Source organism: Gymnoscopelus microlampas, assembly GCF_963454915.1.
Source record: "Gymnoscopelus microlampas genome assembly, chromosome: 15".
NCBI classification, from domain to species: Eukaryota; Metazoa; Chordata; class Actinopteri; order Myctophiformes; family Myctophidae; genus Gymnoscopelus; species Gymnoscopelus microlampas.
In genome coordinates, this window is record NC_139952.1 from 24,790,840 (window position 1) to 24,862,928 (window position 72,089).

The 72,089-nt window shown below is 42.6% G+C and overlaps 2 protein-coding genes across 2 annotated transcripts; one reads left to right on the forward strand and one right to left on the reverse strand.

The window, feature by feature from the left end:
• Positions 1 to 19,454: 19,454 nt before the first annotated feature.
• On the reverse strand, positions 19,455 to 56,857 carry LOC311062152 (E3 ubiquitin-protein ligase TRIM71-like). The gene is made up of 7 exons (XM_084080987.1): positions 55,316 to 56,857; positions 36,698 to 36,865; positions 29,409 to 29,543; positions 26,105 to 26,347; positions 25,289 to 25,786; positions 24,970 to 25,110; positions 19,455 to 24,157 (listed from the first exon to the last, which is right to left on the reverse strand). Exons 1-7 carry the CDS (start codon positions 56,045 to 56,047, stop codon positions 23,585 to 23,587), a joined length of 2,490 nt encoding a protein of 829 aa, XP_083937113.1. The 5' UTR covers positions 56,048 to 56,857; the 3' UTR covers positions 19,455 to 23,584.
• Positions 56,858 to 68,685: 11,828 nt separating this feature from the next.
• LOC311061708 (UPF0449 protein C19orf25 homolog) lies at positions 68,686 to 69,036 on the forward strand (the record flags this gene model as incomplete). The annotated part of the gene is made up of 1 exon (XM_084080397.1): positions 68,686 to 69,036. One exon carries the CDS (start codon positions 68,686 to 68,688, stop codon positions 69,034 to 69,036), a length of 351 nt encoding a protein of 116 aa, XP_083936523.1.
• Between the last annotated feature and the right edge of the window lie 3,053 nt (positions 69,037 to 72,089).

Below are 72,089 nucleotides of genomic sequence, written 5' to 3' on the forward strand. Positions count from 1 at the left end.
GAATTCTGCAAATCCATTCTCCGTACCCAGCGAAAAACACCAAATAATGCATGCAGGGCAGAACTAGGACGATACCCACTCATAATCAAAATAAAAAAGAGAGCACTTAAGTTCTACAACCACCTAAAAGAAAGCGACCTAGATGCACTCCATAACAAAGCACTCACACACAGCGAAACTCTAGAGAGATGCCCCCTCAGCCAGCTGGCCATGGAACTCCGGGCACAAACACAAACAGAGCCACGAGATAGAAAACCCATCGGACCAAACAAAATTATAAAACAGCAAAAGGAAAACTACCTGACACATTGGAAAGAAGCAACACAAAAGCAGAGTAAACTAGAATGCTATCTGGCCCTAAACAGAGAATACGCAGTGGCAGAATACCTGAGCACCGTGACCGACCCAAAACAAAGAAAAATCTAACCGTCTGTCCATTGTACCAAGACATCAGAGACACATACTTCCCACAGATTACAACCACACACAGAGATTTTGAAAACATGACCAATGACAAAAAACTCCCATATCTGCTGGGCGAAGTACAACAATGTGCAAACACAGCAGCAAGATTCGTGAGCTGCTGTGATAGGAGAAGGATATCGAACGGAACACAACCACCCTAAAGACTAATCATTGTGTATATTCCTGCACTATATTTGCACCCAGTGATCTTGGTACATAGAAATTGATCTATTGAAGATTCTGACTTTCAAATGTACATTTTTTGTTTTGATTGTATTGCTGTATTGTTGTATTGTGCTCTTTGCTTTGGCAATGTAAACGTATGTTTTCTCATGCCAATAAAGCCCTTTGAATTGAATTGTGATGAGCTCTAGACTAGTGATTCATAATCATCCTTCACAGAGTATCCTTACAAAATCTAGGCTACATTTTTTATTTCATGACATGGGAACGCAACATATGAAGGAAAGTAACAATAAAGCAATATTATATATCATTGTGGAGCTCCCTTCTATTAACTCCTTGTACTGTGACAGAATAACAGGGAAAGCTGATGGGATCATTCAGGATGAATATATTCAGACATTGAGTACATCGCTGTTCTATCGAGTAGCAGGCCTCACGGCTCCATACTCACTAGTAGGTTTAGTGATAGCCTATTTCCTTCAATGGTGACACCAATGGAATGACAGTCAGCACAATCTGGGAACCCATAGTCAAAAAAAAGGAAAAAAGAACACCCTATCTGTCTTGAGAGATTACAGTCAGCTTTACACTGAACAATGAACATGTCTTGCAGGGACTGGGTGTGTAAAACATGCAATTAAATAAGTATTTTTGTGCATATCTTGTCTGTTCTTGTTAAAGGTATCAGAACCATCAGCATACAGTAAGAAGAATGTGTGTGTGTGTGTGTGTGTGTGTGTGTGTGTGTGTGTGTGTGTGTGTGTGTGTGTGTGTGTGTGTGTGTGTGTGTGTGTGTGTGTGTGTGTGATCATGTCTACTGCAAGAACAGAGACAGGGCCAACTGTATGTTGATTAGGCAGCCAGCCATTAACAGAATGGAGATATACAGTAACAACAAAATAAAAAAGATTCTCTGCCACAGGGATGAATGGCCACTTAGATATGTCAAATTAGACATGCTCACAATTATTTCATAGTTTATTTAGGTTTGGTCAGAGTAGACAGGAAACCAAGGTCAGAAAGAGGAAACATGACAGGGATTGGCTTCAAACCCATGTCCTTACACTCACAAGGCCCATATGCTCTCTGCACTAACTGGCTGTGTCACCAGGCGCCCCAGAATATGTTATTATTTGGAGGCAAATGGCACTGACAAATTACATGTCAGAGCATAAAACAGAAACGTCACCTGCAGGCTTCCAATAGTGTTAATTATCGGCCTGTGTAAGACAAGGTGATATAAATTGATATTGGATTACTTGAGACAAAACGCAATATTCACTAATGGGCATTTGAGGAGCTGTTAAACCTGATTTATACTTTGTCGTATGACACTATCGCGCCCCAAAGATAGCCGACCTACGGTACAAGCTCACAATAGGTTGGCTATTTTCATACATCTTTTTATTATTATGATTATAGTAGCAGGTATATACATGAGGCTGAAAAATAGCAGCAGATTCAGATGTGTACGTATGGTGCAGTACGGTGAGGATAGAAAAAGCAGCAGGTGCAGACATGTACTGTACATATACTGTAGGAGAGGTCTGTGAAAATAGTATGGAGGTGGGGCATAAGGATCCCTATGGAAAGTAGATTTTTGAACTACCAATAATTTACCAAGATTATTGGTAGTTAACACCAAGCCAAACTGAGCCCACGTGTGGTTGAGGTCAAGACTATTGCACTCAAAATGAGGCCTTACTATGGTAGAAAGTTAGATAAATATTATCTTTATTCAGGGATTTTCCTTTTAGATAAACAATGTAGGCCTATTGCCCAATTCTTGCCTAAATAACAATTCCAAATTGCTTACCTAGCTACTAAAATATTAACTATAAACCAGGATTATGCCATAACCATAAACTTGAGTGAAAGGCAATTTAAATATTCTGATTTAGGAATAACATGATCAGTATCACCAAACATGGTTAAGTAGTCTACATCACAACCAAACTGATTAAGATGACCCATCAACCAAATATTATAAACCAATTATCAGGAAAAAGAGGAGGGCTACAATATTCTTATGCTGGTGAATACAAAGTCATTACATGGTGCTTCTTTGGTCTAAAAAGGGGGAAACCATCTATAATCATAAACGTATTTTTACGCGTTTAATTATTAACAATAACTTTTCTTATTAAAGCTTGTTAACCTTTTGAACAGTGCCATGGAATAATTTCCTTTTTTAAAATAAACCAATTACAGCATGTTGACTTTAAAAGTCCCTCCAGCAAAAAGGAAAAAGAAAAAAAGAAAAGAAAAGACATCCCTGTGCTAATTAGCTAACTAGTTAGCAAAATGAATTAGCCGTTATCTGGCTGAACAAGCTTGAATCCCCCTAGCCAAATAGCCCACAACAAAATGTAAATTGAAGACATTTCCTCAGTCTTACTATAGGGCATAGCAGTGGCGGCCATTTTGTGGTGCCACAGATAGAAAACCCATCCAGGCTCCTGGTGAATCATGACCATAAAACATTGTGTCAAAAAATATTTGAAAACCGCAAAAATGATTGGGTATTTATTAATAATATAATTAAATATTTAAATATTTTTGGACACAGAATCAAATTTTGATGGTCATGATTCACCAGGAGCCTGGGTGGCTTGGTTCCAGGCTTAAAATAATTTATATAAATATTCTAGGAAATCTCTATGGGAAAAATGAATGAAGAAGAATGAATGGTTTTATATCTGTGGCACCACAAATTGGCCGTCACTGCTATGCCCTATAGACCCCTTAACAGACGACGTCACACTGACTCCAAATGTCATACTGGCTCCAAATGAAACCCATTCTGTCAGGTCTCACTAGGACGTGCCTCACTAGCCAACACACAAGAGGGGGTTGGGGTGCGCTGAAACCAGCGCACCCCGAAACAACAATCACCTGTGCATCCAGTCTCAATGTTAGTAAACAAATAATTGGTCTATAGTGGGATAATTGCATTCCTTCATGGATATAGCTACATAGCTTACATATGCTGTATCTTGCCTTGACAAATGCCTATTACACATCAATGATGTGCTAACATGATCTTTGTGTGCTACAGCATATGATAAATGCCTACTGAGCATGACCTTGTGGTTCACACTGTATGCAAACAGCAGTGTGGGTTGAGCTAGATGGTCTATATTTGTGGGAACACAGAGAGAGAGAGAGAGAGAGAGAGAGAGAGAGAGAGAGAGAGAGAGAGAGAGAGAGAGAGAGAGACAGAGAGAGAGAGAGACAGAAAAACCTTGTTCTACATGCCTAGAGACAAGCCATAAAGAACATTAACAACTTAATCTCCACATTGGAATTCCAAGCAGCTAGCAGACATTCTCCTCACAGAGTTTAATGAAACACAAGATAGATGGAGGTCTTGCACTTCTTGATATTAAGGTAATATTAGGTATCATAAGGCATATTTATCAAGACAAATAATGTGCTTACACCTGCCAGAAGAACCGCCCACTTGGCTTGAAAATAAAGGTAGTCTCAGTGACAGTCTCTAAACCATCACATCTTAAACTGGTGATAGATTACCTATTACCTGGCCAGAGAACACCCCACAATAACAGCATTTTGGGAGGCACGGAGATAAGTTGTAACATTGTCTCAGGTGGATACCTTCATGTACATTATATTGATCAATCAGAAGCCTATATCGAGCTTGAGGATACCATTCAAAGTAATAGGGCAGTCTGGGCAGAATAGAACAGGGTGGCGGAGAAGTGGCGCCATTTTCTATTCGGTTCCTCAAACTATATATTGGAGAGAGTGGCTGGCAAATGGGTATCTGGGCAGTTTCTGATGTTTATAGTAAAAAGTTGGAATGTAATGACAAGAAAAACTGGATCTGGCAATTAATTTAAGAGCATTCAAATAATACAAGCAGTGATATCTGCTATAAAGCAAAAGTAAATTTTGCTTGAATACATTTTTAACATGTATCCACAATTCCTCCAGGAGGCACTTGGCTTTAACCACATGAGCATCCCTATTCTGGGGAGAACATAGGACGAAAATGTACAGCCATGAGCTGGTTGATCTGCTAATTTTGACCGAAGATATTTAGCGTGGAGCGGAAACAGGAGGGGGCCCAGTATAGAGCCCTGGGGGATTCCAGCCAAATAAGTATAGTGGTTAATCATGTATGGTTTTCTGAATGAGAAGCGCTAAGGACCATCTGAAAGAGAAATTCTATGTAAATTCTGGAAGATGAATGGGGGAGAATCTGAAAACGTTGTATTATGCAACGCTGATGAAACTGGTGATCATGTGTCAAAACCATGCTCTTATGTTTTCGGCGAAGATTGAGTGTAGATGGAAAAAAGGAGGGGGCCTAGTATTGGCCCCCGGAAGGACTCAGGTCAACTAATTATAACGTGGTTAGATACTATTATATTGGTCAAAACTACATAAAGTGTCACTGTATTCCTTAATCGAAACTGTACTTGAGGGTCTGTATAGACCGAATTATCATGTAGTCATCACAATCAAAAATGTATTTCCAGGTAGATAACGCCGGGAACGTCAAATTGGAGCAGTATTATTCATTAACCTTATTTGTGGAAGAACAGAACACTTGATATTGTTATCGACTATTCAAAATATATTATTTAAATATCCACAGGTTGACGAACTAGACATATGGTAGCTAATATTCTGCACATCCGTGGGGGACTCTGCGTTGTCAATAAAGCATATAGGGTTTAAGTGGTTAAGGGAGTTAGTACTCAAGAGCAGGGACTTTTTTGCCCCAGGTTCTAATACCCCTTGAACCAAAGAAACGTTTCTGAATTTCAAGGAAAGTTCCGGCAGACAGCAATATTGTTCTTGGCACACAAGACTTAAATTTAAATGACACGGTCCGTTCTCCTGTCAGTCTTTAAATGCACTAAGGTATCTCTGAGTCCAAAAGACACCACAGAAATCAAAGCTGATGATTATCTAGATGATAATGAGTTTCTTCTCAGCTGAAAGACTTTACCGTTGCTGTTCTCTTTTTCATGTTTCTAGACTTTCATGGTAACGTGGGTTACAGTCTCTCTGGTCTTCATTTGTGTCTTTAGTCATAACTTCAGGGACTAGGAGGGAGGATTGGTGAGAGGAAGAGAAGAGAATGAGCTAGAGGGAAAATGGGAAGACAAGGAAAGGGAGAGAGAGATGCTTCTAATTAGGGATGTGAGAAATAAGATCAGATGCACTTGAAATATTTCTTGCTATCCATGATATACTATATGGAAGTTACAAAGTACATTTATGGCTAATCACTTAACACACATAACACAGAATTACACATTGTATTGTTGTTTCATGACACAGGCAGACACTTTATGATTAGGAATACACTCCATTGCAGCTGTATTTGCTATCTATCTTATACGTCTTACTCTTATGTACAGTACCTGTACACAAGATGTGACAATAAAACACAACCGTGAACCTTTGATCTCTCTCTCTTTGCACAAACTTAAATGTCTGATATTTGCTGCTAAAAGAGGTCTCTCACTTGCACAACAGATGGGGATTCTATATGTGGTGCTATACACCTGCTGCTAAGTGTTGCCTCTACTTGCACAAGAGACTGTGATGTTCTGCCTAATTTCTTTATGTTCTATTTTCACTTCATATTCATTATTTCTATAGTCTTTGTTTCCTTTGTTTTTCTCTATTCTCTACTCTTGTGACTAGTTTTGAAACAGCAAGCAAGTTTGGAGCTTTTACAAAAAAGAATTCCACCCACTCTATTACACCTAATATTGTGATGTGAAAATGAACTTTAAGTTGAAGTTGAAGAAGTTGGTGGCACATCAGACAAAGGTAAGCACTGTTAACCACTTAAACCTTATACTGTATACTTCATTTGCCAGGCCATAGGGGTCTGTACTTTTTTCTCTACACCAAACCGGCAAAAATAGATGATCTACAAGCTCACGATGCGTTGCGTTGAAAAGGGATACTAAGGTTCATGTGGTTATGTGTTACCTACAGTAAGTACACAATAAGAGAAAGGTTCACTGTGGCATTTGAAGAAGTTTCCCTCTGACATCTGCATTGACCAATTGATATTTAAACAATACCGTTCCCAATATGCGTTATTTGTCATTAGCATTTATTACCACAGTATCTTGTGTTTAGGAGCTCATTGCATAGGGGTGTTCTAATCTAGTATTTCACACATGAGCAGCAGGATCATTGACGGTTTTAATGCCATTCATTTTTAATGTCTGATGCTTCAATATTTGATGGGCCGAGAGGCTTCACGGATATTATTGCATCAGCTGTCACATGTGGTCTTTGTAGTCTGAGGGAAAACTAAATCTGAGGATACAGCTATACCTCAATTAGTGTGTGTGTGTGTGTGTGTGTGTGTGTGTGTGTGTGTGTGTGTGTGTGTGTGTGTGTGTGTGTGTGTGTGTCCATTTTTGTGCTGCTTGCGCATGTATTGAATTCTGCACTGCTAAGATGAAAAAGAGTGAAAAATGCATTGATAATGAAGTCTTTCTTATGTGTTTGTATCATGCCCCACTAGCTAACTCCAAGCTGCCAAATCAGTCAGTCTAACCAGGTTATCAGCTGCCAACAATCTATTTCAAATGGTTCTTTTCATTAGTTGACCACAGTAGAATGGAAATCAATTTTTATAACCTAACAAAATATACTTTACAAATGTTTATCAATATAGGGATACACACATCTAATTGCCAAATAATGCACCGCCTGGTTGATTATAAATGACTAACTGGCTTTGTGCCAGATACACTTATCGATCAGTAATCTATTCCGCCAATAGCGCTGTGTTTGCTTCCTTCAATTAATATTGACCGAATAATTATCCTGGCAGATGTCATGACTTGAACCCGGCCCTTTATCTCACTATCAGATGACTTTTAAATGTTATGCACACATCAAGTCCGCTCTGCGTGCTGTTTGTCTTGTGTGCTGCAGATGAGGCCTTCGGGACATTACAACCTGGGATCCGGCAGAAATACCAGGCCTCAATGAAAAAAACCTTGATGCACTTTAAAACTGCATGGGCCCTCAGCTGTCATCAGCAAATCAGGCCTTTGTTATCCCACTCAAACAGAACATTCAATGAGAGAGGGAGAGGCAGAGAGACAGCAAGAGAGAGAGTGAAAGCAGAGAAGGAATACAGGAGATGGGGAGATGACGTTAGGGGTGCAACAGGTAATCTAACTAATCAATTTAATCGATTATTTAAAAAAATATCAATTTTAATTAAAAACATAGATGTAAAAAAATAGCCGATCTATAATCTATTTTTGCAAAACATCGTTGTGCCTCAAAAATAGGGCTTACGGCCTAGATGACTCCAATGTCGTCTGCCGAATATTCTGTGGCCGATCTACAAGCTCAGTTTGTAGACCTGCTATTTTTGGTGCACGAGACCTGCACACAACAATGGATAAATTAAGCAGCAGAACGGCAATGCCGTTGGATCTTTGCTTGGCTCATGATTTGTGGTATGTGTGAGAAACCCACACTTTTACATAATGAAGTTGTTTTTGATGATGGGTTGACACTTGACACAAGAAGTAGTTCTGAAGAAGAAGTAGTTCTGCCCCCTGGCTGTTCGCTTTTGTGACACTAGCAGCCAGTCTAACCCTGGGGACTGGAGAGAGAAAAGAGGGAAAGGGGAAAGTCAAAGATAAAGAAGAGGGGGGGGTGGGCAAAAGACAGAAATGGGGAAGAAGAGAAAGAATATGATTTCATATTGGTATTAGCATACTGGCTACGCTTGGCTGAGTTTCAGAACATTGATGCAACCAAGACAAGGGACCTGCAAACTGGCTTGTTACGCTGTACCAACACGCACAAAGCAAGAAATACTCAAAAAAGTCAATAATTGTGATGAATATTTATAATGAAAATATGTGGATGTTCCTCACAAACAAGCAACAGTGTAATAACGGTTGAGCAAGAGGCCCATATTGTATTTGTCCTGCAAAGTGCTTAAAATCAGAATCAGAGCAGTGCAACTTTTTGTGTTTTTATGGCATGACTCTGTAGGAGTCTAGCTGTTTCTGTTTGTCTGGAGCTAATTTCACGAACCAGCACCAAACATGGTGAAATTAGCGGTCACTAGGCCACAGAATCACCACAAACAAAAGATTCACATGTGATTGACAGTATAATTTGTGAAAGTATGTGCTTAATGTGGGGTTGTGATCACACTGAAACCTTGCCCAAATTTGGATCGGATATGTCATAGACGATTGACTTCCTAAATAACTGATGTCACAGGCTTGTCACATGAATTCTTGAGATCCACACTGGAGCCATGGCGTTTTTATGTTGATCTGCAAGATCCACATCATTTCCCAGTTTTCACATAACGTTTCATATTTCAACTGACACTGTGGCAGCCAACCCAAGGCTCAGCTACAGTAGGAGGGGATAGAGGCGCACGATCTACGTAGACACACTGCGGCGTGACTGCGGAGCTAACACCACCGCAGAGCTCCAAGACCCTGATGATAGACAAGAGGGTGTGGAGATCAGAGATTCAGGAGTTGGTGTCGGGACTCTCACAAAAAAACAATCATTGTTGTCTCCGCCAGGAGACATTGTTTTCACTTTCCACATGTCAAGCTAACATTGGTCAAGCCTCACGTGACACGTGACAATACGGTGAAATAGTGTGATCTGATTGGCTAGTGACGTATAGCGGCCTATAAATAAATGTGTCACTTTGAAAGAGTATTAGTCTCTTTCAAAGTGAGGTAAGACAGGAATAATGACGAAATGGCTGAGATATGGCGGACACTTACACAGACAGGACAGATAGGACACTTACATAGACATGACGGATAGGACACTTATACAGACAGGACGGATAGGACACTTATACAGACAGGACGGATAGGACACTTATACAGACAGGACGGATAGGACACTTATACAGACAGGACGGATAGGACACTTATACAGACAGGACGGATAGGACACTTGTGTCATGTTACTATGACACAGTAACATGTTCTATTTTTTGTAAGAATTAGAACATAAGAAGTAGAACATTCCCAACATTCCCAAGTCTGCTGGCGGAGACTTGTGCTCCGAGGAGCACATTTTCTAGTTTTATATTGTTTTTTGTTGTTTTTTAATTTAGTTTTTATAACGAAAATCAAAGGAGGCCTTGCCTTAATTGGAGTCATACGTCACAGATATGTCATAGATAAATGACTGACATCCTAGCCCATTTAGACCTGTTACACCTATACGTTACTACTAGACTGGCCACATTAAGTCCCAGATCCACATGGGAGCCACACTGTTACTAGACCCTGTCTTGTTTTCTTCACTTTGGGTCCTTTAATTAGAAGTTGCTATTGAACTTCCCTTACGTCACAACACAGTTGAAATATCTCCCATTTTGGACTGCAGCAGGCTCGGTGCAGATGATTCACTGATCCCTGGTGGGTCTCATTCTGTGGAGATGGTGCACAGGATGGATGGACAGTAATTTGCGTCAGCGAGCACAGTGCCAGCACGGAGCAGAGGTCAATGAGCTCTCTACACGGTACACCGCACCATCCCATGTCCCCTGGTTATCAGTCCACCAGCTCTCATAATGGCATAGGCTGGTGCTGTTGTGTGAACATGTCTGATGAAAACATCTCTGAAGCATGATGATGATGTTTTCTGTTTGTGGAGACAGAGCGTATGCTTACGTGGCTGCGTCAGTATATTCACATTTTTCATTTGGGCCGTTCCTGAGTCATTCGCATATAATCACATTCTGCCTGAAGACCCAGACATAGTGGGGTTACCACGACTCCCCGGTGGGACAGAGATGAAGATGTCAGGTGCGTCTAATTAATCCCTGACTAAATTGATTTGAGAAAATCCTGTAACAAGATGTCTCAGCGGCAGGCCTACGTCAGTGCAGCTTCACAAGTGTTTCACCCCAGAGTTTCTGCTGCTTCAAAGTGAAGCATCTCCTTCTGATAATGAAAGCGAAAAGATTGACTATATCAAAGAGACTGTGCACATTGCTGCCAAGTGATCCTGTTTGAGTGACTCACCATGTTGACCTCGATCTAACATTGTCTGAAAAGTTTTTTGCGGTACCCGGCCCTGCTCAGTTACAGTATTGTGTCCTGTTTGAGTGATTCACCATGTCACCTTGATCTCATATCGTTGGGAAGGGTTTTAACGTATCCGGCCTGGCTCAGTTATGCCAGTTTGTGTGCAGGTCCAATTGTGCATCTCCTTTGGATGAAAAACAATCAATTGGTTCAATTCGAAAAAGAAAAGTTTTTATTTTTGCATGTGGACACATGGCTTGCATTCCTTTTCCATCATAACAATCAAATCAATGTTTTATTTATATAGCGCCTTTCTGACAGCCAAGTGCAACACAAGGTATAGACCCCTTAACAGACGACGTCACACTGATAAGAACCAGTATGCGTGCAACCAGTATGCGCGCAATTAAACCCATTCTGTCAGGTCTCGCTAGGACGCGCCTCACTAGCCAACACACAAGAGGGGGTGGGGGTGTGCTGAAACCAGCGCACCCCGAAACAACAGGTTGGAAATTGATTGCGTGAAACAATCACCTGTGCGTCCAGTCTAAATGTTAGTAAACAAATAATTGGTCTATACTATGAACGTACATCTGCAGGAAATAAACAACAGCCACTCGAGGGATAAAGTGGGGAGAATAGCACTTTATCTGTAGCTGTGGGGATTGGGGTGACGGCGAGCACAAAAACTGCAGTGGTGGACTAAGTAGGCCTACATTTACGCAAGTATTGTCTCCTCCACCACAATTGTTTGACAGCTTTAGTTACAAGCTACTTTGTAGATTTAATTTACAAGAGGTTTGGCGGGTCGCTACGCGGCTCTCACACCTAAGTCACACCACCGTTCCGCCCATTTTTCGTCTGACTTCGTCATTCTAATCAATAATGGGAAAAAATAGCTGGAGTTGGAGTTACGTGGTTTGACCGACAGTTTGAGGATCCAATGGAGTTTAGTCGGAAGCGCTTTTTAAATACTTTTCATTGGTTCAATATTTGTAAAACCCACAAAACGTGTTGCAAGCAACGTCACATTGTGAGCAATGGATCTACTATTTTAGATTTTGTTTTTGTATGTTTACTCAAGTAAAGCTTTGAATAAAGGCTTTTTAAAAGTAACAGAGTATTTCTACATTGTGGTATTGCTACTAATCTGAGTACTTCTCCCACCGCTGGAAAACAGGCAGCAGAGAACACTTGAGTCACATGAGACAGGGTGACTACTGCAGGGCTGTCTGCAGGCACGTCACGCCACTCACACTAATACAGACGGGGAGCACACAGGATGACACACAAAGAGAATGTGTTATTAATGCTGTTAAACGTTAAGATATTCCTTGCTCTGAGACAATGACGATAGACAGGGAATTGAGGGAGGCAGTGGAAGGTTTGACATGTAACACCGGTGCTTGACTAATAAGTACACACAATAAAATGTGTGAAAATAGACCTTTACCATTACATGTCCATTTTTACACTCAGGATAACATTTTGTAGGATTCAAGTCCCGGACGTTGACAGATATGTGGAAAATGAAAAAAATGGCTGCTCCACATACACCTTATGCCTGATTTGTACTTCGTAAGTTGCACGCCTGAAAATAGACGATCTACAAGCTCACAATGCGTTTCCTGCGACGCGTTGTGAGCTTGTAGAATCATATGAATCTGGCTTTATTGGATGTAACAAGTGACAAAAGCCTGTAAGGATCAAGTCTAACATTTTGACAGTTGTCACTTGGGATTTTACACTATAGTCTTAATAGTGAAGGTGAGTTATTACATGCATCCTCAAAGTAAACCAGGCCAGAAAAACACAACCACAACCAACTGTTTTAATATCAGTGGTTAGTACCAGGAAAAAGACAAGAGCTTGCCATCTTGACTTGCTGAAGACAGCTGTGCGAATGAATGCTGCGGTGGGGACGAACTTATACTGTGTACCACCAAAAAAACAACCACCCAGTCTTACACCATGCCCTGAAATCTTTCTGTCCGTCAAGGATGAGACTGAATTTAAATAACCTCTCAGCCATGAGATGAAGTCGATATGCCAGTGCGAAGTCCTTGAAGAGAAGAGAGTGCCAGACAAAATCAATGTCTCTCTCCCCTTTCTCTCTCAATTCTCTCCCACTTATTCCCCCTCGACACCCACGTATTTGCCCTCTCTATGCCAATACTTAATCAGCTTTCAGAGCAGGATCTCCTGCTGAGCACCAATACTTTGGATATGAAGGCACCCCAGGCAACCACCTTCTCCAGAGTTCTGACACTGTCACTGCTACGTCACTATGTCTACGTCACTATGTAGTCACGACTCTGTCAGCTGCGTTCTCTCTTTGGAAGAGAGGTACTTCATGGTTCATCACGTCAAACCAGACCACATTATTTGCGGTTGACCACCACAAATGCGGTGTGGGACCGTGTCCAACACAAAACCTCAACTCTTCAATTCATGCACGCCTGAAAATAGACGATCTACAAGCTCACAAAGCATTTCCAGTATGGTAATTTCAGTATGAAATCATAATCCATATTTTTCTTGCAATTATTATTGTCTTCTAATTGGAATAGTTTATAGAGATAAATAAAATAAAAAAGCTTATGCTGTACAACATCTTTTTCATGAAAAACACCCTTATTTGTGCAGTAAATCATTGACCAACAATTAGTAAATTATCTGTTGCAGGGGTGAATATTTTGTAGTTAGAGAAATAGTTCCCATGCAACATAAAGCGCAACATAGTCTCTAAACAGTGTCAGCATGAAACATTCTGGCTGGAAGGTGTGAATGCTGCTGGACTGCCTGCTGTCACTAAAACAACCTGGATCTGTGTTCTCTCTGCAGCTCCTTCTCAATCTCATACAGCTAATTGGCTCCTCCGAGAGCTCATACACTCATACACACACACACACACACACACACACACACACACACACACACACACACACACACACACACACACACACACACACACACACACACACACACACACACACACACACACACACACACACACACACACACACACACACACACACACACACACACACACATAAAAGGACCACCCACCCATCTGTGGGGCTTGCATGTACAGGTGTGCCTGTGGACCTATTTTCCATTTTCTTTGTAGTGGGTTGATGTCGGTGGTGGCTGCTGCAGTCCTGCTGTTGCTTGATCAACACACACTGTTGTTTGATGCAGTCATTTCCAGACACCTATGGGTCAGAGTGGGACTGTTCTTGGTCCAAAAGCCAGTTTGTCTCTTTCAAATTGCTCAGCTAACCCCCACGCCCAAAACACTGGAGGAACACCTTTTTCACTGCAGTGGATGGCAGTCATGGCAACACATGTCTGTTACAATTCATGGCACCAGCTCTTGCAATATGTATCCTACCATTGGTAAATGCATTACTGTAAGACTATGCACAGACCTACTCCAAATTTGAGTCCAGCTACAGAGGTTGCTCAGGCTGAATGTGAAATGTGACACTGCTGACATCAAGTTGTAGAGTCAGGGAACTGCAAGCAGCACCTCGACAGCAATGGGATATTGCTTCAATCCAGCAATGAAATCTTTATTATGGGATGTCCTGATGGCTCAGATTGATGTGGACTGGCAGTCAGCCCAGGGGGCGGGGTATTGGTAAATAGAGAAAAGTTAAGCCATGCGCTATGAGCTTGTAGATCGGCTATTTTGGACGCGGCACACAGTTTGTACGACGGAGTATAGGCATTTGGGAATGTTCACGGGCCCTTGTTTACTGGGATCCTCAAAAATGTCATGGCTTATATGTATTGTTAGGACCCCAGTGTGGAGGGTCCAATGTCACCACTAGGCCGAAATATTTCTGAGGCTCCACCAGACAAGATAATTGGAAATGCTAAACACCAGTATGTACACTCAAAATGTTTTCAGAGAAACAGGAGAAATGTATTCCACTTATGCTATAGATTGTGGGGTACCAGTGTCTGCTCTGCTGTACTACATACATAGATATATCAACTCTATTTTTGACCTATGCTTCCCTGACTAGCATCACAGGAGGAGCTGAAGGACAATAGTGCATTAATATCCACAGAACAGGGACCATAACTTCATCCTGTTCTTTGCTTTAATGCCCACTAGGGGGGGTGATAGCATACTATATGCTAGCTAAAGCGTGCACCACCTGAGCAGTGGTGGAAGAAGTTTTACTTTGGAACTATTTTGTTACAAATAAAAAGAAAAAAATAATATTGCTTTATTGTATTATAATTATGGATGCATTCATTTGTTGACAAGGTTCCCCCATCCCCTGGATCAATATAGTATTTTTTTTAAATCTATAATAAGGAAGTAGCCGGTTCCCGAGCCATGTGGCCTATAGGGCAGGGGCCCATCTCCTATTTCCATAGCGTGAGGCATCTTGACGTACATCCACTAGCCATGATGTACAAGTACACCTCCTGGACATGACGCTTGTATGTCGCAGTAATCTATAACACTTCCTAATACCTATAAGGCACTGAACAATCTGGCTCCCCCTACCTCTTCAACCTGCTCAAACGTCATGTCCCCTCCTGCTCCCTCAGGTCTGGTGACACCAACCTCCTTGGGGTCCCCAGGACCAAGTACTGTACCTGGGGCGATAGGGATTTCTCTGCCCCGACCATGTGAAATGCACTCCCCAATACGCTTAGAGAAGCCCTCAACCTCCAAACCTTCAAAACCGCTCTCAAACCCCACCTCTTCGATATGGCTTTCCCCAGCTAACTGCACCCCGTCCCCTCCCCCTGTCTCACCATTTCACTGTTTTTATTGAATTTATTCCATAGTCTTAGCCCTTTCTTAGTGTTTTTCCTAATAAAGTTGATTTTCTTTTGTTGTTTTCTCCTCCCCCCCATGTAAAGCGTCTTTGGGTACTGAGAAAAGCGCTATATTGAGATATTATTATTATTATTATTATTAAATATTTGTTGATTATATTTTATATTCTTAATTTCAATCTGCAAAGTAACTAACAGTATGAAAGAAATGCGGCAGAGTAAAAAGTATATGTGCCTCCAAAATATAGTGGATTACAAGTGTAAAGTTGCAGAAAATAGAAAGTATTGTAAAATAACTACATTACTTAAGGTAAATACAATAAGTTACTTTGCAACACTAAACCTGCACAGCCAGACGCTCTTCTCCCTGTCCCAACATCCATTTACTGACACTGATAGCAATGTGTCTCCTGGGGAACCGACAGATTGAGATGAAACATGATCACACACACACACACACACAAAATCATGAGACATCACAATTTTAGGACGGCATTGAAAATATCTGACAACTGACAAATGGCAGATCTACAAGCTCACAACGCGCTGTGATGCGAGCTTGTAGATAGGCTATTTTTTAGTGTGTGACTGTGACATCACTACACAACTAAGTATAAAATAGGGAAAACTAACCCCTAAACCTCATCTCTAATGTCTATGACCCTAGACCCTAACCTCAATCTTTTCCTATTTGTAATCCTAACTACACAAATCATATTTAACTTTAAATCATCCATTGCTCTTGTGAGGACCAGCTAAACAGCCCTCACAACGTCTATTTCTCAAATTGAACTAGACTTGTGGGGACATTTGGCCCTTATAATTATAGTAATACAAGCGCGCACACACACACACACACACACACACACACACACACACACAGAGAGAGAGCAGTGTACAAAGTGTTTACTACTATTCCAACTAAGTGGATTGTGTTTATCAGCTGTCCCATCAGCTTACAGCCACCACACAGGGATGCTGGGAAGGGCAAGGGATCCTGGAAGCTGAAACTCTACCCAGCATGATTAAAGAAACCCTGACAATTGATTACCTCACACACCCGGTCACCCACAGTGCTGGGACACAGACTGGCAGCATCAATGACAGCTCTTGGCTTCAGCTGACAGGTATCTCTCATTGGTGGTTAAATGCATGCACCTTACAGCTGTGCCAATGCCAGGGTGGCTGACAGTCAACAGTTGCACTAACCCAACGCCATGCACCACGTGGATGTTTTAAACCCACCCCCCCAGGTTATTATAGTTTCGCATTTCACCACCAAACAGCAGTGCAGCTAACCAATCACTAAGCAGCCATTGCTACACTTCCTGGATTCTCATTACTTATTTTTGTTCAATTTTAGTTCCAAATAGTTCTTAAAGCAGGTTTTCTAGTTTAGTTTTTCTTCTTTTTTTTGTCAGGGTTGAGATTCATATGTCAGAAAAAGTATTCTGCAATAAAAAACAAATCATCATACCATTTTTTAAAAGGATTCAGTTAAAACTGGCACAGATAAGTCCACCCAAATACAAGGCTTATGTATGAAATACATTACATTAATTGAGAAGGGCATCTAAGGGCATTTTTGTTTTATTTTGCAAAAACAGTACTGTGTCAATTAGTTATCATTTTCATCTTTATCTTTTTTCAGTAAACTAAAATGTTCGTACATATCTAGCTTCAGTTATTTCATTAGTCTTAGTGAACTATAACCTTGCTACCAACAAGTGGCAGTGCACTTCTTTCCGCCTGCAGATCCGCTTGTACGGTCCTCCTCACCTATAGTCGGATCCACAGGTGGATAGAAGTGCAGGCACTCTGTTTGTGCTGGTTATCAAACTTCCATGTGGTGCATGCATGGTGTTGGCCTACAGAGGACTGTCAGCCTGGCACTGGCACAACCGTGACAAGCATGCATTTCCCGCCAGGCATTCAGAATTTGGCTTAACACCAGTTTAGCACGGCTTGATAAAGCTAGTAGGTGGTGTGAAATGAGATCAAACCTTTCATATTTAGTGTCAGGGAGAGAAATGCCTAATTTATAGTCTGTAGTATGATGGTGTCTGCGATGGAGTACCGTATATAAAAGTAAGTGAAATACAGCACTTAACAAAATAATGGTGTTCTTTTGAACCAACGTTGCCATACACCATCATATTAATACATAGATTCAATTTAGTATGACATGCAGTGTATGAGTGGAAAAAAGAAGACACAATAATCTGAAGTCAAAGAAATACAAGTTTATTTAAGTGTAAACAAAAAAACTGCATAGGAAATGTTTAAAGTCCACAGAAGACAGAGAGAGCAGCAGGTGGCCAATATATTATCGTCTCCTTTGCCTTATTTAGACTGAAGACCTGACATCTGCACTTCCACTCAGCGCAATTTGTGTGGGTGTGTGCGAGTGGAGGAAGATGTGGTGGCAAACCCACACACACACACCACACACACTCACCCAGTTTGTTAGAGACTAAGAAACACACACCCACACACACATTGGTAGCGTGGATGTGGAAGTGCCAGCAGCAGCCATCTAAACTCAGCCGGCCACACTGGCCCGCCCTGCATCTTTGGACTGTGGGGGGTAGGGGGGGTACATTCAGTGGATTTCTGCTCGACGACAAACACAGATGCAGCGCACAAACACACGCACACACTCACAACATAACCTGCTGCCGTGAGAACTCGAGGACAGAACAAGGACAAAATGGGCTGGCCGTTTACCCTCTGGCCAAAGACTTCACACATCTGTCAATGTTTAAAGCTGCAATTTGAACACACTATCAGAAGGTTCACTGAATTCACCGATATCAAAAAAATATATATTATCACTGGTGCAAAATATTTGGCACCGACAACAATGAGTTCGGCAAACGTTTTATTCTGTTAAGTCTCTCTGCGACCTCAGTTCTGAATCATATCGCTACGGGCAGTTGGTTGTAGTGAGTATTAACAAGATCCCAGTCGACCCTTTTCTTCAAAAATACATTCTAAAAAGGCCAATGAGCGTCAAGTGGTGTGGAGTTTGTACTTAATTTTTTTTTTTTTAGAAAACTAGTAGTTAGCGAGAAGAAAAAAAATTGTAATCTGGGGAAATTAAATGAAAACATTATTTTCTTTTTCTTTAGATTGAGAAAGAATGTGTTTTATAATATACAAATGGACACAGAAAATAATCTGACTACTGAGTACTAAGAGGTAATAACAGAAAAAAAAAATCACTACATCATCACTACGGGACAAGTTTCACTGAGACACCTGCAGGGCAGGGCCACCGAGAACTACCTGAGTTACATTTTTTCCTTTCTAAATTTTCAAACTTTTTTTTTTTTCGTTTCGGAGTATACAATCTTTAAAAAGAGGTCTATGACCGTGTACACGTCATCTGGTGCAGTTTTGCTTTTTTTCCTCTTAAAGCCACTAGAGGCCAGAAATAAAATGGTGGACAAAACCACAGGGGCCCAATAATAACCCGCTCAACAGGAGTGCAGCCAACCAATCACATGCTAAGCAGCCATCGCTACACTTCCTGGATTCTAAACGAGGCGGGGGGAAAAGACCAGGCTGACTTGCTAAATTTGTGCGGGAGCAACCTAGCTTCTTCTCACATGACAGTGAAAGAGGTTCCCATGACTTGATCAAAAACAAAATGGCCATCTTATTTACTCTTTCTCACTGGAAATGGCATCTGGTGGGTTATGACAGGAACCAGTGCATTTACATGTACAGCTCCAAGCAATTGCGAAAGAGTCTTGCCCACCACATGTCAAAATACGATATGGCAGTGGTTCTCAAAGTTGGGTCCAGGGACCCTCAGAGTTCCTTGAGGGGGTTCCAAATGGACCCTTACAGGTCTGTAACTCTGAGAGCAAAATGGAACCAAAGGGACCATTGCGGTTCCCTTTGGTTCCATTTGTACACTCAGGGTCATGGGGGTCCTTGAAATTACAAAGTTTGAGAACCGCTGTACTATGGTAAATCCATAATAATCATTATTAGAGGGAACAATAGAAAACCAAGCACTAATGGAAAAAGAGAACACCAGCCATCTATTACATCTGCATTTATCACTTTGAAAAGTCTACTGCCCAAATCCAATCTCAGGAGTCAAGGCGTGGCTGGCTGAACAGGGGTTGTGCTCTGCAGAGCCTCTAGAGAAGAAGAAAATACAATCGCAAAGGTCAAAGATTAATTCCGTTCAACGCAATCTTAACACACATACACATCTTTGGGTATATATTTTTGATAAACCATCCCAAGATTCAGCTACCCACCCCGTCTGAGTTTTCAACACCTATCTGAGAGACGTCGGTATAATACAAGGACTTTTTAAAGCATGCAACAATGTAAAACAGAAAGGTTTTAAAATACATATCTTTTCCTCTTTAAGAGTGAAGACCTAAGGATCTTAAAGATAGAATTCTGCAACTTTTAATAAAAAAAAGAAAATATTGTTTTGATGCAGACATGACTGAACATTAGAGTAATACTGAAACACAAAAGCAGACTGTACTGGTGAAGCCAGGTGTTGGATTCAAAACAGCAGGGCCTATGGACTCAAACTGGCTTGCCTTTAGTGTGCTAACCTCTCCACTTAACTCATTGTAAAACAGGCTTATTGTCGCGCAATAGACGTTGCAATCACTCAAAACCACAGCTTGCATTGTCAAAAGGGTATTGAGCTTAGACTTGCCCCGAGGTTAAGTTTACCAATCCTCTACAAGCAACACTCTGTAAATCTGTAAAGCCATGCTGTCAAGTCTCACTGTGGAATAATGAGGGAATTGTGCTGAAATAAGAGGTAATTCTTGTGCATTCAAAGGCGGACTGGTGAAGTTATCGACTCTTAAAAAAAAAAAAAGGAGAAAGAAAAGAGGCTACTCCCTCTTTTTCCCCTCCCTTGCGCACAGTAACAAAGTAATGTTCATCATTATGAGGTAAAGCAGTGGTTCTCAAAGTGGGATCCGGGGACCCCTAGGGGTCCTTGAGAGGGTTCGACTTCCAGGGGGTGCCCAGCTAAATTATTGATAGTTAGGAACCAGATGGACCCTAGAAGGTCTGTAACCAAATGCAAGTGGAACCAAATGGACCCGTAACTTTCACTCTCAGAGTTATGGGAGTCCCTGGCGGCCTAACGCATAAGAAACTAGGGGTCCTTGAAACTAAAAGGTTTGAGAACCACTGAGGTAAAGAATAATGAGGCCCAGCCCTCCTAAGTGCATCCAATCAGAGAAGTATCGGCACATACTCTGAATTGCTTAACACTTATATCTATGATATAATGGTCCAATGACATTTGTCATCTACAAACAGTGTGGTCCAAGTGCCAACCCGGTTTGGCACAGAACTCTCAGATATCTTTTTTTTTTTTGGCACGACTCTCACCTCTGCAATATTTGGTTTCTTTGATGATAAAAAAGGCATAGTTTACCATGCAAGTTACAGATTCGTCCAACGCAATCTTTCTCAGGGATGCAAGACAGAGCGAGGACCATAACGCATCTTTCATTTTTAAACTGGAAACTGAACCACCATGAATGAGATCTTTGGTCCAACATGTATGGGAGGTTGACTGTTAAGGTTCGCAAGGAACGAGGTAAAGTTGTAATTCATAAATATAGGCATAACATAGGCATACAGAATGAGGTATATGAGTGTTACAACGAAGTATTCAAAGGTTAAAATGTACAGTCGGTATGCATGACATACATGAGGTATTTTACTGTTGAGGTATATGAGTAAGTGAGGTAAGATAGTTGAGATATGAGGATGTAAATCCTGATCATGTGCGGACTAGCCCTCTCCTTTGAGGGGAGTCAGTCGGCGAGTCAGAGTAGGTCCCATGATTCTTTGCTATGCTAAGGAGCGGGCTAACAAAACCATAATTGTGTAGTGCTTACGGTGGGACACATGTTCAGTTAAGAGGGGCATTTTAAACCCCACTATATGTCCACCACAAAAGGTGGAGGATAGAGTAAGCATCCATTACTTTTAATGACAATTAAATTGGGATGCAAAGGTTCACCTGCAATGCTTTTTGGAGTCTTAAGAGCAGTCCAATATTGTTAAACATAGGGAACCAAAGTGAATAGCCGAAACATTTGGGGTTTAGATGAGAAATGCTAAGGGGGGAGAAGGTAATTCTCTTTGGTGCTGTGAGACGAGGTCTTTTCTTCTCTGTGACCATCTATGCAGACATAGAACAAAAAGGGGTCTTCCTTCAAAGCAACATAAAACTATTAAGCTTTACATGGCATTCAACCTTGTTTCAACAAGATGCGAAAGGACTTGTGCACATCTTTTATGACCCCAGCTTTATTTTAAATGTCTCCTTGTTTTAAGCCTAGCATTGACAGTGCTGTCAGCTTTGGGGAACTTCCCAACATCAATGATTATTCAACAAAATATCTTTAAGAGGAATTATTTGGTTGACTTCACTAGGCTAGTCTATATACCACCATCTTTAGAGGACTGGTTTACTAGCTCATAATCTGGAGATCTCTCTGGAGCTTGAGCATCAATAAATAGGGCAGGGCTTTGTGATCATGCCCTTAACAACAGATTGGATTACATCTTAGGCCCCAGGAGCCAATCGGAGTGGCTTTCAGCCAGTCAAGATCCAGAGAATTGTTCACATCGACCTCTAATGGTGTCAATCATCTCCTCTGAATGGCCAGGTGTCTACATTTCGAGGCCTCTGTTGCACAGCCCAGCCACCGCCTCGTCAACAAAAGTGTCAATTAAACATGATTAAATATCACTAAATTAAGATCACTAGATAGATCCAGACAAATTCCTCTCTAAAATCCTTTGGTGGGTCCTCCCTTTTGGAGGAGACAACGCTCTCCTTGCATATTGATCTTTGTATCTTCTGTTGTTAACACAAACTGGATAGTAATGACCCAGCTTGTTTTACTTGATCAAAATCATTAACATTAGTTGTAATTAATGCTGCTTCATGGGGCAGTGCACAGGGAGACATGTTATTTTGAGTATATGTACTGTAACAGGGCTTATTTTGGGACTTATCTCAGGGATCATTTGGGGGCTAATTCAAAGGATTATTTTAGGGATCATTTGAAGGATTATCTCTGGGATTATTTCCCTAATTAACTCCATCACCAAGGAATTCCTCTCGCAAAGTCCGTATCCACTATGATCAATTAGCTAGTAAAGCTAGAACGAGGTGCTGAAAAATACTCATTTCAATTAATCAGTCTCTTAACGTGACCTGAGCTAATTCTGATTCTATTAACTTTGGCATCACTTCAAGAACTCTACTTGGGCTTTCCTGACAGTATGCACCACACAGAGCCCCAAAGAGACCAGGGTCCATGCACAAAAAACAAAAAGAAGATCGACAAACTAGCCGAAAACATGAAATGACACCACGGCAACACTAGCGTCCTCTCCAGCGAAAGCCTTCTAATCAGAAAGAATCATGCAGCCTCTACAGCGGTCTGAGTATTGTCTCAGCAACATTCAGGAGGTTTGTTCACCTCATATTCTGACAGCACAGCAAGAATTCCATTAATCCTGTGCAAATATTAACTGAAGAGTCTATTCTTTTTGTCTCTCTTAAATATCAAAGTTTTGAGGTAGACTTTTTTTTTCTTTTTCTTTCTTCTTTGTAAAACTTCACGGACTAAACCTCTGCTCGGTGACTATGAGTACATTCATAAAGAGCTAAATGAGGTAGGTATGGAGCAGAGGGTACAAGAAAAGTGAGAAATTCCCTGAGATGATGAACGCGAGGAGAGCTTAGAGAGAGAGAGTTAAGAGCAGCAGAGACTGGAGGGGAAAATGGCTCTTTGTCAACTGATTATCGATTTGTAGTGGTCCCCTATATGTCACACCTACCACAGATATCTGATTTGATCAACATAAATGTAAAAAATAATGATTTTCCCCCTTCATTTCTACCTGCTCTGAATCCTCCCTTTAAACTCTCCACACGTTCTGTCTATTGATTCATTCTCTCTCCTCCAATTCCTTTCCCCCTGCTTTAAAAAAAAATGCTAAAAGGCAAATGGAGCGAGAGAACGTAGACAAAGTAGAGAGATAAAAGATTAACTCTTTTAGAACTTGAGGATGCGATTATTTCCAAAGTCGACAACCACGATGACTCCATCGGGCGTCACAGCCACACCAGAGGGGCGGTCCATCTGTCCAAAGCCGCTCCCCTGCGTGCCAAACTTGCATAAGAAGTTTCCATTGGGCTCGAACACCTGGACTCGGTGGTTGCGGGAGTCGGCCACGATGATGCGGTTCTCCTGGTCCACCGCCACGCCCTGGGGCCGGAGGAACTGCCCGTTCCCGGTGCCCTCGGATCCCAAGAAGCGGGCAGACTGGCAGTCTGGCCGGATCACCAGGAGCCGGTGGTTGTTGAAGTCGGTGACCACCAGGTGGTCCTCGTGGTTGAAGGCCACGCCCCTGGGAGAGTCAAAGTGTTTCCACAAAGCCCCCTCGAAGCCGTATTTGTTGATGAAAGAGCCGTCGGGGGCAAAAAGCTGCACACGGTGGTTTCTGGTATCCGATACAAGAATCTTACCCTCAGAGTTGACGGCTACATCCCACGGATAGTTAAACTGCCCGTTTTTGGTGCCCTTCTCCCCAAATTTGAGCAAGAACTGCCCCTCAAACGTAAACACCTGTCAAACAGAACACATGCCTTAGAGCCCAGTATTTGTCTGGATGAAATATTTCTTGTAATGGATTTGACCAACTACTAAGCTAGATGTATGCATGCATAATGAGTCTAAATAAGGTAACGATAAACGATTTTAATTTGACTCTGGTAAATCAAAGAGAGGAACACTACATAGGGAAAACATTTTTAAATTGCGTGCATCGATAGAGAACATGTGACGATACTTTGCTGTATTGATTGCTGTCTCCCAAACATCATTTAAACTGATGAGGATTAAGGTATAAATACTGTATGTATCAATATAACAGTCAGTTAAAGAGTTTGGAGGTTTAGATGGCATGGCTTTGTAGGAGCTATAGCCGTCTATAAGAGTGACTGTCTGTGTGTTTGTCTCTGTCTGTCAGTCTGTCTGGAGCTAGTCTTGGAAACCACTAGACAGACCAGTGCCACATTTTTGTACACACTGTCAGTAGGCCAAGTGAGTACCTCCAGCTTTTTCTTTGAAAAAATATTAAAGATGTTTGGGACATATTTAACTTTCATTTTATAATTTAAGTCAATGGTGCTCAGATTGGGCTGAGAAAATTGTGCACGTGGAGTCATAGATACATTACAGATGATTGATGTCATAGAATAGCCACATGACATCAGAGATCCACATGCAAGCCATGCCATTATTAGACCCCACTTGCGATTTTCAAACGTTTCATGAACACCTCATATTGTTCTTATTTGCTTTGAATGGATTTGAAATAATATGCAAAACACAATGGCATTTGAGAAAAAAAGTGTCACACTATACTGTATGCATACCTGCACACGGTGATTGTCCTTGTCCGTCACAATGATGCGTCTCTGACTGTCACACGCAACCCCAGCTGGACGATCAAACTGACCTGGCCGAGAACCCAGAGAGCCAAACTTATGATGGAAGGCACCACAGGGCTTGAAGATCTGGTGAGAGATGGGGTCGAGTTCAGAATAAAGAAAACAGTCAGACTGTTATCTATGTCAGATGATTCATTTCAATAATTTAGCTGGGGACCCCCTGGAACCCTCTCAAGGACCCAACTTTGCGAACAACTGATCTATTCTAACAGCCAGCACACTATGCTGGTGACAGCGCTCGTACCTGTACACGGTTGTTACTGCGGTCAGCCACCACCACGTATCCCTCCTTGTCCACGCTGATGCCCCAGGGACGACACAGTTGTCCGTCTCCCTCCCCCTCACACCCGAAGGCTGACACCTGCGAGCCCAGGGTGCCGTAGCTCCTTCCCGACTTCACGGTCACCTTGAAAGGGCTGCCCAGGATGTGCTGGTTGCACACCAACACGGACACCAGGTGCTCGCCCTCGCTCTTGGGCAGGTAGTTGACCGTGTACGAGCCGTTCTGGTGGTCCGTCACGTCCGCCGCCGAGAGGTTGCCGTCGGAGGCCGACATGAATATGGCGGAGACCGCATCGCCGCCGGAGAGGCGGGGCTCTCCATCGTGGTCGTATCCGATCACAGTGAAGGAGGCGGGCTTCCCTCGAAGCGCGCTCTTCAGGCCCTCGCCGTGGGCTTTGGTGACGGGGGCAAAGGCTCCGCTGCTGATCAGGCCCATGGACTGGAGAGCTATGTACAGCGTCTGTGGCAACCGTCGTGGAATTAGTATCACACATACAACCACCTACAACTGTCCTAAAAACAAACAGCTGACTAGCGCGAATAATTTCTGCTCTTAAATATTACATATTAACTTCTGCACTTATACCTTCAACACAGAATCTACAGGATATTCTATTGCAGCAGCTGCAACTGGGTAACCTGAGTGAGTACATTTAGACATTTTCTCATGTGGCAGCCCACCATAAATGAAACCTGTGACCTATTTCTGGGGCCTGACCCATTGTTTAACCCCTCCGCCCCAGCAGTGATACTCTACTGCACAGATCGAGTGGAATACCTGGTCTGGGGGGGTGAACATGAATCGGTCATCCTCCTGGGGCTGCAGAAGGCCCCTGAGGGACTTGAGCTCGTGGATCTGGGTTAGCATGCGCTCTCGGGCCAGCAGAACGTCCAGGTGACGGCCCTCGTCCAGAACCTGGCTGACGGCGGCAATGGTGCTGTCCAACTTGGACAGGCTCTGGTGCAGTTTCTCCACCTGCAGGTACAAGGATTTGGCCTTGACCTGACGGATCTTCTCCACCTGAGGAAAATGAATTTGGAAGGAGGGGGGGTTAAGACGTGGTGATGATAGTTGGCTGAATGCAGTAAAGAGAATGCAGTAAAGAGAAGGCACAAAAAAAGAGAAAAACAACAAAAAACAAACAAGGTAACCTTGGTGTGTATTTGAGTTGTATTTTCAGCACCCTCTGGTGGACACATTTGCAGTCAGTGACACAACATACAGACAGCCTCATTACAATAGTTTTGCTCTCATGCCAAGCTACTCAACTAAAAACAATAGAGGCACAACACAATAAATAAATAAAAAAGAGAGAGGGAAATGGAGAAGCATCTAGACAGTTTTACATCACTAAAACCCCAGAGCTTTTCTTATCCGGTATACATTTCAATGTAAGTGCGCACAAAGATAAAGTTACCGCACAGTCAGGGGAAAAGCAGCGCATTGAACAGCGGACAGGACATGAGAAGCAGAGAGGCTGGAGCTTTACTTAGCATCACCTAACAAAAGGAACACCACACAATAGTCCGGCTGACTCCATACGAAAGGAGAACATTTCATGGCGGGGCAGGGAGTCCTGAATGAAAACAAAGGGGTGTCCGAAAGAGAGAGGTCCTTTGTTATAATCCTTCTTGTAAGCTGAACTGTAATTTGCATCTGTGGGACTAGAGTTACACTTTATGGCCACTGAGAACAAAAGCCCAAAGTTAGGCTTTCTACCAGACCAGCGGTTAGATTGAGCTCCTCAGTAGGAACCCATGCACACAGCGAGAGAGATGGTATGTATTTCAAAGAGTTGCGGCCCACAGGCCTGAGAGAACATGGAAGAAAAAGCTTGAGCGAGCGAGCGAGCGAGAGAGAGAGAAATGGAGAAAGGGGGAGAACGAGGGGGAGAAGGGGTCGGGGGGCTTAGTGTGTGTAGGGTTAGGGGTGCCTGTAATGACTTTATCAGAGAGCAGAGTCAGGTTGAGGATAAAGAGTGTGTTCTGCGGCCCTATATAGGGGCATTAAAGAGGCAACATGGGTAAGTGAAAACCTCCTGAGTGACATTTTGACCTCAGCGCTTATACTGTTCTCACACACACACACACACACGTGTGTGTGCGCACACACACGCAAACAAGTACACACACATACACACACGGAAGCTGTCAGATCAGAGGGAGTGAGGCGTAGGGCAGGTTTTACGATGTTACCAAGCCCGCTCCAAGCGGAAGGGGAGGAATAAGGGGTTTCTTTAATGGTACACGGGAAAGACTAGGTTCAATTAATGGTTCTACCTCTCCTCATAGATTAGTCCACAGCAAAACACACACACACACACACACACACACACACACACACACCTCAAGCATGACAAGAAAGGGATTTAATATTGCTCATTTAAATCTTAGATTGTAAAAATTGTCAATTTGTATATGAGTATTTGACTGTGTGTGTGTGTGTGTGTGTGTGTGTGTGTGTGTGTGTGTGTGTGTGTGTGTGTGTGTGTGTGTGTGTGTGTGTGTGTGTGTGTGTGTGTGTGTGTGTGTGTGTGTGTGTGTGTGTGTGTGTGTTTTTAATTGTTCACTTTTACAGTACAGTGTATACTGCATACGGGTATGTCAAGCCTTCACACCCTTTCTCAATGAACAGTAAAGAAATACGTGTAACATAGTAATGGTAAGCTATTGTTTTTCAATCTAGGAAAGCAACTCATTTTGCAGCTCAAGGTCAAGGGACCTCAGGGGGTAGAGGCCTTTTGCTTCTACCCCAAAAAAGCCTCTCTTTCTCTGGGTAACATTAGGCCCCGGGGGCCCAACATGTCTGGCTGATAATATACTACACAGCCCATTATATCTTTATTGCATTTTGGCTTTCGTCACAGTTACTAGTTTACTGGAGCTAGTTTACGCCTTCTAACCCGATACCCCCACTTATTTCCCTTAAATCGTAATGTAAAAATCATCTAGGATTTTCTGAAGTGCCACCACCTCACACACACAAAATATGCCATTTCCTATGGGTGCTGCCACTGCGATTCATTGATCCAGATCATGCGTCCTGCTGCCTTGAGGCAGTTGGTCATGGGTTTGCACATGTGACGTCACACACACACACACACACACACACACACACACACTGCAGTATACGAAGAAACATTTAATGGACATCATAACCTCCTGCATGCACCCACTGTTACATGACTGTGTCTCACATCCGAACCTAGCGGAGCTTTATGTACGAGAATGAGTCCAGAGAGACCGCTGCACGGCGTGCCAGCCATAAAACACCTTCATCTGACAAATGGTGTCGGCGGAAATAGTGCTGGTATGAGTTACAACTGAGCCGTTGTAGAGATAAAGGACAACGATGTACAGTTGGAGGGAACGGGGCTACTGAACTGGTGGGTGGACAGAGCAATAGGCCCAAAACGAGATAAGAAAGGATAACAAACTAGAGATGAAAAACACATGGACGGGTAGTCTAAAAACACAGGGGAGTGAGAATAAAAACATGAGGGAGGCGAGAGAGAGAGAGGGACAGAGAACGGCAGCGCAAAAGAATACAGGGACAGAAAGAAAGAAAGAAAGGCAGAGAAAGGGAGAGAATGCTTTTTAAGATATATTGACTATAGAACGGTCTGGACAGACCTTTTACATTTGAACCCTGTCAGAGTACAATCAATATGACGTACTTATCACACTTCAGAATTACTGAGGGGTGTTTCACTTAACCACATGAACCCTGGCATCCCTATTTTGGGCATGTCATTATAGGCACAAAAAAAACATGTATTTCTTATTTTTTCAAAAATAGCAGATCTACAAGCTTGCTTTCTAGCTAGCATGATCTAACATGACATACTGTACAAGCTTAGCATGATCTACAAGCACACGTCCGTAGACGACTAGCCTCCTACGGAGGCACACCGTATAAACGGTCAGTTATCAAATAATCAATGTAATAATCACAAATTGTGTTGGTCCACACGACACCAAAATCACCAAATTGCTCGGGTGAAAATGATACTACCAGACCTTCTCCCTGTAATACTAAGCTTGTCCGGACAGGGCTTATGTGTGATCAAGCAGTATCTCACCTTCCACAGTAGTTCACACTCTCTCTCCTCCAGGGCCTTCTTGTGTCTGAGGACAATGGCCTTCACCTCCGTCTGCACCACCTTGGCCTTGATCTCCACCTGTTCTGCCATGGCCTGGGCCTTCTCCATACTCAGCTAGGAGACAAGAGAAGCACGTATGAGGTTATTACACAATGAGCCATGGTTCTACACTCATCTGTTTAACCACTTGGACCCCAGATTTGGCGTAGAGGTAGCCTTCAATCAACAGTTCCTACACTGCAAATAGTTTTGACCAGTTATACAGAAAGAGTTAAGCCTGATTTATATTTTGTTGTCACAGAGTCGCGCATTGAATATAGCTGATCTACTAGCTTACAACGGGTCGCGAGTGAGCTAGTAGATCTGCTATTTTCGGAGTCCGGTGGAGTATATATTACGCATTAAATGAACACTCAGCACTTTGAAATGCATCTTGTGCCGTACTAAATGTTCTAAATGTATTTTGTGCAATACAAAATGTTCAAAATGTACTTCAACATAGTCAGCTGGGGCAAAACAACATTGTGAATTTCAACAACTCGCCCCTGTAATAGGGAAGGGTCAACAATATAATATGACATACTGTAAATAACACTAATGTTGACTAGTTCATTTTCTTTTTTTTCTAAATCTCATGTTAGACTGCAAAATAAAATGGTCAACAATATAATATGACATACTGTAAATAACACTAATGTTGACTAGTTCATTTTCTTTTTTTTCTAAATCTCATGTTAGACTGCAAAATAAAATGAATAAAAACTAATAAATGCTCAACAAAAAGACTTCAAGACATTTCTGCTATCCTGGTGTCTGGGTGGTGCAGACATGAAGTTCCTGCCCACCACCGACACTGACACTAGTGGTTTGCAGGGCTTCCGGCTTGCCTGGGCAAACACAACCGGCCGTGTTCATGGGAGGGAAGCTAGGTGGTCGGGGGGGGGGGGGGGGGGGGGGGGGGGGGATTAACCCCCAACTGCTCCCTCCCAAACGCTTATCATAACCATCTGAGCAGCAGCCATCAGCTGGGTGAAGCTGAAACTGAAAGGTCTCCCTTTCCCTTTCTCTGTCGCTGCAATAGCGGCGATTCATTGGGATGTGTAACTGAGAGGAATATCGTGTTCATCTGCGTGCATTACGTTCTCCCAGTGAAACTCCACATAGTCGGGTGAAAAGAAGAGGCTGGTGACTTCATGTCTATCAGAGGAGACACGTGGTTGTCTACGCCCTCCCACATGACCAACCACAGGGGTTGGCAGTGTCAGGGACTACACGTGACGGGGGAAAAAAATGGGAATTGGCATAATGGGGTAAAAAGGGACTAATGGTACACTAATGTACACAGCCCGGTTAAATCAACACTGAGGATGTCAGTGTTCAACTGCATGATAAGAGAGGAAAGGAAACAGGATATGAAAGGAGGAGGAATCATAAAGGAAACAGGATATAAAAGGAGGAGGAAGTATAAAGGAAACGGCATATAAAAGGGGGAGGAAGTATTAAAAGCAAGGACTCTTTCTGTCCCACGTCTCCCTGGAGGGTGGATGCAACGACACCTGCTCTGTCATTATGACCCGTTCCTTTCTCACATGCAGCCAGTGCTTTAGGGGGGATATGGGAAACAGAGTGGGGGTGTTGGGGTTCAAGAATAACATGTTACTTCACTATACAGACTAGGATGTCACTTCCTACTGGTGCTGAACGCTAACACTACTTCCTCTCTGCATTCAAATTGTGTGTAGTGTCTGCTGATCACCAAGTACACAGAAAATGAAAATGTGCTGATTCATACTTGACTAATGGCTTATATTTATTATCTACCCAACTGTTATCCAAGACAGACAGATAGAAATAAAGGTACATTAGCAACTGGACAACAGTATACTTATTACAATACTGGATCATCTGATAAAACACTAGCCAAACTGTTGTGCGACATTAAAGATTTTAAGATTGCTCACAGAGAATGCAACATTATAAAATGGATATTATATTGAAATGGCTATGCGGTCTGTTGATATTTTCCTTGCTGGATGCTATGCATTGCGGTACATCTGTCTGGCACTCACTGTTGGGATTTAGCAGAATTTTGGGGAAAACTAAGACAATCCTTTTCTCTGTGATACATGGGGAATGGACTAAATGGAAATTTAAGCCTAGAACCGGTTTGAGTTACTTCAACACATGATTCTAAATGGAGGCAAAAAAGGCAACTGTATCCTATGGGGATGTAGCAATATTGTTGTTATCGCGATATTACCATAACAAAAATGTCTAGATATGATAATGAGCCAAACTTTTTTTTTATGTTTCAACAGCAGATCAGTAATAAGAGTGAAACAGATGGGTGGAATTCACAAGCTACCCAGAACTATATTATCATGTTATGACAGTAGATGGGACATGAAAAGTTGTGTCTTACAGATTTCAGTGATTTTTTTTTCCCCCATTTTGTTTTTTATCGTGATTAATATCATATTGTGGACTCGTATTGTGATATATTATCATACTGTGAGTTCTTGGTATCGTTACAAATAGACCTGGGCGAAAAAAACATATCCTGGAAAGAGTTTAACCACTTTTATACTTGAGCTACTCAAAAATATTTTTTTGAAAATGAGATTTAATTACTTTTTAAACAATCAAAATAACAATTCTGCCTTTAATGACATGCCCAAAATGGGGACGTCAGGGTTAATATGGTTAAATTGTGTGGCTCCCCAATTTTTTTGGGTTAAATCCACATTCTCTTCTGCTTTGTTTGTGTCCCTTCCCCCTTAGTTTTTATCAGGGTTTTCCTCTGGCGTCTTTCAGGAGGTCACAGGGTGGCTGCTGGACCTCACATGGACGCAGGCCAGTGGGATAGATAGGGCTTCCTTTGTGGCATCAGCCACATAGGTCAGAGGTCAGTCTAACCCCCAGCAGGTCGTGATCTGCGACCCCTGTCTTAAGACCCCGCCCCCAGGGGAACAAAGCCTTGGCAGCAGGGACCTTTTCTCTTTCCTCTTGCCATTTGTGGCAGGCAGTTAAAGGGTCAGCTAAATCAGGCCCCCAGAAAGGAACAGCGAACAGCAGGAGGAGGGAATTCTGGGAGATTTTTTATTTTGTTGTTTTTTGGCCAACCACCCCAACCACCAACCGTGTGTGTGTGTGTGTGTGTGTGTGTGTGTGTGTGTGTGTGTGTGTGTGTGTGTGTGTGTGTGCAACATCTTTCATCTGTGTTTTTATTTTTGTGAGCTTGTACCTACCTTTCACTCACTTCTAGGGGTGAAACTATTCGATTTAATCAATAATAAAAAAATGCTAAGAATCAATTCACTTGTAGATCGACTATCGCTATTTCTGCATGACACCATTGTACATCAAAGTACATAATAGGGTGAAATAACGGGTTATCAGACAATTTGATGTAGTTGATTGTAGTGTCAGTTATAAAGTCAATTCATAGATATACATATAAAAGAAAATTAAATAAAACTTCCAAAAAACAATAATAGTAATATTATTGCCCGTCAGTGCGCCTTATAGTGCGGATGCGCCTTATAATGCGGTGCGCCCTATATATGAAAATAATACATTTATTAAAGGTGCGCCTTATACTCAGATGCGCCTTATAGTGAGGAAAATACGGTAATTAGAACATGTTACTGTGTCATAGTAACATGACACAAGTGTCCTATCCGTCTGTTTTATCCAAACCTTAGTTGGATAAAACTGGTATCCCCACCTGGAGTTACTGTATAACTGTCCTATCCGTCCTGTCTGTATAAGTGTCCTATCCGTCCTGTCTGTATAAGTGTCCTATCCGTCCTGTCTGTGTAAGTGTCCTATCCGTCCTGTCTATGTAAGTGTCCTATCCGTCCTGTCTGTGTAAGTGTCCTATCTGTCCTGTCTGTGTAAGTGTCCTATCCAATTGTTACAGTATCCGCCATTTCTCAGCCATTTCGTGATTATTCCTGTCTTACCTCACTTTGAAAGAGGCAAAGACTCTTTCAAAGTGACACATGTATTTATAGCCCGTTATATGTCACTAGCCAATCAGATCACACTATTTCACCGTATTGTCAAGTGTCACGTGAGGCTCGACCAATGTTTGCTTGGCTGACGGAAAGTGAAAACAAACTCTCCTGGCGGACACAATAATCGCTGAAACAATAATGGATAGTTGCAGCCCTACTTAATATTCTGTCTCTCTCATGATCTTTCTCATGCCCCTGGCGGTCAGTCTCGCTCTCATTCTCTGGACAGCAGCAGCCTGGAATACAAATAATGTCCAAACTGACCAATCAGACCGCAGAATGAACCAGAGCTGACCAACCAGGAGGTCACACATTCAGGGTTAGAGGTCAGAGAAGATAATGGTTGTGGAGTGGGAGGAAATTTCCTACCCCAGGGGGTGTGTGTGTGTGTGTGTGTGTGTGTGTGTGCATTCTCTCCTAGGTCACCTCAGGAGTAAACGCTGACGCCAGAGAGTATGTAAACATGCAAACTCACCCTAACGCGCACACACAAATGCCAAACACCACTGCACCCTTCCCCATGGGCAGAGTCCATGACTCAGCTAAAAATGGGCCGGTTCGACTCACCACTCGATTCAACGTTTTTTTGGAAACATTAATACGGCAGTAATTTATTTACGTTTCTGCCCCAAAAAAACATTTGTTGCCTAAGCATAAATGATGCTTTACCATACGTTGTCTGTAAAGTTAGACGAGTGCCGTTCATAAACTTGATTAGTAGTCTTCTTCAATATACAGTACAGACTACAAAAGTTCAATATACAGTACAGACTACAAAAGGTGGTAAAATCCTCACAGTTCATTTATCTTCAACTCTGAGAGTGTACAAATGTAACCAAATGGACCCGGTCCAGTATTACCTGTCAGCCAGTAGATGGCCGACACCAGGCGGGGTCTAACATTCCTCAATGGAAGAGCAAGGAAACCATCTCCAACAAATGTAGATGTGTCATATAGATGTATTAATTAAATAAGATCCAGATTGCAGGTTTGATACTCAGGATTTTACAGTGTAGGGGTTATTGAGAGGGCCAGGTAAGAGTTACCTGCTGAGGTGTGTGCGGGCCTCGCCCACCCACTTGGTTGCTTAAGGGTGTCCCATCAACACAAAAGGTCAGGCGTGAGCGATGGGCGAGCCGCAAACGATGTTGAGGAAACATTTAAGAAGACGCGCCATGAGGTCATATGACCTCAGCGGAATGGCTAGTGTTTCAGGTTTCTAGTGACTTGTCCACCCCAAGGTCACAGCATTGCTCCACCGTCCAGGCAGGTTACGCAACACTAGAATGTTAACTACCCCTGTAAGCTTTAGTTTGGGTGAAAACTCTAAAGCAAGGCATTCAAAACATGTTTTAAAAGCATTCCTCAGAGCTTGGCGATGGTGAACGGAACTCTTCTGTCTCTTGTTATGTGCATCAAAAGCAAGGCTTGAGCTTATTCGGTCCTTTATACACTGTATGTATAGAGGCTAGAGCAGGACGTTAACTTATTTAGAATGTATTTATTCACACAGACAACTAAAGAAGAGCATTTCATCAACACTTTCAATTAATAAATAGGTTAGCATTAGTCTCAACAAGGTACTGCCCTGATGAATAAAATGGTAGTCCCAAAAGTGTGGGAAGGAAGTTGTGCGGGAAGAAAGGTTGGAAGGAAGGTTGATATCAACCTTTATCAACCCCTCACCAAATAAAAGCTGGGTATGTGATATATACAGAGACAGAGAAAGAGAGAGAGAGAGAGAGAGAGAGAGAAAGAGAAGTATGGCTTTCTGGGGGTTTTATGGTGTGGCACTGTAGGAGGGAAGAGGTCTAGGAGAGGGTCTGTCTGCATGTTTGCCTGGGGTTAATCATGCAAACCACAAGACTAGACCGGTCAGCGGTTTCACTATGTTTCCGCCAATACAGGCTGGAAAATTTTGTAGCAAGTTTGCAGAAAGTTTTCCAACACCAAAACTGCCACCCGCCACACAAGATCAGTGCTCGTTTTCGCATGACATGGATTTAAAATGTTCTACTATACTGCCTGCATTTTGGCAGTTAGCATGTTAAAACACACCAATAAATGCCTGACGTCAGACACATGAAGCCACATGAAGTCCAAGAACCACATGGACGCCATGCCTTTATTAGACAAGCGATTAGACAAACTTCTGGTATGTCACATGTCTGTCATAGCATTGCGCTGGAAAAGAGGTGAAAATGTTCGTGTCAACCTTGGTGCCATGTTTCTATCACTGCCGATCGGAGCTGGAACCGATTAATAACCGTTCATACTGCAGAGTCATTTGTCCCGGGGAATGAATGTGGATTGTAACATTTTTAGTGGGTGTTAGTGGGGTTTTTTGTCCAGTGGGAAATGAGCTCAAGTGTCCCCTCTGCCACTACTTTCTTATCTCATATATTCTGCAGCCATCTCCCCCCCCCCCCCCCCAAAAAAAGACATCACTAATCAGCATGCTGTATAATAAAATGTGAGCACGTGCCCAGGCAGGGTGATACAGATATCAACTCGATATAATAGGCAGATTTTATGCCACATTATCACATTGAGACCGTCCTCTTTTGTGTCCTGCTGCCTTCCGCAGATGCTTCCTTAACATGCGTTGCGTACCTTTCTCTGTGGAGCACAGCTGGAGCTCTGAAGAGGCTTGCACATAATCTACAATCATGTAAATGAAGAGGGGTTCTGTGTGTGTGTGTGTGTGTGTGTGTGTGTGTGTGTGTGTGTGTGTGTGTGTGTGTGTGTGTGTGTGTGCGTGACGGAGAGAGAGACCACAAGAGAGATAAAGAGAGAGAGGAGGGAAAAGAAGGGGGTGGCAGCATTCTACTCCTTTCAAAGGGGAGGGGACGTTTTCCTTTCTCTGAAATCCTTTAAATACCTCCCTACCCCCCCTCCTCCACCATTCCCCTCCGCCTCCTCCCCTTTGACCTTCAAGGCCTGCCCTCACCAGACCTCACCCCATGCAACCCAACCCCCTTCTAGGGCCAGCTGGCCACCTCTAACCTCCATGCTTCTCAGAGCCTCGGCCTGGTCACTCTCAAACATTTCTTCCATGATCAGCTCAACAGCCAGGCTCCACTGTGGTGGAAGGTGGAAGGAAGTAAGTAAGTACACAACGCTCCTCTGGCTCAACCTATGAGATGCCTGGGAAGTCTGTACTTTGTGTGTACCCACTTCCTCCCACCACCACCCCACACACAGACCCCCGGGGCCTTCCCTGGCGCCCCCACCCCTCCAGGTCCTCACCTGCACGGCCTGTCGTCCTTGCTGGGCGTCTGCCAGGAGCTGGATGGTGATGGCTCTAGAGTCCTGCACGGCATCCTGCAGGTACACGAAACTGTGGCCTATGTGTCGGCCCGAGCTGCACTCCCTGCAAATGGGCACCGAGCAGGTCTCACAGAAAAACAGGAACACCTGGGTAAGGAGAGAGAGCGAGAGAGAGCAAGAGGGGGAAAAGGGTGAGAGACTTTTAACTGACTGATCAACAAGAACCACGACTGCAGTCGTATATTGTGGTAATGTTATGGTTTACTTTGGAGGTGCAACTAACACTGTTTTTGCATTCCTGCTTATTTTTGGTAGGACAGAATACAGGGATGGGATAGTAACATCATTAAAGAACATGGAACCAGTGCAACACAGGTCTCGGATTCTGACTGGGGACGCTGCCATTTTGTGGTCAACGCACCGACTGGCTGCAGCATAACAGCGCCGAGTCACCATCACCTCTCAATGACATGGAGAGACCAGCGAGATCAATACATGCATCAGGAAGTTTGTTTGTGTCTTTCACTCACTCTCTCCCCCTCTCCCACATCCAACCCCCACCCACCTACACAGAAACACACACACACACACACACACACACACGTATCCATCCCCAGTTTCCACAGCTAATGAATGTGGAAGTACATGAATGACAAACAGGGCATCCATATGTATATATGCCTGACCAGGGACATAAGCTTTTACACCCCAGAGACCTGCTGCCTTCCTACCATAATAGCTCAGGAAGGAAGGAGGGATTAGCAGCCACACCTAACACGGATCAATATTGTTTTGGACCATTCTCCACGCCTGGGGAGTTCAGTTGTGAAGGGATGTAATATGTGAATGTAACATTTCCTCAATATTTTTCCCATTTAGCAATTTAAAAGGCGGTTATGCTTTCTATTCATTTAGTTCAGAAAAGAAAACAAGCTATCTTTTGGTAAAACTAAAGGTTTATTAAAAGTTAAAGCTCTATATTCCGATAGTAATCATTGCTATAGAGTGCTTGTTCTGTAACAGGGGATTATCAGTCTTTCCATTTCTTTTATAAACAGAAAACCCATTTCATCCAATCAGGAGAGAGTACCCTTTTATCAGCTCCAGTTTCAATTTAGTTTGTTTTTTTCTTAGCGTCATCACTTCCACTTTCAACTGTTTGTCTTGTATCCTGTATCAGTTCTCTGTCCTGATTGGATCAATTGGTTGAAAAATTCATTTTCTGTTTACTAAAGAATTGAAGAGACGGTGACACCTCTGTCACTGAACACTTTATATAGCAATGATTACTATCAGAATATAGAGAAATTCAACACTTATTTAATCACTCCAAAGAAAATCACTTACTGCGCCTTTAAAAACGTTAAAAGCCCATCAAGACAATGAATAAATGTGATTTTCTACCCTTTCTTGCCTCGGCACAACCCGTGGTGGGAGTGTCAGAGGTGTGTCAAAAGGTGTGTCTGCTTTGACCAGTTAGAATACCAGTTCAACCAGGAGAACAAGAGACGGAGACAATGCTATTGGGGCTGTTAAAAGAAACCATCATGTTTGCTGAGGCTTCAAATTAATTGTATGTGTTGACATCCATAACTTCCTGCTGTCATCCACTCGCTATCTGTCTGTATCAGTATGTATCTATCTATCGTTTCTATCTATCCATCTATCTATTTATCTAGTACACATTTCAAATTATACCTCGAGGGTTTAGTTTCAGGAACCCTACTTAAGAGAAGGCTAACAGTCATCAGAATAGAAACACATTAAATTAAATAAAAAAATTACTTAATTTCAAATTCCAATAAACAAGATTTTTTTTTTAAAGTAAAGAAATCCCTGTGTTATAAAAGGCATTTCTAATGTAAGATTCCCAGCCAAACCACATCCATTTAAGAATAATTGTCATGGTTTGCAACGAAACCAAACAAGGAATTAACGGTTTGCCAAAAACGAGACCCCCCATTGTCCCTGGAGGAACGGAGGTTAGATGTGACAGCTAACCTTACTGCTTCCACCTAAATCCTGCTTCGAGCCAGCGTCTGAACCATGATTGGTTGTAATCAGAGGGTAATTAAATATGCACTGGCCATCATATCCCAGGGAGACAGAGGATCAATGCACCCAATAGCAGGAGACCAGTGTAGAGGGGGAGGTGCCTGCAATCAATCCATCAATAATGGCCGTTCCCCCGGGGGAGTAGCATAATCTAATGAGACGCACACACCTCCCTTTCTATCTGGGACTTCCGCACCTCCTCCGATGCCCTTCCACCCCCCACCCAATAAGCTTCTCATGGAATCCTTTCTTCTTGTCCTTTCTTGCCATCTTCCCTACTTCTATTGAACATTCTCTTCTATTTCTGCCTCTGCTCAACTCTGTCACTCAATCCCCCCGACTTATCCAAAAATTCTGTGTGTGTGTTTGTTTGGGGGGGGGGGGGGGGAGACAAAAGGATGGAATGCAGCTGGGTTGGAGATAGGAGAGAGAAAGACAGGTTGGACAGAGGATGAGGGACAGCCAGAGGACAGGGAGGAAATAGGAGGTTGGATAGGTGGTGAGATGGGTTAGTTGGGACAGTGGTTCTCAAACGTTTTAATTTCAAAGAACCCCCATAACTCTGAGCGTATACAAATGTGTATACGGTCACAGTTACAGACCTGTAAGGGTCCACATTTAGAACCCCCCCCCCCCCCCCCCCAAAGGAACACTGAGGGTCCCTGGACCCTACTTTAAGAACCACTGAGTTAGAGGATTGATGGAGCAAAGAGCGGACGGATTGTGGCGGTCACCTGAAGTGGCAGAGAAAGACTGTTGAGTGGCTGTTTACACCTATAGTCTGACTTGTGCTCCGCAAGCACAATGGTGTTGCTTGCCTAAAACGGCTGATCTACAAGCGAACAATGAGTCTATTCAAAAAAGCGACACCAGGGCAATTTTTAAAATAAATTCAGCTTATCCCTCTCCAATTGGTCCATCAGTACCTGCCGTACTAAAAGGTACATCGATTGTTTTCTCTTGCGTCCCCATCAGTTGGAGGTTAATTGGAGACATGGGAAACTAAGTACAGAAAACTAAACGCAACAAAAAAAAACACTGGAGGACCGTCCTAAACCCTAAGCGGAGTAGCGTTTCACTGCCAGTAGATCCCATGACAGATAGTAGCGCATCTATAGTAAAGTCTCTCACTACTATCTCCTACTCATGTATCATCAACAACTCCTGAGTCCTTGAGGTGTCAGGCACGTACACACGCCAACTTGCAAATATATACACTTGCACACACACACACACACACACACACACACACACAGTTGTGGATTACATAATACATTGGCCTCTTAGAACGGTCGTCAATATTATTGATCTACACAGGATACTGGTTCTTCTCTGAGATCTCCACTCAAGACTATCATTCATTCTTATATATATATATATATATATACACACACACACACACAGTCTCTTTCCACTTTTTGTATTTTGAAGGAGCAAATATGGCACAGAAATAAAAAGGGTGGTGGACTGAATTAACTTCCTGTAAGAAGAAACATACCCACAAGCCAAACCCAGTTGTCAAGAATATACAATGCACCATTTCAAGGTTCCCCATTTGTATATGCATCATCTCTGGGACTGGGACCCCAATCCAATGACATTTTAATGGTTAGACACAATATGGTGTACTATAGACCGTCATTTGGTCCACAATTCCTTGGAATCATTGACCATATATGGCCTTAAGTAGCCCATTTTGTTTCATTTGTACACTCATGGATTTTACTGTGTAGGTGGCACATAATACAGGGTACTAAGCCAAACTAGACCGGCCAACACACACGTGACACAGAAATGTGAAAAGCAAGATCAAGAGACATGAAATAGGTGAGCTGTCACGGTAACAGAAGTTGTAAATTCCACAAAGATCATTCTGGAAAGGAGGCCTTCAGGGTTTAGGTGAATCACCCTAATAGCTCTCCAAAACATACAGCACATTCTAAACCAGTGGTTCTCAAACTTTTTCATGTCAAGGACACCCAAATGAATATGCATTTGGCTGCGCATCTGAAAAGACTTTGTGCCAGGGAACCAAAGATTTATATAAGATTTGCATTGATGAATGTTTTTAAAACATCCCAAATCTGTCACATTCTTTTCTTTCTTTAAATAGCAGATTTACAAGCTCATAACTCGCGTTATGAGGTTGTAGATTGGCTATTTTCAAATAGCCAATGTGTTAAAGGGTTAAAGTGGAGAACCACTGTTTTTAAAACACACTCACGCACACACATAAGCACAGGGAACATGATTAACGAGTACTAGGCCTTCTACGCAGTAAAATCCTCCATGTTCATTTAACTCTGAAGAGTGTACAAATAGGTCCAAATGGACCATTTGGTTCCATTTGTGTTCAATCTGGTTCCATTTGTGTTGAATTTGGTTCCATTTGTGCTAAATTAACACGCATTTTACAGTGTAGCTCTCAGGTAGGTAGGGGATGGATACAATCTGTCACATATGACTATAAAGCCCCATGGCAGTGGGGCTGGGCCATGCTGGGGAAGTGAGTTATAGTATTTCATTAGTCCACAGGATGTTAGTCACCCCCACCTCTTTTTACACTTACGCATACAAATGCACGCACCCCCATGACGGCCACTGGTTTACTGCTGGTCATGTAAGCATTGGTATTTACTATTTAAGGATTTGTGGCACCAGTCTAGCAGCAATATTTGACCACCATAATGAGATGAGAAAGTGACCACTTCATGAAATGTTGTGATTGTAAGTACTGGCCAGTAGCCACAGGGTTCAGCTATAGAAAATATCCATCACTGTATCTGTATCTCATCACTATATATACTGTATATTAGACACACACACACACACACTGGGTTGCCTGTGAGTCCGTGTATGGGCTGCCTTGCTTTTTAGACCATAGGTGCTGGTGCTAGCCCAGCTTAGCCAGCTAGCAGGCTGCGGTAGGATTCACCCCTCCCCAACCCTCCCCCTCCCACTCCCATAGGCAATGGGAACTGGGGTAGAGGGCACGAGCACGATCAGCCAGTAATATCACTCGCTGTAGCACTCCCTGCCTGCATGCACACTGCATGGGGGAGGGGACAAGGGCCAGTAACATCACACCATGGTGCCAGAAAGCCAAGACTACTCTGGGAACGGCAAGAGCATGTTCTCTGAAAAGAGCTTCCACTTCATCTTTTAACGGCACTTCTGTGAAAAGCAGAGTTCTCAGATGGCTGTAGTACTATCCAAAAGTACTATCCAGTTGTCTTGTACACTGATTATACCGTTTCTGTATAAAAGCTGTACAGTTTGTGAAGCAGTTTGCAGCATTATATCCATCAAACAGTCCTGGATTGCAAGGCTTAATATTCAATTTAATTCTATTTACAGCTGCAATTTAAAGACAAAGCTTTTTGACTGATTGATTGAATACTTTATTAACAGTTTGCAAAAAGTACAGAGGTAGAGTTATATAATAATGCTAAAAGGATAACACAAAAAGGCCTTTCCTTAAAACATTAAATAAAACCAAAGCATTCTTCATATAACCAGTTCTAGATTAAGTCACTGCCTCGGGCAGGAGCATGTGCACTTTCTTTTTTCTGCCTTGTAAAAGATGGGAACACGGTCAGAAATGTATAAACAGACACTAGGCTTGGGCAATATACAATTTTGATAAACAGATTATGATGATATGAACAGTATTAATTACATTAGTGAACTTTTTACATGCGTTTCTCACACAATATGCTTCCAATTTTGCAAAAATAAATGGGTTCACATGCATGTATTCCCATACAATTTACAAAGGTTACACAAATATACATTCCCTATGTAGGCTACAAAAATAAACAACGTGTGCACATTGTTTTTAGTTATCGCTATCAGACAAACACATGCTTTTCTTGCAAGATATGTGACTGGTCTCTTTTTAGAGGGGGGTAGGGATGGGTGTGTGCTTGTGGTTTCATTACCGTTACAGAGTGACAACCATTGTCGTGGCCTCAATATGTGTGTTAGGCCTTTAGGCCAAATTGCCCAAGCCAAACAGACACAGGCACACACCACAGGGACATTCTTAAGGGCTGATGTCAGTGTGCTTGGTGGCCGGAGCCAAACAAGGTGAAGAATGGCAGTTCCTGTTGTCTTAGCCTTGGAGAATTCCTGTTTCACAGACAGACAGTAGTAACGACACTCGAATACTGCATTGTCGCAAATACAATCTCTTAAGTTATATAAATGGCTAAAAGGACATGGGCTCCAGTGTTAATCTGCTCAGCCGTTAAGATTTCTGTTTTCTACATTCATGAATATCCATTCTATTGTGTGCCTTTCTAAACCATGGGAAATGTTGAAAGTTATTAACTATCTAATCTAATACGTATCTAATATATGGTTAAGTGTCTCACAAACAATACTTAAAATTGCAATATAAGGAAAAACTAAAATATTCCTAGCCAAAATTGCAGAGCTATAGTCTCTCTACATTGGTTGGTTGAAGTCTTCTTCTGAGTGAGACCGTACAACATTCTGCTTGCCTAGACGCACACCCTAGAGAGACGGCTGTGTGGTGACCCAGTCTTCTGACTGACACACCCACCCACCCCATTCCAACACATCAGGCAAAAGCAGGTGTCAAGAGGATTAGGTATCCAACGGTCAAGCAAAGAAGCATGCACCCACACACAAACAAGACACACGTGCACAGTTTCGCTACAGTGAATCAAAGTTTAAAAAAAAAGCAGCAACATCAGTTCACAGAAACTCCTGGCAATACTTAAAAAAGGAAAAAAGACAAACTCACTAACAACAGTCAGTTAGACACACAGAATACAGAATAGATAAAAATTACAAGCATTCTTCTTCTCTATTCTATCTGAAACACACTCTTCAACTCTGTACAAGTATGATAGGTAGGGAGGGAGGGTGGAGAGTGGTTGAGCGAAGGAAAATGGAGCCAGACTGAAAGGGGCGGTGCTGAGTGCTATTCCAGATATAAAAATACAGAATTGTCGGCAGCGGGCTAAAGCCAGTCTGGAATGTCTCGGCTGGATAATCTGTGGAATACCCAATCTCGACATTCGCACCAATCACAGGAATCCCATCTGCCAGACAAAGCTCCTTTTCATACAAGTCACAAGTACCTACACTCGACCCTCTTTCAACCCCCCCCCCCCTTTCCCATCCATGCCCCATTTCACTCCTCTCCCCCTGGCCCCTCTTTGCCACTTTGTATGCCATTCTGTTTTTCCGTTCTTTCGTTTTGTCTATACCTCGTTTCCCTTTCTCTGCCGCCCGGGCCGGCCCCCGCCCCTCTCCAGTGGTAACCCCTGTTGGCTTGTTGCCACGGACACACATACACATGGACACGCCTGCTGATGTTTTGAAACTCTGCCAGTTACTACATAGTAAAGGGTGGGGGCAGGGGGCGGTGGCCGAAAGCCGCTGATCTGATTGGATGACCCCGCAGCCGAGAAGGAAAACAAACCACAGTCAGCTGGCCTCCTTAGCGAGCGAACATGTGACAGAGAAGCTGTAAAAAAAAAAAAAAAAAAAGGAAAAAATGCTGAGGGAAAAAAAAGAGAATCGAAAGGGAGGAAGAAATTGGAGAAGAGCAACCGATGGACGAGAGAGAGAGAGTGAGCAACTGTGAGAGAGTTGATCCTCAACACATCCAAGCGCAGACGAAAACATACCGTCTGTCTTGAATTTTATGTTGTTTTTCTTTTTTTTACATACAGTTATGTATGATAGACACAGTGGTGGACAGTAACTTAAGTACATTTTCTTTCACTCAGCTACACTTCAATTAGAAATATTGTAATTGAACTCCACTGTGTTTCTAGGATTCGGGACTCTTGGGACTCAAACTTAACCAAAATCACGTAAGCTTATTTCCAGAGCCATACTTTACCCTGCTATTTGCACTATTATTATAATTTATTTCTTAAAATTAGAATTTTTTACATTTTGTTCTATATTTCAATACGGCAATGCATTTATATCAAAAAGAAAATGTACATCGTAATTAGTATTTTCTTGAGCACGTACTTTGTTCACCACTGGCGAGCTCTGGTTACTGGTGACCCGCACTCTCCCTCCCTCTCTCTCTATCCAGGGCCCTCACAAACGCGCAAGCACAGAGAAGAGAGAACGTCTGCCCTGCACATACAAATGGCTCGCATACCAGTGTGGCATCCTAAAGAGCATGACCTTTACAAGAAACGGCCTGCTGACACAAGCAGGCAGACACACACAAATACCTCACTTGTGTACAATTTTGTCCAAAAGACAAGTAAAGCCGGATTAATACTGGATTGTGCGCCGGGGTCGCGCACCAAAAATAGCCGATCTACCAACTCACAGCGCAGCACAGCTAAACTAGCTGGAGCTACTCAACCCAAAACACTCAAACAAAATCAAGCGAGCGTAAAGGTGTAATTGCACTGAACAATTAAATGGCACAGATTCAGTTAAATGTGGTAAAATAATCGTCAAATAAGCATCCATCCACCTGTGCCTCATAGAAAGTGGCGGTTTTAAAGTTTTTGAATGGGCCGATAAGCCCTGATGTCGGACACAATGTGACAAATGCCTTCCTTTCTATCCATTAATGTACAAAGTCCAAAGCCCTCAAATTGGACATCAAAGCTTCCCTGCATGCAAGCACACACACACACGCACGCACGCACGCACTCACACACACACACACACACACACACACTTCCCTTTCCTTCACATTCACAAGACACATTCACAACACACACACACAGGAAACATTGGGGCTGCTGTCTAATTATTAGGCACATGTTGTGCATTAAAACCCTGGAAGTCCAACTTCACATAATCCAACTCTGCTGGCTGCTTGAAAAAGCGTGCGCGCACACACACACACACACACACACACACACACACACACACACACACACACACACACACACACACACACACACACACACACACACACACACACACACACACACACACACACACACTTGATAACTGCCAACAGATGGGAGATGCTCTCCCAAAAAGAGAAATGCTGCCATCATAGACTCTCACAATATGCATCCATGAGTGATGAAACATAATCGTTTGGCCCTCGATGGCAACAGCTGCTAAATCATGTTGGAGATATTTCCTCCATCCGTATGCATTGTCTCTGACACACTGCAGACAGAGAGGGCTGATGAGAAAGGCAGGAGCCAGCACAGGAAATCCCAGGTGTGTGTGTGTGTATGTGCGTGTGCGTGCATGAGAGAGAAAAAGAGAAGGAAAGAACCCAGGAGGTATAAACTCAAATTACAGGAATTCCTCTGGCCTTGTATCAGGCCCAGCTCAGGGTTAGGTTTCCTTACAACACTGTGTGTGAGCGTGTGCATGTTCGAGTACATGTGCATGTATGTGTGATGAAGTTTCCCCTCTCTACATTTAGTCATTTAGCTAATGCTCCTCTCCAGTCAACTTACAACAAGTGCAACCACAGAATAAGCTTAAATTCCTAGATCATCAGCATTACAACTAATAGCCTAATTAGAACAAGGTCAGAGTCTGACCAGCCGCCGAGCTCAGATGAAGTTCCTGGGTTCCTAGAAGATCCAATAGCCGTGGAAGTGCCAGTAGAGGATAAAGCATGTGAAGATTTTCCCATTATGATGTTCTTATGCCATTATCAACACAAGATAATTCATATCACAACACAAAAGGAACTTGCAACCAGTGCAGTTCCCCTGTAAAGGTAGACGAATGGGTAAAGTAAGAGTACACATAAACACAGCGGCTTGTTCTGGATACAATGTTTCACAACGTTAAGTTTGATGTCAAACAACTGGGGTAGAATATTGGACATGTGGCAATTAACGCAGAGTACTTTAGTCTGATGTCAAAGACTATGTGTCAGAAAGACATTTCCCTTCTAATTAAAAACAAAAAAATCACTTAATATAAGAACTGACTGTGTTCCAAAAATAAATGAATCCGGGCACTCTGTCGGGGAGGTGGCTCTGCATCGTTTAATAAATGTGGTTATATTTGATACAGTCTATATATGGAACACAGGTCTTATTTAAAGTGATTTAAAAAAAAATAAGTCAATGGGATTTTTGAATGGGTAATTATGACCCTGGGGGTGTGGCTCCGACATCAGGACTTTGGTGCTCTATAACAGTGGTTCTCAAAGTGGGGTCCGGGCTGGGGACCCCAAGTGGTCCTTGAGGTGGTTCCAGGGACTCCCCAGCTAAATGATTGATAGTTGGGAACCAAATGGACACGTATGGGTCTAACTCTGACAGAGACCTGTCCAAAGAGAGGTCCATTTGGTTTTATTTGGGGGTCTGCGGCCTATGCATACCAGTCTGAGGGGGTCTCTGAAATTGAAAAGCTTGAGAACTACTGCTACTGTAGCGTTTCCTGGGCATTGGTGACAGCATCGGTAAAGTCCTTCCTTATGGGGAATGCTGCACAACGCCTTTCTATCCTCACTCAGCCTGCTCCAGTGACCCCTCCACCCCTGACCCCACCCCTGACCCCTGCTATAAAAAGACTCGCCGATGGGGTGTGTTTTTGTGTGTGTATACGTGCAGCCATGCACGAGGTATAGCACAAGGTAGCGGGCAACCCAGCCCTCCCCCAATTGCCCCCCGGGGAGGTTGTCATGGTGACAACAGTTTAATCTGAGGCGCCGAGTCACATTTTGCTGGATTATCATATCATTAGTGGAGGCTATCCCCTCCTTGCTGTGCTGTGCGTATGCATTTATACAAGGGTGAGGGCCAACATCACAGTGAGTGGAGGGCGTCCTTTGATGTAATCCAATTTTCCATTTCCATTGCACATGCAGCATGGGGCCAGGCCGCCAGCTATGACCATGAGCACTCCAGAGGAACTGGCATGTTATGCTGGAAACGCAGGCCATCATATTCACTCGTGTATCAGTTTGTAGGTCCAGAGAAACCTCGACATGCAACTGAAAACCTTAGCCTTGCAAGCATTTTATTTATAACCTATGGGGTTAGCAGATGATGTAGCAAGAGTACAAGTAAGAAATGTTTCTCTTTATTACCAAATTGATTTCTATTGAAATATTTAGCTCAAATGCGAATTAGCTGAATATTATTGGAGTACGTTCATTGCCAAACCAAATAAATGAGATGAATTCCTGACCATCACCATAAATTCTCTTTCCCCAGTAGTCAGGGAAATGTAAGCTAAAATTAGTTTTTTTTTATATTCAGCAAAGAACAGAGGGCTCTTTTCTCCAATGCCTCGATTCCTTCCCGTCTTAGTATGAATCTCTTGGTTAGTTTAGATGAGGGCTAAATTTCCTTATGGGTTATGTCTGTATACAGACCGTTTGAAACTGATAATAACAAAGTGAACGTTCCTGCCATTAGAATTTCCATTCGGTTTCGTTAGCTTAGCTATAATTTCCCATTGTTATGGTGAGAAAATAAAAATAATAGTTAAAGCAATCATCTTGAGGACCTCTTTTCTTGACTACCATCGTTAACCAATGTTATGCACAACTCTTGACCGACCCCTTCCATCATTAGCTAACCAGCGAGACGGTTGATGATGACTAGCCTATGCTAACTACAAGACAACATACTGTATAACCAACCAAGAGCAGAGTGGAAAGGTTTTGGCTCGTCTCCTAGCAACATGAGGGGGTTTGGATGAAACTGTCTGTATGTATGCGTGTGTGTATGTGTATGTGTATGTGTATGTGTGTGTGTGTGTGTGTGTGTGTGTGTGTGTGTGTGTGTGTGTGTGTGTGTGTTTCCTGGCTCCAGAAGGAATGTGTCTATGAGGAAAGGGATTCAGCAGCTAGCAGCAGCATTCCCCTGAGACCTCCATGCAGTATAGTTTTCCTCCAGTCCTGACACCCCCCCTGCCCCCCCCCCCCCCCCCCCCCACCGGCCTCCAGCCCATCATCACCATCACCACACACCCACATATCACCTATGTTTAAAGTCTGTGTGTGTGTTTGCAGTAGAACTAGTGCAACCAGAAAGTAATCCTATAAAAACACGCATGGGGTGTTATATTCCAACTCTAAGATGTAGCTTTATAGTTCAGTGACTGTCTTTGTGAATGCGTGTGCATCCTTTTTCACACAGCAGAGAGATGGTTAACCATTTCCATATTTTCCACACATCCCTGTGGGCTATTTTTCTTAGGAATCAACATTATTTTCGTTACGGTTTGAGCGCGTATTGGGCCATCATTAGGATTAGTCAAAAACACTACCGGTCTCCCAGTCCGCTGCTGTACAGGCAAAGAATTCCTCGAAAGGGTTACGTAACAGTACAGACTAGGGGGAGACTCCCCCCCGGCTCCTGGAAAATCCAGCTCTTTCACTGGCACTTGGAGAGCCTTCGGGTGGGTTTTAGGGGTTGGGCATGGGGCACAATGCACGTTTAGAAACGTGGTGGTTCTTTATTTAGAAGCCCAGGCCGCCTGTGCTGTCTGTTGCAGCTCGTCAGAGATGATGTCACTTGAATCACTGAGGAGCACTGCAGTGATACCAGATTATACCATAACTGTCACAATCCTCAGAGCACGCACTGAACTCAACTGACAGCCGCACACACCCCGTGTATCTGCCCAGCAACAGTCCACAGGAAGACAATGCATTGACAATAAACATAAACAAAATGTTCCTTTGTAAAAGGAATGGGGAATGGCATTCTGCTTGAAGCCTGAAAGCTGTACTTTCTTCTATTTTTAACCGCCATTTGTGTTATGATTATCCGTCTCTCTGAGCAACCACCAAGTCAAATTCCTTGTGTGTGTAACATACTTGGCCACTAAGTGACCCTGCCATTTAGGCTTGGGTGTTATCTATTTTTTCATACCTTCATGACATTTCACCGGGGTACACGCTATATGACGGTGTTTGTGTAAAAAGATAGTCTACTGGCTTCCCAGTGCAATTGAAAAGGCTCTCAGACAGTTGGGTACATCAATTAGCAGGTGTCTGGCTAGAATCTCCCTAAACATAACCATACATACATTTAAAAATGTTTACTAACCAGTACTTAATGGTCGTAATGTAGTGGGGGGGATTACTTTCCTTCATCCTTTTACATTGAACTACAGTGATATGCATATATCTTGAACAATGCCTACACCTAATTGCCTACATATCACTAGGTATGTGCTAATGTGCCAACATGAGCTTTTGTGCCAACGTTCAGTGTTGCCAGATTTCACGAGAGAAACAAGCAATCAGGTCTATGAAAACAAGCCCAAAAGAAGCGACAATAGGCTACATGATCACACACACACACAGACGTGAGTCCCCAGCAAAATGAGTTTAAATGAGTATAAATGAGTATTGAGTCAATTAACCACTTTAAACCTATACACATCAGTTCTTAAAAATAAAAATATGAATTATTTGGAATATTTCTAAAAACACAAATCTTGTGTGGTGGGTCCAGTCACAAATACATATTAATTTGGGGGTCCTTGACACGTGATTTGGGAACTAAACGGAGCTTTAGGCAAACCCCACCCCTGGAGAGCCGCTGGAATCCAAACCGCGCCCCCGACCCGTCTCTATTGGCTGGCTGGTTCCACAATGTTAAAATGTTGTTGCTGTTAAAATACAATAGTCTGTTATATAGGTTAATAATTGCTTCTCTGCTGACGCTATCCAAAGAGTTTATAAATAGATGCACACTGCTAAACTGTTGCTGTTAAATACGATAGTCTGTTTAATGTTAATATGAATAATTTCTTCTCTGCTGGCTTTATTATAGTATTAGATTATAAAATAATGCATATTTGAATGGCCATGCTCGCTCTCTCTCTCTGTCTGTCTGTCTGTTGGGTAGAGCGAGCTTGCTTTAATATTGAGAGAAAGCGCACCAACACCGTTAAAACGAGCGAGTTGATATTTCAAGATAAGTTTGGAGTGGAATGAGGAGATAATTACGGCTACAGGAGCAGCTCTGTTAACCCTGTGATAATGATATAAATGATATATAGAATATATTGAGTGAATGAGAATATATTATTCTGCCTGTAAATGGTCGCTTACATTGCCGTTTCCTCAGCAGAAAACCATCCGTTCCATTTTTATCTCAATGGGTTAAGTTACGCTGTCTGCCAGCCTGCAGATGGATGGATCATGGATGCTATATTGATAATTCTAGCAAGTATGTACTCAACTATTCCGCCAAGACTGAGAACGGTACATACCGCAAACTGTACAGGAAAATAGGGCATGTGAGAACGCCTGTCCTAATGCACAAATGCATGCCTTGTCTTTTATATTGTGAGCTTGTAGATACGTTTCTTTTTTTAAAGTGTCCTGCTTGGAGAGAGAGAGCGAGCATGGCCATTCAAATATGCATATTGTATAATCTAATATATAATGAAGCCAGCAGAGAAGCAATTACTCATTTTAACATATAACAGACTATCGTATTTTAACAGCAACAGTTTGGCAGTGTGCATCTATTTATAAACTCTTTGGATAGCGTCAGCAGAGAATCAATTATTAACCTATATAACAGACTAACATATTTTAACAGCAACAGTTGACAAACAGGTGTCCATCAGATATACATTGTGGAACCAGCCAGCCAACGGTCGGGGGCGCGGTTTGGATTCCAGCGGCTCTCGTCCTTGACATGAAAATGTTTGAGAACCACTGCTTTAAACATTAGGAAGCAAGCCCAAATAAGCAACTACACTTTAGAAACAAGCCCAAAAAAACAACCTCCAATATTTACAAGCTACTTTACAGAAAAATAAGCTCAAAGTCGCTTTTAATAAGCGGACATGGCAACACTGCCAATGTTGTCTGAGCTGAGCTGTGATTTGCATTGCAGCAGTTGAATTTTTTTTTATAATAATAAAATAGTGAAAATATCGAATCTACAAGCTCACAACGCGCCACCGTGTTTTGAGCTTGTAGATCTGCCATTTGTTATCTTTGCAGCATACTGTTAAGACAAAGTATAAAATAATGCTTAAATGGTTAATTGATTCGTTGATATACAGTATGTATAATAATATATATATATATATATATATATATATATATATATATATATATATATATATATATATATATATATATATATATATATATATAAATATATATATATATATAAAACCACAATTCTCAATTAATCGAAAAGTCATCTATAGAATAATCGCTAAGAAAATAATAAATGGTTTCAGCCCTAAATCTGACACATCAGTGGGCTGAACAGAGATTATGTAGTAATGGCATGAATAAAATCATGTGGTTAATAAACTGCTTTTGTAGTTGGATAAGTCATCCCCAGATGACTCTGATGACTTAACTCATTCTCTGCCAGACTTTTCTGGCTGTGTTTGCCCCCTGCCAGACATTTTCGTTTTTTATACCTTTTCAACTGGTCACAGAAAATGTATATCCGTTATGATCGCTTGTCTGACAGTTTGTAAACACACACAGTATCCGTGTAAGTCGCCCAGAGAAAGAAGATTCCACGCGATGGCCCGTTCTCTTGTAGCAGCATGTGAATGCACCATCTCTAGACTAACGCCGCCAATGTAGATAGGGACAAGGCAGAAAATAAAAGAAAATCTCTTTCTAGTTCCATGGAATATATACAAATTGCATTGAGTGAAAAAGCATTTGTTCACTTATCTGTCGGGACAATTCTACCCCTTGTGTAAAAAATCTAAACACAATTTCACAAAACAGTGTTGACTGAATAATGAGTGTGGGAAAAAAGGCAACACTTGGCAGAATGCCACTTTGCTGTCTAAGCCATAATGTTCTGGGAAAATCTCCAAGAAAAATTAAGATCTAGCATTTTGTGTATCTTATAAATTAGCTGGGGATGGCCTAATTGAGGGTAAATTAGCTGCAGTCTTTGAGAGCATGTCAACCCTCAACAGAGTTGAATTGATGTAGGAACTGCATCAAGTTGCCAAAATGCCAAGAGGATGGGACACACCAGAGTTGAGCATTATTGGGGAAAACATTACATTGCAATATATATACTATATATATTTTTTTTTTACAAGGGCCGATGCTGGCACAGATTTTGAGAGGGCTGGGCAAGGTGGGCCGATGTGATGCCTTTTTCCCCCTTTCCTCAAGAAAGGCTTGGTATTTGGTGCAGCATTCACAGAGTAGAAAGTAGAGGTGTGGAAATTGGGACGCGAGAATGCAGACCAGCCAACACCAACTCAGGACTCCTGAGTTTCTGCCTTCACTCCCTCCTGTCTAGCATCAGGGTCTTGAGCTCTGCAGTGTTGCTAGTTCCACTGTCGTGCCACAGTGTATCTACATAGGTGATGCGCCTCTTTCCTTTCCTGGCTGGCTGGCTCCCAGTGTCAGTTTGCTTGCCACCAGTTCTGGGTGCCTGACGCAGTGCCCAGCCATGCCAGCCTCATCCTTCACTCTCTGACCTTGTCTGTGATAAGTCCCCGTAGAGGTCTGCGTTTCTGAGACCGCTAAGATGCATTGTGATGTGGACATGGATGATTCTCCATCGATGCAGTGGCATTACACAAGTGATTATAGCCTGTTAACGTTTACTGTTGATTTACCAATTTCTTCCAGGAGCTTAACTACATGCTAGGATAACACTACTGAAGATATGACTGAGGAAGCCCATTTCCGCCACTGAATTAAAATAAAAAGTCGAGTTCTGAGTTTTCTTCTCAAAATGTTGACTTGACATCTCATAATTCTGCTTCTTTTCCATGCAATTCTGACTTTGTTACAGTATATCTCAGTGAGTAGTAGTTGGTCAATTAAAATGAGGGGTCAGTTATGAACATACTTTATACTATAATAATGAGCACAATTAGTTGCACTTAAACGCCATATAATTAGTTGACTTGGTCAACTATTTTTTTACCGCTACACCAAATCTCTTCTGCACCACTTTGGAAGATGAACTCATGCAAAGCACAAAACAGAAATCCCCTTGAGAATAGCAGACAGGCCATCACAGGTCTCCAGCAGAACAGCTACATGTAGGTAGGTAGCTAGCTAGTCAGTCATATGACTGCTGTGGCACTATTTGATGGAGTGCTGGCTCACATCACCAGACAATGACTCTTGCCTGTTCAGTGCTCACAGGTAAAGAAAAGCTGGCCGTCTCCAATGTCATTCCCTCCCCCAGGCCTGGAGCGGAGAGAGGCGTTACTGGGAAACAGAGTCCTTACTGGAAAAGTGAACCCACCTATTTACTGGCAATGGGCAAAAGAAGGAGGAGGGAAACTGCCCCCCCCCCCCCCCACCCTCGAATCTGAACTGGTTCATTGCAACCAGGGATGACTTAAGGTTTAGGAAACCACAGACAGAATTACTCATCTTATGCCCTGGATACTTCTTTACCATGATGATAACATTGATCACTCTGTGCCAAAAGCCTGGGCAGTGGACACTTGACGTGAGCTGGCATGACTGCAGGAGTGGGCTACAGTCGCGGAGGGCGGACAGTTTTTCAATATACACTGTCCGTTTTTATTCATATAGGACATTAGACAGACAGTAAACTGCGGGTAGAGAGGTGGAAGGACATGCAACAACGGTCTCCAGACAGAAATCATGCCATGGATGTTGCGATAATCAACGCACTATCTGGTCAGCTACTGGAGTGCCTGGGTGGCGGCCATTTTGCCTGTGTGCCTTCTTTTCTTTATTGCATTTTTTCCTTCCTACGACTTGACCATAACTTCAAATGTCTAAATAGAAACCAGGAGTTGCAGGAGGATAAGATTCCAAGACCCCCTACTGGAGCCATTTGTTATTTTTCCCCCAGCATATGACTAAAGCAAGGAAAACTTTGGGCTCCTGTTTTAAAAGGCCTTTGTAGTTACCCAGTTGCAGAGATCACATTGACAACAAAAGAACTTTGACCTGAGTCCTTACTAGTTCCTCTCATCTCACAGAAATCCTAGACCTCCATAACATCTCCATGGTTATGACTTCTCCAACAGTCAGAAAAAACATGTGTGCATTTACTTGAGGGGCCTCTCACTCCCTCTGCCCTGGATGGCTGGTGTGGTACAGATTAACCAGACTCTCTCTGTGTGTGTGTGTGTGTGTGTGTGTGTGTGTGTGTGTGTGTGTGTGTGTGTGTGTGTGTGTGTGTGTGTGTGTGTGTGTGTGTGTGTGTGTGTGTGTGTGTAAATCCCACTCAGCACACGTGCCTGGTCGTCTCCAGGGAACTAGGTGAAGAGCCACTCTGCTTCCTTTGAACTCTAGGCCATATGGCCCCCAGTATGGTTCTATACTACACTACACATAATGCTATTAATCTATAGGACTGTGTGTTACACAACATGCCTGATGCTATTACACAAGGACCAATTAAAAAGGTTAGTCCCATCACAATAACAACAACTCCAGCTACTGAGAATAGCCTGTGTGTGTATCATAGATAACTACCTTAAACATCCCATTCATCATTGTTTGTTCACCATACAACATAACTTATACTCAGTCAGTGTGTGCATACGCGCGTGTGTGTGCGTGCGCGTGTGCGTGCGTGCGTGCGTGTGTGTGTTTTCATATGCATATCATACAGTAAGGTTTGATCCTGAACTCACCTCATTGTCATGATGCTGACAGAAGCTCATGCGGTCCTGGAAGAGGGAGAGCAAGGCGAAGTTGTTCTGCAGCGACTGGGCCAGGGACACGGAGACCCCCGGCTGGCTGGTGTTGCTGTTGGCGTTGGCGCGGCTGCCCAGGTGGAGGCTCTCCCCCAGGCGTTCGATGAAGTGGTCCTTGGTCAGTCGCACCCGCAGATGGGCCCGCACACAGTTGTCACACAGGTACTCCTGGCAGTCCAGGCAGTGGGAGCTGGCTGGGTTCTCCTCGTCACAGGAGCTGCACTGGGGCTCTCCCAGGTGGTGTGGGCGCAGGAGGCCGCTGTGAGGGCGGTGGAAGCCAGAACCCATGCCCACGCCTCCGCGGTGGTGGCCGTTCTTGTTCTGGATCTGCTCATCTGAGCTCACGACCACGTCCAGCAGGTTGCTGAAGAGGAAGTTGGAGGAGGGCAGGGAATCCACCCCGGCTTCGCTGATGGACACTTTCTGGTCACATGTGGGGCACCGCAGCTTCAGGGGGTCTCCGGGGCTCCGCTGGCTCTCTAGGCACTGCCTACAGAAGGCATGGAGGCAGGGCAGGACGTGAAGCCTCCTGGTGGTCTGGCCGGAGGAGGATGAGGTATGGGAGGAAGAAGAGGAGGTAGAGGAGTTGGAAGAAATCGGAGCGGAGGAACCGCAGAGCTCTTTACAGAGCGGGCACGTCTGCAGGTCAGAGTCTGGAAAAGAGGCCATTCTGCACCGCTACAGAAAACAGACTCAGTTTACAATATAGCTACGTTGCAGTGAGGATGAGGTATTCATTTGGGATAGATTGTTTTGTGTTTGATAGAGAGCAATCTCGCGTTTGAGGTAGATATGAGGCGTGCGGCATGAGGGTGTCAAGTAAGTTCCATTAATGAAAACGGTGCTCATTGACTCGCACGGGGTTTTTTTCTCTGTAAAATGTAACACTTCGACTAATGCAAACTAAAGGAGGTAGCCTGTGTACGAAATAATCACTTGAGATGAAGTTCTTCTATCGTTAAAAAAAAGAAAAGAAAAGATGCTTAGTCTGCAAAGACCATACAGTTTTATAAGGCGTTTAAGGGGAACATCTTCGTTACTTTCTCAAATAAGACAAAAACTTCATGAGAACGGGCGACCATTGCCCGATCAGTGCTCCTCTAGACAACGTATTTGTTATACAGGTCCATGAAATGAGACTAATCCTGAAAATGTGGTGACAACACAGACAGGCTCGGCGTCGAGGACGAGGTCCTACTCTCTCCGTCTCTCCTCCCCCATCGACTCAACATGACTACGGGGCTCCGCGTACCAAACGGGCCCCACACACAGCGAGAGAGAAGAGAAATTAATGTCCCCCCCCACCAATTATAATCTCCTCCAATTTTTAAGAGTCCGTATTGTCGCTTTTATTCTCTAATCAACCATCGGGGCCCCGTTCCGTTCCGCGGCGTCAGGCGTAGCAGCCAGCGGCGGCCGGCGGCGACAGCAGCGATACACCCGGACGAGAAGACCGTAAATTATTCATCAAAGCATTTTGCTCACAACAAGCGACGCGATCTCATCGCACGCCCTGCTGAATGAATCCGTTTGGGCATTAAAAAAAAAAAAAAAAAAAAATTGAGAGAAAATAATTTAACTCTAGGAGCGACACGCAGTCCAACAACGAGCGCCTCTCGACGTGCATGTAAATAATGTGCACGTCTATCGCTCCTGCGGGTTATATGATGATGAAGAGGCCACTTCTTTCCAATGATTTGATTCCTCCCTATGTGTGTGTCTCTCTCCGAGCGGAGGAATGCATGCATGGGGCTTTTCCACGCAGCTCCTCTCTGGAGGGAGGGACTCCCTCTTTCTTTGGTGTTTCTCCCAGGTGGGCGTGGTTAATTGCCTAAACCTAATCCGAACCACAACCTTAACCTCACAAAAAATATGTATCAAAACCACACCCAGGCATGATCATTGTCAAGCTGTCATTGTCATAAATGTTTTACCCATGTATCTTGATTTATGCTTTATTATTTTTATTTTTCTCCCTTGTCTACAAAACAAAATGTTAACAGCTGTAGAACGAAAAAAAGGGGGGGAAATGTTGTACAAAAAATATATATATGTATAATATATTGTACAAGTTGCCAAAAGTGAAATATAAACAAAAGTTCAAAAAAAGAAACACGCCCACCTGGTCGAAACACCAAAGAAAGAGGTTCTCCCCCGCTTCTCTGGAGGCTCCCGAGGTACGAGCCTCCCAGTCCTCCAATAGCAGACAGTCTCCACACAGACACACCACAGACGAGCAGAGCTACTAGATCTCTGCCTGTCTGTCTGTCTTCTTCAGGTCTCGTGCTCTGTTTGGCTTTGTTTCTCCCCCTTCTCTCGGCGATATAAACATAAACACAGGTTGTTTGTGCGCTCTTTACGCGCTGGTCCCCGTCCGTCTCGTGGTGGACGTATGTTTAGTTGGTCAGGCTGCTTCTCCAGCCGCTCGGCTCTATCAAAGTCTGTGTTGCCAGGTTTTGCGAGAGAAATAAGCAACCAGGTCTAAGTAAACAAGCCACAACCAGGCCACATGAGCACTTTAAACCTATTGGCTGTTTGAAAATAGCCGATCTACAGACTACAAGCGACCACAACGCGTCGCAGTGCGACACATTGTGAGCTTTTAGATCTGCTATTTAAAAAAAATATCTTGCAGAAAATGTGGAATATTTTTGAAACATTTTAAAAACACGAATCTTCCGCCTCTCTCTTTCCTGTTCCTTGTTATGAATGTGAGTGTCTTTGGTTACTGTTTGTCTTTGTCTATTGATTTTGTTTTGTTTTGATACACCTCGCATTTGAACATGTATGTGTGTTATCTGTTTACTTGTGTTTGTTCTGTGATGCTGTGTTTTCTTAATAGAAAATGACAGACCTCTTTGTATTTATTACTTCTCACGATTACTTGTTTTATGTTGTCAGTGCAAAAAGATTTGTAAAAAAAAAAGGGGGGGGGGTTGTATGGCGGGGGGGGGGGGGGGGGGGTCCCTGGCATAGCATAACATATTTTCAGATGGGGGGTTGTGGACAGTTACATTAATTTGGGGGTCCTTGCCATGAAAATCACAACAAGGTAAAAAAAAACGCAACCCGCAACTACCAATATTTTCAAGCAACTACACAGAAAAACAATCCCAAAGTTGCTTATAATAAGCGGACATGGCAACCCTGTTCTATCCAAGTGAGGGGGGGGGAAACGACACATTTCCGCCGTTGGGAGGGAGGAAGGAGGGAGGGAGGAGGAGGAGGTGGTTGAGGGAGAGAAGAGGGGGAGGAGGAGGAGAAGGGGGCGGGGGGAGGGGGAGTGCGCGCAAGGCTCGCCCCCGATGGTGAGGGAAGTGCTGGAAGGATCATCTTGCTGCATCCATAGTTTTGAACAGCTAAATAAGACATTTGGAAGAGCCAAGAAAAGAATGAATTAGAGGGAAGGGGGGAAAGAGATTGAATATGGTGATTTGAGCTGTTTTTAGGCTATAATTCATTCTCCTAAAATTGTTTCATGTCATCTCACTCACATGAGACAGCATCTCTGAAGACAGTGGAACATCATCAATGAAGGTGTCAGCTGATGATGATATCATGCTGGTCAGCATCTGCTAAAATTACAGTAATGTATCCAGGGGTGGGAATGTACTCATTACTGTAATTAAATCAGGGTTTTTTTATGTACCTTGTGGTACAAGTAAATTCTAAAATCAGAAAATGAAAAAATGGAGGCTTGCTTTTTTCATGTTATTACCTTGAGAGACTTCAAACTGGGAATGTGCAATGTGAATAAAGGCTAGGCCTTTGCAATTGGATCTTATATCTATGAAGTGGTCCTCAGCTTCTTCTGGGTCTTCAATCCCCTTCAGTTCTGCGAATCAGACCACCTGGCATAGCTCTCGTTGCTGTATTTCACCATTGGCAGTTTGGCAAAATATCATACTGGTCCTTGAGCTTATTCAGGAGGTTCAAGTCAATGTGAGGGTTGCCCTCCTCTCCAGATTACAGAGATAGGCTACTGCTTTACTTGTTTGGTACATTTTTGATGAAGTAGGCTAATTGTGGTACCATGAAACAATTTAGTGCCAGGGACCAAGATCTGAGTTCATAATTAGCAGATCTACAAGCTAACAAAGCATCGTGATGGCTATTTTCAAATATCCTATGTATAACTATGTAGGTTAAAGTGGTTAAACTGATTTTGATGCTATTGATATAGCATCAAAATCAGTTTTGATTTTGATGCTATATCAATACATTTTGCTGGGGACCCCCTGGAACCCCCCCAAGAACCGTTGGGGGTCCCCAGACCCCACTTTGAGAACCACTGCTCTATATTAATGCTGTTGTGGCACAATCATAGGAGGATATTCCAATACCAATGTAGTTTGTTTTGAACCTCTTTCCTTCATAAGCCAATCTCTGAGAAAACGTTCTTATAAAAAAAAGATGCCTTGGAGACATCACTGAATTGTTTCAGGATTGGCTGCCAGGTCATATTAACCAACCCTGGCATCCCTATTTTGGACAAACTTTTCAAAGTGTAAAAAACAATAAAGAAAATAGCTAAAATAGCTGATCAAGATGTATTGTGAGCTTCTAAATTGGCTATTGTTGCTATTTGACCAAGTATTGGTGGCTTAAAGGCCCACTTCATCCATTTTCAACGTATCGTCATATAATTGGTCCTCATTAATGCTCATTATAAGATGGTACCATTTCTGTCTACTCGTCGGTGTCTCAGAGCTGGGCTGTGGACAGTTTATAAACCTGCCTACCAATTACATCGGTAGGCAGGTTTGGTCATTTCAAACAAGATTTCCAACTTTTGTCTCTTTTTGTTTTGTATTAATGCAAGAACAATGGATTCTATTTCAGCATGCAAACTTTCAGGAAGAGAAAGGCTGGAAACCCCATTGATGATGTCATAGGCAGATTTCTGAACTGTCCATAGCCCAGTACAGGAGATGCAGAGTGAAATTAGTTAATACTAGACAGGTGCCCGTTGGGTACCGGCCTACTCGGGAACGATGCAAGTTGGATGGAAGGTATAAGTTGGTGTTTGTAAATAACAGGGGTCTCTCTGTCTCTCCAGCTCTTTAGTGTTTAGTAAACACAACATATTTTTTTCAGGTGGGTCACTAATTTCATCCAGTCAGAAGTGAGTACCCATTTATCAGTTTCAGTTTTATAGTATTACAAATTTGTCTACTCATTTATTTAATTACTTCCAATTTCACTTTCTGTACACCTGTATCCTGTATTATATCTCTCCTGATTGGATGAAATTGGTATCCTGACCTGAAAAATAATTTTCCGTTTACTAAGGAGCTGGAGAGACAGGGAGACCCCAGTTACTGAATACTCTATACTATAGCATATACTTGAAATTGATGTTTAACACTTGATTTAACAAAAAAGGCTGAATGCATTGTATTCATCACTTTGTTATTCTAAATGGTGTGCTTTATCTCCAAACCTGCTTCAGTCACAAGTTAATGTTCCATAGTGCCTTATTCACTCTTATATTTCTGTCGCCTAACTTTTGTGACTACAATGTGTCTTCTGTTTTCTTCTGGACCTGGACTAATAACTCACTCAGTGTTTGATTGTAATCTTGCCTCTCAAAGGGATTAACATTCTAGATAAAGGGGCATTTCATCTATAATCACAGTTGATTCTGTGTGTTATCTCACATATCTCGCATGTCCATGAAACTATAAACTGTCATGCACAAATTAATTTGTCTCAAGACATAATTGTTTGTGCTCCCAGGCATGTCATTAGAAGGACATGTAGAATGAAATGCTGCTGAGTGAAAGAATGACAATGAAAAACATGGCCCAAAGCCTAATACAGGTAATACTTTGCTTCTAAATGATTAAATTACAACCAAATATACAACTTTAGTGAAAATCTCTCTTGGGAAATCAGTAAACTGAAGGCTGGGTTAAAATGCATTTAAGGAATAGCATATTTAAGAATTAATGCTACTCTTGTGGTCTGGGATGGTTCAATCACTACTTTATTACGATCAACGTATGTCTTCCAAAGCTATAAATTACAAGACCAAGTGTCAAACATGATGTCACCAAGACGGACACAGTGAATGCTCCACTGATAGAAAATAGAGAATGACTGCGCATATTTACACTTAAACACTATAGAGCAAATCATTTGATCTGGACAATAATGGTTTATTATTTTGATTCAGTCTCAACTACACAAACAATCGTACTCCCTTTTAAGTAAATACCACAGTTGGGCTCATCTCTCAACTGACCGTACTGCAACACCCCTGAGCCATTTACAATCTATTTTATATTTTAAAGGACAATACTCGTGTTACATCGTCTGTTCCCAACTTTGGTCACATATAGAACATAATAGACCATTGTTTCATAAATGCCTTTTTAGATGGCTCGTAATTTTATATTTGGTCACCCCCATTCATGTTGAAAATATGGACAAATACAGGTAATTCAGACTTGTGAAAACTACTGTAGCTTTTATTTTCACAAAAAATACTATTATATACTGTAAACTGTTGAGCAGTATTCTAAACACCTGAGGGGAAAGTTCCTTTCTAGTGCTGCATTTGAAAGTTTTATCTGGAAGATAAAACACAAGTGGAGGCATGCATTGCTGCTTGTCTGGCTGACATCTCGGAGTAAATGTCGATGCACCACCACCTGGACAAGACCGAGCTGATGTTCCTCCCAGCGAAGGGCTGTCCGCACAGAGACATGGCCATCACTGTTGATAATGCTGTGGTGACGTCAACTCAGCCTGCGAAGAATCTGGGTGTGACCCTGGACGATCAACTGTCGTTCTCTGCAAACATCAGTGACACGGTCCTGCAGATTCCTCCTCTACATCATCAGGAGGATTCGCCCCTTCCTCACGGAGAAGGCAGCCCAGGTGCTCATCCAGGTTCTTGTCATCTCCCGCCTGGACTACTGCAACTCCCTCCTTGCTGGTGCTCCGGCATCTGCCATCAGACCTCTGGAGCTTGTTCAGAAAGCTGCGGCTCGTCTGGTGTTCAACCGCCCCAAGTTCTCCCACACAACTATCCTTCTCCGTTCTCTACACTGGCTCCCCGTAGCGACTCGCATCCAGTTTAAAACCCTGGTGCTAGCCTATAGGGCAGTGAAAGGAACAGCTCCTTCTTACCTCTGGGCTATGGTCGATGCTTACACCCCTGCCTGACCACTTCGGTCGGCCACCTCGGGGCGACTGATTGCCTCGTCGCTCAAAGGTCCTTCTGGCCGATCTACACGGTCACAACGTTTTTCTGTTCTGGCCCCACAGTGGTGGAATGAACTCCCCACTGATGTCAGGACAGCAGAGTCACTGCCCATCTTTCACCACAGGCTGAAAACCCACCTCTTCAGGAAACAATACCCTTCCTCTTCACCTTGCCTACTTGTTAACTAGTACGAACTCTTGTTTTATTGGATCTTGTTTATTCGTTACACTTATTTGTTTTAGCTCTTGCTCATTTGATTTTCCTACTTTGTCTCATCTGTTTATGAAAGTAGGTAGCTGATATATTGCACTTTTACTTTAGCGCTAGGTATACTCTTGGTTGCTTGTTTTAGAAGAGAATGCACTTAATGCTTCTGGTGATTAGTAGTTTCGTTCCCCACCTATGTTGAATGCACTTATTGTAAGTTTTTGGATAAAAGCGTCTGCTAAATGACTGTAATGTAATAAAAAGTACAGAGTACCTCTTAACAGTACAGAGGTTTAGAAAATGTTGACTCCATTATTACATTTTAAAATATTTTAACCACTATGGATAAAATGTAATCAAACAAAATAATAAAAAGAGAGTACGTCATTTAGAGAAAATGGGTCTATTTTTATGTACAATGTGTGGACATTAAGTCGTGGATAGAAAATTACATGTAGTTAGTGACACTGGCATGAGCCTGCAAGGACCACACTGGAATCACAGTGGGTGGATAGATGAATGGCTTAAAATTTAAGCCATGCATCCATCCACCTATCCACCATAGCTCCAGTTTACACATTCCTCCCTTTCTTTCCTTCACGATTTACTCTGCCATGCATTATTGTCTCCGCCAGGCCGAAGGCGTGGCCAAGAATATGTTTCCGTGCGTGTGCGTGTGTGTGTCCCCATCCGTGTGTCCGTCTGTGTACAGCAAATTTCCAGCACTGTTGGCCTGATCAATGTGAAACTGTGCATACATTGGAGGCCAGGGCAGAACCTCTGCCCCAGATGTATTACACCGGCCTATTATAGCGCCACCAGGAGATGGCAGATATTTTTGCAAAATACATTTTGTGATACTAGTTGTTTTAACATCATGCAAATCGGTGCACATTATCTCTATTCATGTCATCAAGACGGACCTGTCCAATTTTTCATATTTCATCCTGACTGGCTAAGATCGACCTCTAAATTGTTGATATTTACATTTACACCAGCATCATCTCTGAAGTTTAAGGAAGAAATACCAATGCCAATTTTATCCAATCAGAAGATAGAACTCATTCACTGTAGGATACAGCAGTCCAAAATCCGGGTCAATGATGGCATGTGGGCAGATCTTATATGGCCCACAGCTCCTTCCTACAATGTATTATTTATGTCCTGCCAGTATAGTCATGTGAAATTCATACATTGGAGTGTTTTGAGATTAACTCGGGCAGACAGGCTATTTGTCAGTAGAATTTGTAACCATTCCTAACTGCTTGTTCCTTGTGTTATCTCATTCTCAAGATGTTTAAACAAAATAGAATTTATTGGACTGTAAATATTGTTGCAATGCAGTGCATTCATGTGGGGGAAAAAGGCTGCATTGTTTTAGTTTACAGCACAGAATAGTGATTTACTGTACATTTAATAATAATAAATGTAGTCCCTCAGGGATATTCATCTTCAGTCTGTTCAACAGAAAAACACATGACCATATAGCACAGAACATCATAACACATAACATAACACCAAGACAATACATGAAGTCCCCAGTATAAGAGTATACACAAAAAACGCCCCATCAGCGAGGCAGTTTGTTTAATGGTGCAATGGCTGAAGGGACTAAACTTCAAACAAACTTTTTCCCATATCAAAGTTCTGTATCTTCGTCCAGCTGGCATAAGTTCGAAGTGACGATGTAAAGGGATGATCAGTGTCACTTGCCATTGTGAGTGCTGAGTGTGTGATGGCCTTATTATTCATTCATTATTCATTCATCAGAATGTGTTGGTGTGGGATTTGGCTACACTGCCAACTAAACCAGCAATTGATATTGCACTGTAGTGACATAATAGTTGTAATACAATGCATTTGTATGTGACTGTGTATGACAGGAAATGCAGTCAGCCCTAAGACGTTTTTCCAAATGTGGCCCTCTTTGAAAAGTTTGGTCATCCCTAAGCTGGGTTACAAGTGATGCATTTTATGCTTTATATCAGATAGGTCAGTTCAGAGACAGGAAACCAAGGGCAGAGAGAGGAGAGATATGCAAGATCTGGGCACATGCATCTGCTGAATAGCCAATAATTGGTAAAAAGGAGAACCCAAGCAGGAAGCTACAGGAATGAGATATGAGGGCAAGGTCACATCTAGCAAGAGCACTGTAGCGTGAGAGTCTTCACAGCATCTAAAGGCTTAGGGCTTATACCTGTATATACTTTGTCGTATGACCATGTTACTCACTGAAAAAACTGGAATAATTAAAAATATGGCACGATTTCAGTTGAAAAGCTTTTTTTTTTGCAGAAATATATTTTTATCGAGACCACCGAAATCACACCATTTTGGATGAAAACAAACCTTGTGTGAAGAAAATGTCACAAGTTTTGTAGACATTCAGTAGTTAATACCAATTTGTTGAAAAAAGAAGAAAGAAAAGAAAGTAGGACCCCAGCTCTCTCGTAAGCTTTTGTGTGTCAGATACTTGAATTCATGTGAAACAGGCTGAAAAGATTGCCTCCTTTATCCCTGAGCTAAATGAAAAGAGCAACAGAGTAACTAGGACAAAAAAATAGATACAGGGTTGATTAGCAGAGGCCTCCAAGGGCAATCTAAACAGGAGAGGGGATGAAAAGAATGAATGGGGAGAATACATGGCAGAGGTTATGCTAATATGTCAGCGAGTGTAACATTTTGTCCAGATGGACTCTGCCCTGCGGAACATCAGGTTTCATTCACACAGGCCCTTCATTCAGCCTCTGATGACATCCATTCATACAAACAGATGATTTCATATGATGCAGATCAGGGAATGCATTTGTTAAATATTGTCCACAGGACCTCAAAGAACAATCTATTGTTTTACAGATCCAATGGGATCAGCCTAGAAGAGGGGAGACTATGTGATTAAGGACAGCACTGAAAATGAAAGGATAAAGCGGTTACTTTTTTTTAATCTATTTACCATATCATCTTATTCATTGTTGTGTAACTGGGTCTGTCTCCGCCAGACCGACAAAAATAAAGATGACTAACACACATATGGATACTGGTCTTGTTGCCGTTACTGGTATAAACACAGAGGAAGTCAATCAAACCTGAGGTGAGAAAATTGTATGGTGAACTGTAAACTATTCAACTGAGTGCTGTCATTCTCTTTTTAGAGATAATAGTATACCAATAGAGGTTTACCTGACCACTTACAATATCCATCAACCAAACTGTAAATCAATTAAGTCAACTTTTATTTATTTTTCAGTTTCCCACTGAAAACAATACAAAACAAAGTTGTTCTAAGTAAGAATGTGGATGTAAAAAAAAGGAAAAGCTAGTCCCTGCTCTGGAAATGGCCAAACTATTGCTTCATGACATGTAAGCAACTAAACATAATCAAAAGCGTCACAGAATAGCATGACAGGAGGTTTTTCTCTCCACTTAAAAGTCAATGAAATAAAGCTCTAACATTTTGAAACTCAGTTAAATTAACACTCCATATTTTGCTGTGTAGTGTCAGTATATGATTGTCTTCTTTTAGCTTTTCCAAAGTCTAGTCTTAGTACTAACATAACATTTAACACTTCAGGGATATTTCACTTTTCAAACATGATTGGGGTAATTTTAACGTCTACTCAGGCTTTTTTGAGCACCCCGGACAGTTTTTGGTTGCTTGATTCAGTATTTAAATATTTGATCAGACACGCCCCCTTCCTATACAAACCCATTGTAACTTTAAACTATTTTAACCATGATAGATTCATCGGAAACACCCATCCTTGGTTCTGGTGACTCATACTGCCCTCCTAAATACGTGAAGGGGCCGTGTTTTTAAGATAACTTTTTTCATTACATTTTTGTGTTTGTTCTTTTTTTTTTATTATATCGAAAAATGTATGAAAAAAGTAATTGAAAAAACACGGCCCCTCACTTATTAGGAGGGTAGTATGAGTCACCAGAACCAAGGACGGGTGTTTTCGATGAATCTATCATGATTAAAATAGTTAAATTGCAATGGGTTTGTATAGGAAATATGTATGGAAATGTATGATAAAAGGAATATCTAAATACTAAATCAAGCAACTTAAAAACAGTCTGGGGTGCTCACAAAAGCCAGAGTAAATGTTAAAATGACCCCAAACATGTTTGAAAGTGAAGTATCCCTATAACGCTAACATTATAAAAAATAAAGAGGACTACCACCACCTAGAGGATGTTCAGGATACTGATCTCACTGCTGTGTATTGTTATTAACAGTGACAATCAAACCAGAGGTGAAGAAATGCCAATAGAGGTTTATTTTCCACTGAAAAGCAATACTAATGACCAAACCAAACTTGTTCTAGTGGAAGAATGCGGTTATACAAACTGAAAATATATGCTAGTCACTGGACTGGAACTGCCCAAACTATTTTGTTTGACATGTAGTCTTTTTTCCCTCTTTTTTACAAAACAGTAAAACCTAGTCTCAAATTTACTACCAGATAAGACAGGTACACTAAAATAACTTTAAAATAACTAACTCTAATTATGAAGCCAATGAAATAAAGCTCCTCTAACATTTTGAAAGGACACAGATATTTAAAAACAAATACCACACAAAAACATCAATTACTTTTGAAAAAAACATCGATAAAAACAAAAACATTGACAAAAACAAACAAAAGAACGATGTCGTGACATCCAGATACTTTTCTTTTTCTTTAAATGAAACTAATATTCTGCAAAGTGCTTTCTTGCTACTAATGTTTCTGATTTCATTCCTGGTATTCTCAGAGGCACCAGAAGATTCTGGAATGCAAGCAGTTTCCCGGGAAAGGAATGTGAGTATTTCTGGGGGTGGGGTTGGGTGTATGTGTGTAGGATAGGTGGGGTTGGGGGGAGTTAGGCTAAGAGGAGTGCGTCCAGAAATCTTTGGCCCAGATGTTATGGCGCAGCCAGCATCGAGCTTTTAGCGTGTCCAGTATGAACACTTGCTCCTGACTACCAATGCCTTCTGTGCGGTGCAGAGTTAATTTTAATTTGGGGAAGGGAATACCTGCTGCAGAGTAGATGCGGTTCCCTGCTGAGATGTACTCCTTCTCGCATTGGTGGGTCCTGGTAGGGGAGACAGATCATCATGTGAATACATTTCAGAACAACATTTACAATATAGACACTTATACAGAGGCTGCATTTCCTCCACTGAGTAAAAAGGATTTGAATTGTGAGTTGTTTTCTCAACTTTCTTTAGTCATCCCTGCAATATAATAAAACATGCAAACCTATTTGAGTGCTCTAGTAATTTATTTATGTAGTCCATTTTTATCTCTGAGCAACTCATCAAGACCTGCACTCATCTGACTCCCGTGTTTAACACCACTATCAACCTCTCTCTGGCCCAATCCATGGTCCCCACATGCTGCAAGGTCCACCATTGTCCCCATGCCCGAGAACCCCTCCTCAGCCTGCCTAAACGACTACCGACTGGTAGCACTGTCCTTGGTGGTCATGAAGTGCTGTGAGGTTAGTTTAGGGTGGTTGAAAGTACTTGGATGCAAGTCTGTGTCCCAAGTCTGACGTCCCATTGATGACAACAGTGTGTCCATATTTGGACATAAACGCTGAACAGACAAGATAGAGATTTGTGGAATTTATTATAGACTAATGCTGTACCCATTATCAGAGTACTTGGAGTACCACCAGGCTGGAGCCAGGTGGAACTCCATATTTGGGACAGCTGACAACTGGCGAGAACAGATGTAAAGACGTTGTGTAACACATTAGCCGCAGTGATGTCACTAGCTTGAACATGCCTTTTATCTTCCTTTGCCCATTTAAAACTTTACAATACAGCATGATCAGCAAACTGTCAAAGCAAGCTTTCAGCAAACTGAGGTAGAGGCCCAGTTGTGAACCAGTCACAATGAATATGGGATCTAAGAACAAGAAAAGGGTCATTCTGTCCCCTCGCCCCGCCCCGCCCACTGTGGCCCAGATACTGCAGGACCTTGAGCGAGCCTCCCCCAACGACCCCCTCTTCAGCCTCCTGGAGGACAGCAATGAAGACTCTGGCAGACACCCGGACAGCAACGTGGAGTCCAAGTACCAGCAGAGCCGCCACTACCTGGAGTTTAACGAGAGACTTCAGGAGGTCAAAGGTCAACTGCTCCGCCAGACGGAGGAGCTGCGAGCAGCTGGAGATCGTCTGGAACACAACGTCACAGAGGTCAAGAGTGGACTAGTGCTCTTGACCAACACTCATGTTTCTCTGTAACAGAACGCTGCTTCCGTTCTGATGGGTGGCACTGGCGGTCTAACGGGGTCAAGAGACAGAAACAGGTGTGTGCGTCGATGGGCCGTTGAGCGAGGCACTGACCTCCCACGACCTCCCACTCCAGGGCTGCTGCTCACCCCTCTGATTAAATGTGCACATACATTATACATGGTATGATGTTGATATATAAGCTAATGACATGAAAGTTAGCCCAGCATCTCATACTACCACATATTTAGCAATATGATCATTTTCTTAGGGGTATAACAAGGACGGTTTGAAGCCCAGACAAGTCCTGAACAAAATAAAATAAGAACATACAGGCAGAGGGAGGGGTCTCTGCAGATAACAGACAGTCACTTCTGGTGGATCATAACTTATGAGTCTATACATTGCGTTTAAGGATTATAAGAGGGTCTGTGTCCTGAGCTAAACTCTGACCCAGATTTCTTGTGCTTGGTCCTATGCGTCTACGTCACGAAGTACCGTACCTCCATAACTTTTGCTTCAAAAAGCCCTACCGGTCCTCAGGGCTTGCTATGACATCATCTCCATATATGGTCATGAAAGGGACAGTCAGATACAGAGATATTCATATATGGGTATAAAACAGACACAGATGTGGAGTTATAGATCATTTCTAGTTAGCGATCAGTGGTTTTCCACCGCTGATCCCTGCCATATGTATGCCACCCTCTCCCACCTGGACAACATAAACAGGAGCTATGTTAGGCTGCTGTTTATTTACTTTCTGGGATTCCAGACTGCCCATCTTGACAACCCTAGGTTCTTGGCAGACACCTCTAACACCCTCACCAACGGGTCCCAGGGCCCTCCGCTTTACTCCCTGTGACTGTGTGGCCAGGCATAGCTCATAGCAGCAACGCAATCAAGTTTGCAAACAACACAGTTGTGGTGGGCCCGATAACAAACAGCGATAAGATGGCCCATATTCAGGAGGTGGGAGGCCTGTGGCGCTGTGTTGCCAGGACAACAGCCTCTTCCATGTCAGTAAGACCAAGGAGATGGTTGTGGATTTAACAGCAGAGAGTAAGCGGATTCAAACACCACAGTGTGCACATCACTTGTGCCACTTGTGACAATGCACACAGACACTGTGATGAGGAAGGCAAGGCAATTTCAGTCTCACAGAATATCCTGAACTCCTTCTACTCAGCTATGACACGCAGCATTCTGACGGTGACAATCACCATTTGGTAGCTGCTGACTTGCAAGGACTTCACCTCCCTCTCTGCACGACTCTTATCCCAGGAAGTGCCTGTGCAGAGTTTAATGAATGTTGAAGGACCCCCAATTAATGGACAGTTTGTTCCGCTCGATGTCACAAATCCTATACAGAGCAACGCAGAAAGACCTTTTCCTTCGGGCTATCAGAGGCCTAAACAACAGTAAGGCCAACGGCCAGGTCAACTGTCTTTAACCTCACCTGTAAATACCCATTCACCAACAGATACAGTTAAAGAGAAGTCCAGTGTGCTTCAGCCAGTAGAAGGTAGAAGGGCTCGTCAGTGCTCAACAGGGACAACTTGCATCAGAGAAAAATAATAATACCTGGCCCCTTCAGGAGAATCTACCCAAATTAAATATACTGGAACACTCGACTGGTCTGCACGTGCTTCATTGTTTTGTAGGGGTGACTGACACTTCAACTTTCGTCTTCATCAGCGTCAAACAGTATGACTCTAAGGAAGACGAAAGTCAAAATGTCAGTCAACCTTGTAATCTATGTAGATAACATACAGTACTTAGACTGGGGGCGGACCGGAAACGAAATAATACTGTTTCCGTTTTTTGTCCCGCCTCCGTTTCCTGTCTAGCGATCAACTTTGGAAGCGGTTATCTCAGCTTGTTGTTTTCCTCTCCGCATCCCCCACTGTAACGTTTTTGCCTCGTTCTCCAAAATGGAGGCTCGGATCGCATCGCGGTCTTCAGTGTTTTGTTCTGTCGGATCCCGTGTTTGTGTCGAACCAAATGAACGCGGATTTTAAACGGATTTAGCGGGGGCTATGGCGGAATCAAAAAAAGACAATAAAAGCTTGGCAGTGGTGAGTGCATTATGAGATTAGCCCTTGGCGGTGGATGTGTAAAGAGCAGCTCCAAAAACGTATTAGCCCAAATGTACCTTTTTAGAGTGATTCTGAGCACTGGGGTTGGGTCCTCGAGGTTGAGTATGGCAGTTGCATTGACGGTGACGAACATCTCAAAGACCAAAGCCAGTTCATGCTCTTCCAGAGAACAGGGGACAGTAAGCTGCATGAGGCCAGGGGGTGCCGACACATCAGGGTAATACCCCACACTCAGGGAAGCTGAACACCACATGTGAGAAATTAGCAATGACAAATAGGAATGCAACTAGCCATCGTTTTCTTAAATGAATTGATGCAATAAAATTCGAATATATATTTTTTTTATTGACTAAAATGATTTGTTTGATTAACCACTTTAGACCTGATTCATACTTTGTTGTCGCACAAAAATTGCAAAATGTTTCTATGATCATACAACATCATGATGCATTGTGACCGTGTAGATCTTTTCACCATTTATTGTTTTAGAAAAAATAGGCAAAATTATTTGGGCCCAAAATCGCATATTTTATTCAAATCGATTATCCCTTTTTTATCGATTATATTGATTAGTTCGTGTAACTGCTGCACCCTAATGTTAAATTATTTTTCCATTTTAACCATGTTAGATTCATTGCAAACACACGTCTATGCTTCTGGTGACTGATATTGTCCCTCTCATGCGTGAGGGGGATGTGTTTTTTCAATTACTTTTTCCATTTATTTACTTATTTTTTGAAAAAGAAAAAGACTGAATACAAAATGTATATAAAATGACATGGTTGAATACAAAATATACATAAAATGACATGGTTAAAGTAGACGTTAAAATGACCCCAGAAGTGTTTTAAAGTGAAATACCCTTTATAATCATTTTATTTCTGAGTCATTTTATTAATTGTTTTTAAGCATCTCCGCTTTATTAGACAGTACAGTGTACAGTGGAGAGAGTAGAGACAGTGTGTG

Bases quoted from the DNA above. Each gene is read 5' to 3' on its own strand.
- LOC311062152 (XM_084080987.1), bottom strand. From the start codon at position 56,047: ATGGCCTCTTTTCCAGACTCTGACCTGCAGACGTGCCCGCTCTGTAAA. The intron at 36,866-55,315 runs GTGAGTTCAGGA...CTCCTTACCCAG, and splicing joins GTCAGCATCATGACAATGAG to GTGTTCCTGTTTTTCTGTGA. The intron at 29,544-36,697 runs GTGAGGACCTGG...CTTGTCTCCTAG, and splicing joins AAGGACGACAGGCCGTGCAG to CTGAGTATGGAGAAGGCCCA.